Source organism: Oncorhynchus kisutch, linkage group LG8 (genome assembly GCF_002021735.2).
Source record: "Oncorhynchus kisutch isolate 150728-3 linkage group LG8, Okis_V2, whole genome shotgun sequence".
Taxonomy (NCBI): domain Eukaryota; kingdom Metazoa; phylum Chordata; class Actinopteri; order Salmoniformes; family Salmonidae; genus Oncorhynchus; species Oncorhynchus kisutch.
In genome coordinates this window covers 26418260-26489422 of record NC_034181.2, presented here as the reverse complement: position 1 = coordinate 26489422, position 71163 = coordinate 26418260, and the positions used below count along the sequence as shown (strand labels likewise).

Genomic DNA, 71163 nt, shown 5'->3' with positions numbered 1-71163 from the left:
TCATCCTTGGAGACGCAGCGCATTGCAGGGGTGCTGGAAGACTGCATCGCCAGGGTGGAGACTGTAGCCTTGCTGCCGGCTGTGCTGTCCCGCCTTGGAGGGCTGTCTGTGGGGTTGGAGTTGGAGGGGGCCTTACAGGAGCACCAGCACCTTGGAGAGAGGCTGGGAGGCCTGGGACAGAAGCTGGTTGAGGGGGAGGCAGGGGAGAGAATGAGAGCAGAGTTAGAAAGAGCCATCCCCAGCTCACTGAGGAACGTGCTCAGACTGCTGAGAGCTCATCCAGCCGCCACCCGAGCCCTGAGGAGTGAGGCAGAGGTAGGGGGGCAGGGGGTGAGTGAAGGGGTGCGAGGGCTGGTAGGGGGGCTGCAGGAGTTACGGGGGGTGCTGTTAGAGAAACTGCTCACGAGCCCGTCCGAGGAACGTCAAAGAACACGCTACATGCAGGAGGTTTCGCTGCGCCATGGCAACAACATGGAGCTGGTTGCTACACTGGAGATGGAAGTCGCTGCCGCCATCAAAGACAGAGATGCTGAGGTGCCGATACAGTTTTCATTGTCATTATACTACTGTTTGTATTACACCAGAGTTTAAACCTTGAAAGATTTAACCCATGATAATTCTATCTCAGTTCTCCAAAACGTAATCTCTCTACTTTCTCTGCTGCTCTCTCTATCTTTTTCTCTCACTCTCGTCTCCCCCTCTCTTCTACACTCTTTTCTCACCCCACTACCCCCTGCTCTCTAAGACCTCTAAAAAAAATGAGGTGATCAGGAAGTTGAAGAGCTCTCTGCACCAGATGGAGAAGATCTCTGAGGACTTTGTGTTGCGGACACAGCAAGATGCCGACAAGCAGAACCAGTCAGACGCTAAGACCTCAGAGGGGAGGCGGGCCCGCATGCAGCAGGAAGCCAATCAGCTGAGAGTTCAGCTTAACAACCTGATTTCTGAGAACCGCGAGGTAGAGACTTCGCTCCGTAAGGTGGGAGATCCCAGAAATAGAGCCCTAGCCCCTGCTCCTTATCTAAAACATTTTCTATGCATGCAGTAGATCCTGCAGTGCGAAATATAACTTTTTCAATGTTGTTCTCCTCCCCTCCTGGCAGAAAAAATATAAAGTGGAGACAGAAATAGAGAACTGGATCCAGAAGTATGATGCTGATATGGGAGAGAAACAGGTAGACTGACCCTAAAAAATCCTAACAAATCTTCCACTGAGTAACAGCAATTAATAATACGATTTTAGTGATGCTTAGTAAATCCCCACCCCCCTCTCTATCTCTCTCTCTGTGTTGTCTGCTCCCTCCCAGTTTGAGCTGGAGGACATGACAAGGGCCTATGAGGAGGAGAAGGAGGAGCTGAGAGAGCTAGAGGAGGCGTATGCTGTCCTGGAGCAGGAGTTCAGTCAGATCCAGGAGGAGCGGCGTTTGGCCGAGGAGAGGAGGGAGGAGGAGCAGAAAGAGCTGGAAAAGAAGAGCCGTGCATCCACCATTATCCAGGCTTACTGGAGGGGCCACCGTGTCCGCAAGGCCATGAGGGGGAAGGGCAAGAAGGGTAGCAAGGGCAAGAAGGGAAAAGGCAAGAAGGGCAAATAACAGCCCTGTGGAAAACTCGGCTAGACCAGGACAGTCCATTATTCCAGCATGGTTTTTATATTTGTGGGAAAGAAGTGTCAGCTCTCCAAAAACACATCCATTTTCTTTTTCTCCTTTTGTACGTTTTCCTTTTAGGTGTCAGAGTTTATTCCAATAAATACTGTGCAACGCAGCTCTTGATTACTATTGTATGATTACTACCCTGTGTTTGATGTTATCTATTTTTAAGTGTTTCTTAAAAGAAAAGGGAATCTTGTTAAACCATTGTTTAAAAATATTTTTAATTGAAACATGTACAGTATTGTATTAATGAATCAGTTTAAATGGAACTTAACAATTTATAGTTGTTATGCAAAATTGGTCAGAATAGTAGAAAACTGGCACCATGCAATTGTTGGATACATTTGATCAAGGCTTGAGAAACACTAAACAGTTTGGCCCTCTATTGATATGTATAGTTAGTATTCCCTACAGTTGCCACTAGGTGTCAGTACTAGACTGATTGCAGAAGTATTATTGTCATCATGCTACGTTCGCTCCACAGCTCTGGTGTAAAGTCGTTTTTAGGGGTATCTGTACTTTACTATTTATATTTTTGACTCCTTTTACTCCATTACATTCTTAAAGAAAATATGTACTTTTTACTCCTATACATTTTCCCTGGCACCCAAAAGTACTAGTTACATTTTGAATATTCACAAACCTAACAATATAAAGCTTTGTCATCCCTACTGACTCTGATCTGGCGGACTAACTAAAACCAAATACTGTGTTTGTTTGTAAATTATGTCTGACTGTTGGAATGTGCACCTGGCTCTCCGTAAATAAAATAAAATAAATTGTGCCGTCTGGTTTGCTTAATATAAGTACATGTACAACCATATACTTTTAGACTTTTACTCAAGTTGTTTTTTACTGGGTGACATTGGTATGATCACTTTTACTTGAGTTATTTTCTATTAAAGTACCTTTTATGTACTTTTCCCACCACTGCTGCACAGAGTGCTGCCCATAACATTACTATCTGTGTGAAAACAATACAAGACATGGATTGAAATCTCCAATAATAAGACCTGCAGTATCCTCTGTCTAGATCATCCTCCACCTGTTCACTTTAAATTGGCTTTAGTAGTGGCATGAGAAGGGCTCTGTTTGAGGTTGTTCACTATGGCAGACTGGTCTTGGATGAAGAGCTGGATCTGGAGAGGAAAACACATTTTGATTTTAACTGTTAACAAATGAATATGTCCGCTACTCTACATCACTGTGACATCGGTATCCTTCTCTAACTGTGACATCACTAACCTTCTCTAGCTGTGACATAAATGTGACATAACTGACCTTCAACTGTGTCATCCATAGGAATAGAATGAATAGAACGGGAATCCCTTTCAAGTCAATGATGGCATAATGTAGGGGACTGGCGGCCATTGTGAGTGTACCCATAGGAGCAAAGCAGGAAGTAAAAGCAAGAAGTGTATCCTTCAATCTGTGCTGTGAATTTTTGAATCAACTTTAACTGACATTACAAAATACACGCAGTGGCCAGTTTATTAGGTACACCACCCCGTTCTCGAAAACGGTTCGCTCCTACAGACAGTGAATCACGTGGCCATGACTTGCTATATAAAGCAGGCAGACAGGCATTCAGTTACAGTTCGATTGAACGTTAGAAGGGCCAAAATGAGTGACCTAGGCGACTTTTAGCGTGGTATGATCATCGGTGCCAGTCTCGTGAAACGGCTGGCCTCCTGGGCTTTTCATTCGCCACAGTGTGTAGGGTTTACTGATAATGGTACGACAAACAACAAACATCTAGTCAGCGGCAGTCCTGTGGGTGAAAACAGCTTGTTGATGAGAGGTCGAAGGAGAATGGCAAGAATCTTGCAAGCTAAATGGGTGGGTAACAAACACACAAATAACTGCGCAGTACAACAGTGGTGTGCAGAACAGCACCTTGGAACACACAACTCGTCAGTCCTTGTCACGGTTGGGCTATTGCAACAAACAACCACACCGGGTTCCACTCCTATCAGCTAAAAGAAGCTGCTCCAGGGGGCACATTATCACCATCACTGGACAATTGAGGAGTGGAAAAACATTGTCTGGTCCAATGAATCCTGGTTCCTGTTGGATCATGCTGATGGCAGAGTCAGGATTTGGCGATAGCAGCATGAGTCCATGGCCCCATCCTGCCTAGTGTCAACGGTACAGGCTGGTGGCGGTGGTGTAATGGTGTGGGGAATGTTTTCCTGGCACACGTTAGCTCCCTTGATACCAATGGAGAAATGTTTCTGTGTTTCAAAAAATTCAGACTGTTCTGGAGGCGAAGGGGTTCAGACCCGGTACTTGATGGGTCTAACTAATAAATTGGCCACTGAGTGTAAATTTGATTGCATGAGCCACATCAGTAAGTATAATTTTAATGAACATTCTACATTACTATGGAAATTATTGCATCACAATACCAGGCAGCCATTGCGAGGGTACCCATGAGTTTACCAGTCAAATTGATAAGTTTTAAGTTGTCATGTGCACTAGTACAGTGAAATGGCTTTCTTGCTTGCTCTTTCCCAACAATGCAGTAATCAATATCAGTAATACTATAATTGTTTTAAATAAAAAAGTAAAGTAGAACAAAAACACATGAAAAATAGAAATAAGAAGAACACGAGCGTTAGTTCCCTGCATATTGACACTTGATTTTGGAAGTTCCAGGGTCAGTGCCAAAACCACATGGTTTCAATGTGTTTGAGGCCATTCCATTCGCTCCGTTAGAAGCTGTTCATGAGCCTGTTGGTTTCAGACTTGATGTTCCGGTACCAATTGCCATGCGGAAGCAGAGAGGACTATGGCTTGGGTCTATGGCTTGGGTGACTGGAGTCTTTCAACAACTATCTGGGCCTTCCTTTCACACTGCCTTATATAGAGGTCCTGGATGACAGGAAACTTGGCCCCAGTGGTGTACAAGGCTGTCTACACCACCCTCTGTAGTGCCATGCGATCGAAGGCGGTGCAGTTACCATACCAAACAGTGATGCAGCCAGTCAGTATTCTCTCAATGGTGCAGCTGTAGAACTTTTTGAGGATCTGAGGGCCCATGCCAAATCTTTTCAACCTCCTGAGGGGGAAGAATTGCTGTTGCGCTTTCTTCTCGATTGTTTGCGTGTGTGTCAACCAAGTCCTTAGTAATTTGGTAATCAAGGAAGCTCTCGACCAGCTCCACTGCAGTCCCGTTTCCTGTAGTCCACAATCAGTTCCTTGGTCTTACTGCCTAGAAGCCCATCATCCTGGAGTCGCCTCTTCACTGTTGAAGTTGAGACTGGTGTTTGCGAGTCTTATTTAATGAAGCTGCCAATTGAGGACTTGTGAGGCGTCTGTTTCTCAAACTAAACACTCTAATGTACTTGTCCTCTTGCTCAGTTGTGCACCGGCACCCAGTCCTCTTTCTATTCTGGTTAGAGACCGTTTGCGCTGTTCTGTGAAGGGAGTAGTACACAGCGTTGTACAAGATCTTCAGTTTCTTGGCAATTTCTCACATGGAATAGCCTTCATTTCTGAGAACAAGAATAGACTGACAAGTATCATAAAAAAGTTTTGTTTCTGCCCATTTTGAGCCTGTAATCGAACCCACAAATGCTGATGCTCCAGATACTCAACTAGTCTAAAGAAGGCCAGTTGTATTGCTTCTTTAATCAGAACAACAGTTTTCAGCTGTGCTAACATAATTGCAAAAGGGTTTTCTAATGACAATTAGCCTTTTAAAATGATAAACTTGGATTAGCTAACACAACGTGCCATTGGAACACAGGAGTGATGGTTGCTGATAATGGGCTCGTCGTAATGAACGGACCATGGTGGTGGTATGCGTACATTATCCTTTAAAAAATAATCACCGAACAAAAACAACAAACTACCAAAAGAACCGTGACGCTACTGGTGTGCACACAGGCAACTAACTGTAGACAAGATCCCACAAATCACAATGGGGAAATGGCTAGCTAAATATGATCCCCAATCAGAGACAACGATAAACAGCTGCCTCTGATTGGGAACCATATCAGGCCACCATAGAAATACAATTCACCTAGATGACCCACCCAAGTCACTATCACGTCCCAACCAGCATAGAGAATAAACAGCTTACTATGGTCAGGGCGTGACAGCCTATGTTTAAAGATCTGCCGTTTCCAGCTACAATAGTCATTTACAACATTAACAATGTCTACACTGTATTTCTGATCAATTTGATGTCATTTTGACGGACCAAAAATGAACTTTTCTTTCAAAACAAGGACATTTGTAATTGACCCCAAACTTTTGAACGGAAGTGTAGGTATTCCTCTTTTCTAGGGGGTTGAGGTTAGTGTGGAAAGCAATTGAGATTGCACCATCTATAGATCTGTTGGAGTGGTATGCAAATTGGAGTGGGTCTAGGGTGTCTGGGATGATGGAGTTGATGTGGGTTGATGTGTATCAGGGTTAGAGGTTCAAAGTCTGTTCTATTCATTCTTTTCTATCACTAACATTCACTATCTGTGACATCACAAACCTCCATCTGTAACATCACAGTGAAATCACTGACCTTCTCCAGGTGTGACATCACAAACCTTCTCCAGCTGTGACATCACTGACCTTTTCTAGCGGTGACATCACAAACATAGTCCATCTGTGACATCACAAACCTCAATCTATGACATAATAACATCACTAACCTTCTTTAGCTGTGTCTCTGTGTCATCGATGGCCACGCCCTTTTCCTGCCCTGTGGTCCCACCCATCATGTGGTAGAGGTTAAGGGTCACCACTTTAATTTGGCCCAATAAAAGCGTCTCCTTCGCCGCTGTGGTCTGGATGTGATACCACGTGTTCTCCTGAACAAAAAACATTGTTTATATTCTGGATAGAGAGACATGACTATAATCAATTGTAAATCCGTGACCCATCTAAAGGGATTGTCACTAGTTACCACAGCCACAAAGGAATATTGGCTATATCGTAAACATTAATGACACCAGAAAGTTGCTTTTTGGTCTTAATTTAAGGTGAGGGATAGGCATAAGGATAGTGTTGTTAAGGTTAGCGTTAGGTTTAAAATCAGATATTGAGAAGATAAATTGTAGAAACAGGTTTAGCCATAATTATGACTTTGTGGCTGTGGTAACTAGTGACGACCCTCTAGTGACTACCCTCTAGTGTCGACCCTATGAATGCGTGTTCAGGTCTGGTACCCATCTGAGAGCGTTGGAGCGTATCTGGTCCAGCTCTGTCTGTAGCTGAGACAACAGGTTATTCTTCTGCAGAATGCTGCAGCTCTGCTGCTCTGTGTGTCTCTGTAGCGCCCCCCGTTGGCCATCAGCTTGCTCCTGCACCTCACTCTCCCTCTGCCGCAGCTGCTCTTTGGTGGATAGCAGGGTGGCAAACCTCCCCAGTAGCTCCCACACATCCTCATACTACATACACACACACACATGTACACATTATACATTTGAAGCTAGGGTTAGGTTTGTGGTTGAGGCTAAGGGTGACGGGATGTTCAATCGGGATGTGGAGAGGTTTAGGGTAAGGGTTTGGGTTAGGGTTGAAGCTAGGGTTAGGTTTGTGGTTGAGGCTAAGGGTGATGGGATGTTCAATCGGGATGTGGAGAGGTTTAGGGTAAGGGTTTGGGTTAGGGTTGAAGCTAGGGTTAGGTTTGTGGTTGAGGCTAAGGGTGACGGGATGTTCAATCGGGATGTGGAGAGGTTTAGGGTAAGGGTTAGGGTTTGGGTTTGGGTTAGGGTTGAAGCTAGGGTTAGGGTTGAACCTGGATGTGGACATGAAGCTAGGGTTAGGATTGAGGCTAGGGTTAAGGTTTCGGGTTAGGGTTGTGGTTGAGGCTAGGGTTAGGGTTATGGTTAAACAGGGATATGGACATGGTATAGGCAACACACGTGAGCTGGTAGATTATTTGATTATAAAAATGTAATTTCCAAGAGAAAGCAAGTGCCATGATCCCACAGGAAACACGGTATGTTTTTTTTTTGTATTCTCTGGAGTTGAGAACAGATCAGATGAACTGGGGAGGGGGGGGGGGGGTAGATTCATGATAATACCCAGAAGAGAGGAAAGATAGAGGGGGGGGGGGTTCAGTTTATCACAGTAGTGTGAATAGGGTGTTTTTAGTGAATGCCAGGCTTGGGTACCTTGGCCAGTCTGAGGACCTGTTCCAGAAAGGTCCAGTAGAAGGCACTCTTCTCCACCCTGCGCTGCAGCCTCAATCTCCAGGCCTCTAGGACAGCACACTCCTCCTTCAGTTTCTCTATCTCTCCCTCCTTCTGACGCACAGCATCCCTCTCTCTCTCTGCCTTCTTCTCACCCCGACCACGCTTTGAGTCGTTTTCCTGCAAGATGGCACATTTGATTACAATGTTTTTTCCAGAGTCTGTGTGTTTCAGTGCCTGTGTGTGTGCGTGTGTGTGTGTGTGTGCGTGTGTGTGTGTGTGTGTGTGTGTGTGTGTGTGTGTGTGTGTGTGTGCGTGCGTGTGTGTGTGTGTGTGTGTGTGTGTGTGTGTGTGTGTGTGTGTGTGTGTGTGTGTGTGTGTGTGTGTGTGTGTGTGTGTGTGTGTGTGTGTGTGTGTGTGTGTGTGCGTGTGTGTGTTAGCCACCAACTTTGAGGAATTTGTCAAATTTGAGCAGCGACTCCTTCAGTTTCTCCTCCTTCTTCTTCACCTCATCTCTCCGCCTTTGCAAACTCTCCGTCTTTAACTCAAACTCCTGTGAAACACACACACACACACATAATATCCCAGGTACACACACAATATCACACACAATATCCCTAACTACGATAGTCACATTTTTGTCACAGGTTCTCATGATTATGAGTACTATGAATAAGAACGTAGCTCCTACCACTCTGTGTGTCTGGAGCTGTTTATCCACCTCTCTGATCTCTCTCTGTTTCTCAATCATCCGTGTGGCTCCGCTCATCAGACCTCTGTCCCGCACAGGCACTTTCCTACACACATAAGCACGAAAGTACGCATGCAGAAAAGCACGCACACACACATACACACAGAACCTTCTGTGGACATCAATCTGTGTTCCTTCTCTCAACCCCACTAGCAGAGAGCATACTAACACAAACACAAACAAACTCACATTAAGAGGTGTTCCTCAAAGACAGTACGGAAATAATCCTCCAGATCCAATGCCATTATCTCTGCTGTCTCCAGGGAGTTTCTGATCTTCAGTTAGAAACTTAAGCAGCTTTCCCTTTGGATTCCTTTATACCTTGCTGTACAATCCAGTCTCTATGGCAACACATAGACAAAGCCTCTGTCGCCCCCCAGTGGCAAACTACTGACATAGACGCTCCACTACTGTGTGTGTATGTGTTTGTGTGTCTGTGTCTGTGACTGTGTGTGTGTGTGTGTGTGTGTGTGTGTGTGTGTGTGTGCGACCCCTTTTGTGATAGCAAATTCATCAAGTCAAATCATATTTTATTTGTCAAATGCGCCGAATACAACAGGTATTACGGTGAAATGCTTACTCACAAGCCCTTAACCAACAATGCAGTTATAAGAAAATTGAGTTAAGAAAATATTTAATAAAAAATAAAAAAAGTAAAAACAATAAAAACAAATAATGAAATAAAAAAGTAACTCAATTAAATGAAATAAAAATAATGAGGGTGATTATGATAATAAACAGAGAGTAGCAGTAGTGTAAAAACAAAGAGGGGTCAATGAATATAGTCCAGATGGACATTTGATTAATTATTCAGCAGTATTTTGGCTTGGGGGTAGAAGCTGTTAAGGAGCCTTTTGGACCTAGACTTGACGCTCTGATACCGCTTGTCGTTCGGTAACAGAGAGAACAGTCTATGACTTGGGTGAGTAGAGTTTGTGACAATTGTTTTGGGCCTTCCTAGTATATGCAGTTGAAGTCGGAAGTTTACATACACTTAGGTTGGAGTCATTAAAACTCGTTTTTCAACCACTCCACAAATGTCTTGTTAACAAACTATACCTTAGTTTTGGCAAGCCGGTTAGGACATCTACTTTGTGCATGACACAAGTAATTTTTTCCAACAATTGTTTACAGACAGATTATTTCACTTATAATTCACTGTATCACAATTCCAGTGGGTGAGAAGTTTACATACACCAAGTTGACTGTGCCTTTAAACAGCTTGGGAAATGCCATGGCTTTAGAAGCTTCTGATAGGCTAATTGTCATCATTTGAGTCAATTGGAGGTGTACCTGTGAATGTATTTCAAGGCCTACCTTCAAACTCAGTGCCTCTTTTCTTGACATCATGGGAAAATCAAAATAAATCGAAAAAAATTGTAGACCTCCACAAGTCTGGTTCATCCTTGGGAGCAATGTCCAAACGTACCAAGCATAAACACCATGGGACCACTCAGTCGTCATACCGCTCAGGAACGCGCTCTGTCTCCTAGAGATGAATGCACTTTGGTGCGAAAAGTGCAAATCAATCCCAGAACAACAGCAAAAGACCCTGTGAAGATACTGGAGGAAACAGGTACAAAAGTATCTATATCCACAGTAAAACGAGTCCTATATCGACATAACCTGAAAGGCCGCTCAGCAAGGAAGAAGCCACTGCTCCAAAACCGCCATAAAAAGCCAGACTACGGTTTCCAACTGCACATGGGGACAAAGATTGTACTTTTTCGAGAAATGTCCTCTGGTCCGATGAAACAAAAATAGAACTGTTTGGCCATAATGACCATTGTTATGTTAGGAGGAAAATGGGGCCGAAGAACACCATGCCAACAGTGAAGCACGGGGGTGGCAGCATCATGTTGTGGGGGTGCTTTGCTGCGAGAGTGACTGGTGCACTGCACAAAATAGATGGCATCATGAGGAATTGAAAATGATGTGGATATATTGAAGCAACATCTCAAGACATCAGTCAGTCAGGAAGTTAAAGCTTGGTCACAAATGGGTCTTCCAAATGGACAATGACCCCAAGCATACTTCCAAAGTTGTGGCAAAATGGCTTCAGGACAACAAATTCAAGGTATTGGAGTGGCCATCACAAAGCCCTGACCTCAATCCCATATCAAATTTGTGGGCAGAACTGAAAAAGCATGTGCGAGCAAGGAGGCCTACAAACCTGACTCATTTACAGCAGCTCTGTCAAGAGGAATGGGCCAACATTCACCCAATTTATTGTGGGAAGCTTGTGGAAGGCTACCCGAAATGTTTGACCTAAGTTATAGACAATGCTACCTAATACTAATTGAGTGTATGTAAACATCTGACCCACTGGGAATGTGATGAAAGAAATAAAAGCTGAAAAAAATAATTCTCTCTACTATTATTCGGACATTTCAGTCTTAAAATAAAGTGGTGAACCTAACTGACCTAAAACAGGGAATGTTAACTAGGATTAAACGTCAGGAATTGTGAAAAACTGAGTTTAAATGTATTTGGCTCAGGTGTATGTAAACTTCCGACTTCAACTGTAGGTTCTGGATGGCAGGAAGCTTGGCCCTGGTGATGTACTGGGCTTTACACACTACCCTCTGTAACGCCTTTTGGTCGGATGCCGAACAGTTGCCATACCAGGCGGTGATGCAATTTGTCAGGATGCTCTCGATGGTGCAGCTGTATAACTTGTTGACGATCTGGGTACTCATGCCAAATCTTTTCAGTCTCTTGAGGGGGAAAAGTTTTTGTCGTGCCCTCTTCACGACTTTCGTGATGTGTTTGGACCGTGATAGTCTGTTGGTGATGTGGACACCAAGGAACTTGAAACTCTCAACCCGCTCCACTACAGCCACGTCGATATGAATGGGGGTGTGTTCGGCCATCCTTTTCCTGTAATCCACGATCATCTCCTTTGTCTTGCTCACATTGAGGGAGAGGTTGTTGTCCTGGCACCATAATGCCAGGTCTATGACCTCCTCCCTATAGGCTGTCTCATCGTTGTCGGTGATCAGGCCTACCACTAATGTGTCATTAGCAAACTATATTAAGGTGTTGGAGTCATGTTTGGCCACGCAGTCATGGGTGAATAGGGAGTACAGGAGGGGACTAAGCACGCACTCCTGTTTGATGCCATTCCATTCGCTCCGTTAGAAGCTGTTCAGGAGCCTGTTGGTGTCGGACTTGATGCTCCGGTACCACTTGCCGTGCGGAAGCAGAGAGAACTATGGCTTGGGTCTATGGCTTGTTTGACTGGAGTATTTTAACAACTATCTGGGCCTTCCTTTCACACCGCCTTATATAGAGGTCCTGGATGGCAGGACACTTGGCCCCAGTGGTGTATAAGGCTGTCTACACCACCCTCTGTAGTGCCATGCAATCAAAGTCAGTGCAGTTGCCCTACCACGCAGTGATGCAGCTGGTCAAGATGCTCTCAATGGTGCAGCTGTAGAACATTTTGAGGATTTGAGGGCCCATGGATTTGAGGGCCCATGCCAAATCTTTTCAACAGCCTGAGGGGGAAGAGGTGCTGTTGCGCTTTCTTCATGACTGTTTGTGTGTGTGTCGACCATTTTAAGTCCTTATTAATGTGGACACCAAGGAACTTGAAGCTCTCGACCCGCTCCACTGTAGCCCTGTTTCCTGTAGTCCATGATCAGCTCCTTGGTCTTACTGATGTTGAGGGAGAGGTTGTTGTCCTGACACCACACTGACAGGTCACTGACCTCCTCCCTATAGTCTCATCGTCATCGTCACCGGTGATCAGGCCTACCACCGTCGTGCCATCAGAAAACTTGATGGTGGTGTTGTAGTTGTGCTTTGCCACACAGTCGTGGGTGAACAGTGAGTACAGGAGGGGACTAAGCACACACCCTTGTGGGGCCCCTGTGTTGAGAGTCAACGTGGTGGAGGTAATGTTGCCTATCCTCCCCACCTTGGGGCGGCCCATCAGGAATTCCAGGATCCAGTTGCAGGGTGAAGTGTTTATTTCTCAGGGTCATCACCTTAGTGTTGAGCTTTGTTGGCACTATGGTGAGCTGTAGTCAATGAACAGCATTCTCACATAGGTGTTCCTTTTGTCTAGGTGGGAAAGGGCAGTGTGGAGTGTGATTGAGATTGTGTCATCTGTGGATCTGTTGGGGTGGTACGCAAATTGGAGTGGTTCTAGGGTTTCTGGCATGATGGTGTTGATGTGAGCAATGACCAGCCTTTCAAAGCACTTCATGGCTACCAACGTGAGTGCTACGGGGCGGTTGTTATTTAGGTAGGTTATCTTCGCTTTGTTGGGCACAGGGACTATGGTGGTCTGCTTGGAACATGTAGGTATTACAGACTGGGTCAGGGAGAGGTTTAAAATGTCAGTTAAGACACTCGCCAACTGGTCAGCAAATGCTCTGACTACACATCTTGGTAATCTGTCTGGCCCAGAACAGAACACAACTTGAGTGAGATAAAAAAATAGCATACAAGGAGTTCAATTGTAGATTAATAATATTATATTGTATTGTATTACACACTCTAAACTTATTCCACGGACCCCTTGGCCAAAAAGTAATAATGCATGTGGTCTGTTTTACACGCTGTCTCTCTTTCTCTCTCTCTACTTCTATGTATAGCCTACCTGCATATCTATAGCATGATCTATATCTTTAGAATATATTTTTCACTACACAGAATCACTCCAGATAGCCTCAGGTGTGAGTGTGCGTAAGTGGGGGCTTCTAAGGGGAGGACAGCTCATAATGATGGCTGGAATGGAATCAATGGAATGGTATCAAACACATTAAATGAGTGGTTTCCATGTGGTTGATACCATTCCATTGACTGCATTCCAGACATTATTATGAGCCGTCCTCCCCTCAGAAGCCACCACTGGTGTGCTTGCGTGCATGCATGCGTGTATGTGTGTGTGTGTATTTCTCTCATCTGACTCGTGTCTGCTAACAAAGAGAGAAAAGTGTAATATCGTGACTTGAAGCTGTAATATCACACCTGATATCCCACATTTCTCTGGGGACTGTGACACAGCTAATATAGGCAGGCGTGTTAAGTGACTATAACTGATCCTCACTGACTAGTTTCTACCTGTGATCCAGAGGGCAGTGTCATCTTCAGACTGCAGACAGTAAACAGCTCAGTGGTCACCTTGTTAGACTACATTACAACATCACAGGACACAGACGGGACTGTTATTAACAGTCTTCCAATGTACAGTGCCTTTGAAAAGTATTCAGACCCCTTGACTTTTTCCACATTTTGTTGCGTTACAGCCTTATTCTAAAATGGATTAACATGTTTGTTTTTTCATCAATCTACACACAATATCCATTAATGACAAATCAACAACAGGTTTTTATAAATTTTTGCTAATCTATAAAAATAAAATAAAAAACAGAAATATCACATTTACATAAGTATTCAGACCCTTTACTCCGTACTTTATTGAAGCACCTTAGGCAGCGAGTACAGCCTCGAGTCTTCGTGGGTATGATGGTCGATTGGGTTCAAGTCCAGGCTCTGGCTGGGCCACTCAAGGACATTCAGAGACTTGTCCCAAAGTCACTCCTGCATTGTCTTGGCTGTGTGCTCATGGTCATTGTCCTGTTGGAAGGTGAACCTTCGCCCCAGTCTGAGGTCCTGAGCGTCTCGAGCAGGTTTTCATCAAGGATCTCTCTGTACTTTTCTCCGTTCATCTTTGCCTCGATCCTGACTAATCTCTGAGTCCCTGATGCTGAATACTTTCCAAAGGCACTGTAGCTAATGGCAATACAGTGTGATGTTCTGCCTGCCAGCGGAGTGTAACTCTACTGGTCATAGTGTGTTGAGATGGTGAGACAGACGAGAGGAGAGCAGCAGGACCAGGAAAATACATCTACAAATGCAAATATGAAACACACACACGTGCATACACACAATGTTATTAATGCTAATGTAGCTATGCTATTAGAATAAAAGTGTGTTATCGAGGGTGACAGTAAGAGGATGTGGAGATGGGGATCTCACCCCCATTTAAACACCAGCAGACCTTTTACCAGCTGATTGATATTTGAAGGCATCCTCCATGAAACTGACTCTCTGAGGGTGGCAGGGTAGCCTAGTGGTTAGAGAGTTGGATTAGTAACCGCAAGGTTGCAAGTTCAAATCCCCGAGCTGACAAGGTACAAATATGTCGTTCTGCCCCTGAACAGGCAGTTAACCCACTGTTCCTAGGCTGTCATTGAAAATAAGAATTTGTTCTTAACTGACTTGCCTAGTTAAATAAAGGTAAAATATCTGTGATTGTTTGTCGTTTCCTGTTCCATCATCCCTGGGTCACTCTGCTGTCCCCTGGGAGAGGAGAGGAGGGGCAGATACCAGCACACATACATGAATATACACACACTTCAGCTTTCAGGGACACACATCATACATCTCAACCCCAGCTAGTGTGATGGCTGCACAAACACAACATTTAAATCTGCAGAAACTAATGGAAAGTGTTGGAACAAAAAATATGATATGCTGCTCTTTGGCCTCATCGATTAGTGATGAGAGACCATATTTGAGTGATGCCTGAACTGTGTGTTTGGGGAGGTGGGAGTAGTTGGAAAACAATTCACTCCATGGCCAACAAAAAGGGGAGGGTGTGTGTGTGTATGCATGTATTTGTTTATTGATGTTTGTGTTGTATGTTAGTGTCTCTGCAGGGGTCTTGTTGGACTGTTTGCCAACATTGTGCAACACGGGTAACAACAAACCTCCAGGGAACACTGGAGGAACACTGGGGGAGGAGCCTTCTGGCTGCATTTGCTGCCTGGCTGCTGAAGGAGGGCCTGAGGCCTGGATGTTAAAGTCTCATCTGACGTTGCTTTTAAACTTGAACCTTGCTTGACATGAGACTTTATAACATAAAATGATATAAAGTCGACCTCACAGATGTTTTTTGATAATAGCAGTTTTGGTCTAAATGTCTTTGGAATTTCAACAGATTTCAGTAGAACAAAATGCTTTCCACCCCACCACTTTGTATAAATGTAGAAATCCTTAGCTTTGTGAACAAGGAGTTGCTAATTCTTACTACAACCACGTCTTTTAAATATACCAAATGTATGCCACTTTACTACAGCTAGCTCAACTGTAACTCTGCAGGTGGTGAAAGGGGCTTGTGTGTGTGTGTGTGTGTGTGTGTGTGTGTGTGTGTGTGTGTGTGTGTGTGTGTGTGTGTGTGTGTGTGTGTGTGTGTGTGTGTGTGTGTGTGTGTGTGTGTGTGTATTGGTGGAAGGGGGTGGGTGGATTAGCGTGCCTCTCAACTCTCCTGTCTGTAATGAGACTGGACACTGGCTCCATGTCGACCCCCAAACCTTTAACGACTCACTGGGGGGTACGTCTCCACTACCGTTTCATGTGTGTGTGCGCCTCATTTGTGTGTGTGTGCGTGTGTGTGTATGTGTCTGTCTCTGTGTTTGTCTGTGCATTTGGTCCTGTGTGTATGAGAGGGGAGGGTGGGTTTCTTGGGTCTAGTAATAGTTTGTTTGAGTTTCTGGGCTGGTGAACAGGGCATGACTCCATTAGGTGGTTTGTCTTTTTGTGCAGCAGGGGGCCTCCTCACAGAGCTCCACACTGGAGACATTCAGGCTGGTCACCAAGCCTCCTCACGGAGCTACATTCTGGAGACAGTCAGTCTGGTTACTGGGCCCCCTCACGGAGGTCCATGCTGCAGACAGACAGGGAGGTCAGGGAGGATCTCTGTCCCCCACTTGAACAGCCTCTGACCCTCTCTGAACCTGCAGGATTAGGGTCGTTTAACGCATACAGGGATCTATACTGCAGACTGTATGGACTATATACAGCACTAGACCAGTGTTGAGGTAGGACGACAGCCTTTCCAGATCCTCCAATCAGGTTAGTCTGACCTCTATGACCTGTCTGCTGGTAGAGTGACCTACATCTCCTCCCATTGTCTTTGTGCTGCAGTCCACTGACCTGCTCACCAGTGTGTGTGTGTGTGTGTGTGTGTGTGTGTGTGTGTGTGTGTGTGTGTGTGTGTGTGTGTGTGTGTGTGTGTGTGTGTGTGTGTGTGTGTGTGTGTTTTCATGTGAGTGATGAGGAAGATTAATGATGAATTCAGGGAAATTATGATCTGTATTTATCAATCCCTTGCCCAATTGCCCAGATCTTACCCCCACTGTTTTTTGTGTGTGCGGGTTCCTGCTCACAAAACTCACACAGATAAGTATCAGCATCCTGTAATGTGTATCAGCATCCTGTAATGTGTATCAGCATCCTATAATGTGTATCAGCATCCTGTAATGTGCATCAGCATCCTGTAATGCTATCAGCATCCTATAATGTGTATCAGCATCCTGTAATGTGTATCAGCATCCTGTAATGTGTATCAGCATCCTGTAATGTGTATCAGCATCCTGTAATGTGTATCAGCATCCTATAATGTGTATCAGCATCCTGTAATGTGCATCAGCATCCTGTAATGCTATCAGCATCCTATAATGTGTATCAGCATCCTGTAATGTGTATCAGCATCCTGTAATGTGTATCAGCATCCTGTAATGCTGTCAGCATCCTATAATGTGTATCAGCATCCTGTAATGTGTATCAGCATCCTGTAATGTATATCAGCATCCTGTAATGTGTATCAGCATCCTGTAATGTGTATCAGCATCCAATAATGTGTATCAGCATCCTGTAATGTGTATCAGCATCCTGTAATGTGTATCAGCATCCTATAATGTGTATCAGCATCCTGTAATGTGTATCAGCATCCTGTAATGTGTATCAGCATCCTGTAATGTGTATCAGCATCCTGTAATGTGTATCAGCATCCTGTAATGTGCATCAGCATCCTGTAATGCAATCAGCATCCTATAATGTGTATCAGCATCCTGTAATGTGTATCAGCATCCTGTAATGTGTATCAGCATCCTGTAATGCTATCAGCATCCTATAATGTGTATCAGCATCCTGTAATGCTATCAGCATCCTATAATGTGTATCAGCATCCTGTAATGTGTATCAGCATCCTGTAATGTGTATCAGCATCCTGTAATGTGTATCAGCATCCTGTAATGTGTATCAGCATCCTATAATGTGTATCAGCATCCTGTAATGTGCATCAGCATCCTGTAATGCTATCAGCATCCTATAATGTGTATCAGCATCCTGTAATGTGTATCAGCATCCTGTAATGTGTATCAGCATCCTGTAATGCTGTCAGCATCCTATAATGTGTATCAGCATCCTGTAATGTGTATCAGCATCCTGTAATGTATATCAGCATCCTGTAATGTGTATCAGCATCCTGTAATGCTATCAGCATCCTATAATGTGTATCAGCATCCTGTAATGTGTATCAGGAACCTGTAATGTGTATCAGCATCCTGTAATGCTATCAGCATCCTATAATGTGTATCAGCATCCTGTAATGTATATCAGCATCCTGTAATGTGTATCAGCATCCTGTAATGTGTATCAGCATCCTATAATGTGTATCAGCATCCTGTAATGTGTATCAGCATCCTGTAATGTGTATCAGCATCCTGTAATGTATATCAGCATCCTGTAATGTGTATCAGCATCCTGTAATGGAGCTAAAGCGTTGTTCCCTCTGCACGTGACTGCAGCCCTTAATGCTCAAATCAGACTTGTTTTCTCATTTGTTCTGGGAAGGCTGAGTGTGCAAACAGTGACAAGATCAGATTCATAGAAATGGGTTCTATTTCTATGATTGAACGTGTGCGTGTTCTGAAAACAGGAATTTATAGGATTTGAGTCATTTCAAACTATCAGCCTGAACAGCTTTTTTTTGCCTTAAAATTAAATCTTGTTTCCCCGTTTCAGTCCACCTGCCTCAGTACAGGCTAACAGTACATCTACAGTACAACTACAACACACATACGCCTGCTCGTACAATGCCAACTGCTCGTAGGTAAACCCACCCCTGTGCTCTTTGCCCTCTCTTTTCCCTGACAGCCTTGTGTCCATGTTAAGATCTATTCCAGAACAACCAAGACTTTTTCAGCCATAAGGTCTCATTTGGGGTTATTAGCCTGAGTCTGGGGCTCGTAACTATGAACAGCTTAATGACATTACCACTCTTAGGGCTTTTAAACCGTATAATTTGAATTTATAGAACATACATTATTATAGAGGGAGGGAGAGGGAAGACAGAGAGGGATGGAAGAGGGAGAGAAGGGAGGAAGAGGGAAGACAGAGAGGGATGGAGGAGGGAGAGAAGGGAGGAAGAGGGAAGACAGAGAGGGATGGAGGAGGGAGAGAAGGGAGGAAGAGGGAAGACAGAGAGGGATGGAGGAGGGAGAGAAGGGAAGACAGAGAGGGATGGAGGAGGGAGAGGAGGGAGGGAGAGGGAAGACAGTGAGGGATGGAGGAGGGAGAGAAGGGAGGGAGAGGGAAGACAGAGAGGGATGGAGGAGGGAGAGAGGGGGGAGAGGGAAGACAGAGATGGATGGAGGAGGGAGAGAAGGGAAGACAGAGAGGGATGGAGGAGGGAGAGAGGGAGGGAGAGGGAAGACAGAGATGGATGGAGGAGGGACGGGGGGGTAGACAGAGAGGGATGGAGTAGGGGTAGACAGAGAGGGATGGAGGAGGGAGAGAGGGTAGACAGAGAGGGATGGAGGAGGGAGAGAGGGAGGGAGAGGGAAGACAGAGAGGGATGGAGGAGGGAGGGTAGACAGAGAGGGATGGAGGAGGGAGAGAAGGGAAGACAGAGAGGGATTGAGGATGGAGGAGGGAGGGAAGGGAAAGGAAAACAGAGAGGGATGGAGGAGGGAGAGAGGGAGGGAAGGGAAGACAGAGAGGGATGGAGGAGGGAGAGAGGGAGGGAAGGGAAGACAGAGAGGGATGGAGGAGGGAGAGAGGGAGGGAGAGGGAAGACAGAGATGGATGAAGGAGGGAGAGAGGGAGGGAAGGGAAGACAGAGAGGGATGGAGGAGGGAGAGAGGGAGGGAGAGGGAAGACAGAGAGGGATGGAGGAGGGAGAGAAGGGAGGGAGAGGGAAGACAGAGAGGGATGGAGGAGGGAGAGAGGGGGGAGAGGGAAGACAGAGATGGATGGAGGAGGGAGAGAAGGGAAGACAGAGAGGGATGGAGGGGGGAGAGAGGGAGGGAGAGGGAAGACAGAGATGGATGGAGGAGGGACGGGGGGTAGACAGAGAGGGATGGAGGAGGGGTAGACAGAGAGGGATGGAGGAGGGAGAGAGGGTAGATAGAGAGGGATGGAGGAGGGAGAGAGGGAGGGAGAGGGAAGACAGAGAGGGATGGAGGAGGGAGGGTAGACAGAGAGGGATGGAGGAGGGAGAGAGGGAGGGAGAGGGAAGACAGAGAGGGATGGAGGAGGGAGGGTAGACAGAGAGGGATTGAGGATGGAGGAGGGAGGGAAGGGAAAGGAAGACAGAGAGGGATGGAGGAGGGAGAGAGGGAGGGAAGGGAAGACAGAGAGGGATGGAGGAGGGAGAGAGGGAGGGAGAGGGAAGACAGAGATGGATGAAGGAGGGAGAGAGGGAGGGAAGGGAAGACAGAGAGGGATGGAGGAGGGAGAGAGGGAGGGAGAGGGAAGACAGAGATGGATGAAGGAGGGAGAGAAGGGAAGACAGAGAGGGATGGAGGAGGGAGGGAGGGTAGACAGAGAGGGATGGAGGAGGGAGGGTAGACAGAGAGGGATGGAGGAGGGAGGGAGGGAGGGAGGGAGGGAGGGAGGGAGGGAGGGAGGGAGGGAGGGAGGGAGGGAGGGAGGGAGGGAGGGAGGGAGGGAGGGAGGGAGGAGGGAGGGAGGGAGGGAGGGAGGGAGGAGGGTAGACAGAGAGGGATGGAGGAAGTAGGGAGGGTAGACAGAGAGGGATGGAGGAGGGAGGGAGGGTAGACAGAGAGGGATGGAAGAGGGAGAGAGGGGAGGGAGAGGGAAGACAGAGAGGGATGGAGGAGGGGGAGAAGGGAAGACAGAGATGGAATGAGGAGGGAGAGAAGGGAAGACAGAGAGGGATTGAGGAAGGAGAGAAGGGAGGGAGAGGGAAGACAGAGAGGGATGGAGGAGGGAGAGAAGGGAAGACAGAGAGGGATTGAGGAGGGAGAGAGGGAGGGAGAGGGAAGACAGAGATGGATGGAGGGGGGAGGGAAGGGAAGACAGAGAGGGATGTAGGAGGGAGAGAGGGAAGGAAGGGAAGACAGAGAGGGATGGAGGAGGGAGAGAGGGAGGGAGAGGGAAGACAGAGATGGATGGAGGAGGGAGGGAAGGGAAGACAGAGAGGGATGGAGGAGGGAGAGAAGGGAAGACAGAGAGGGATGGAGGAGGGAGGGAGGGTAGACAGAGAGGGATGGAGGAGGGAGAGAGGGTAGCCAGAGAGGGATGGAGGAGGGAGAGAGGGAGGGAGAGGGATGGAGGAGGGAGAGAGGGAGGGAGAGGGATGGAGGAGGGAGAGAGGGAGGGAGAGGGAAGACAGAGAGGGATGGAGGAGGGAGAGAAGGGAAGACAGAGAGGGATTGAGGAGAGAGAGAGAGAGAGGGAAGGGAAGACAGAGAGGGATGGAGGAGGGAGAGAAGGGAAGACAGAGAGGGATGGAGGAGGGAGAGAGGGAGGGAGAGGGAAGACAGAGATGGATGGATGGAGGAGGGAGGGAAGGGAAGACAGAGAGGGATGGAGGAGGGAGAGAGGGAGGGAGAGGGAAGACAGAGAGGGATGGAGGAGGGAGAGAGGGAGGGAAGGGAAGACAGAGAGGGATGGAGGAGGGAGGGAGGGTAGACAGAGAGGGATGGAGGAGGGAGAGAGGGAGGGAGAGGGAAGACAGAGAGGGATGGAGGAGGGAGAGAGGGAGGGAAGGGAAGACAGAGAGGGATGGAGGAGGGAGAGAGGGTAGACAGAGGGGGGTGGAGGAGGGAGGGAAGGGAAGACAGAGAGGGATGGAGGAGAGAGAGAGGGAGGGAGAGGGAAGACAGAGAGGGATGGAGGAGGGAGGGAAGGAAGGAAAGACACAGAGGGATGGATGGAGGAGGGAGAGAGGGAGGGAGAGGGAAGACAGAGAGGGATGGAGGAGGGAGGGAAGGGAAGACAGAGATGGATGGATGGAGGAGGGAGGGAAGGGAAGACAGAGAGGGATGGAGGAGGGAGGGAACGGAAGACAGAGAGGGATGGAGGAGGGAGGGAAGGGAAGACAGAGAGGGATGGAGGAGAGAGAGAGGGAGGGAGAGGGAAGACAGAGATGGATGGAGGAGGGAGAGAAGGGAAGACAGAGAGGGATGAAGGAGGGAGGGAGGGTAGACAGAGAGGGATGGAGGAGGGAGGGAGGGTAGACAGAGAGGGATGGAGGAGGGAGGGAGCGTAGACAGAGAGGGATGGAGGAGGGAGAGAGGGAGGGAGAGAGGGATGGAGGAGGGAGAGAGGGGAGGGAGAGGGAAGACAGAGAGGGATGGAGGAGGGAGAGAGGGAGGGAGAGTGAAGACAGAGAGGGTTGGAGGAGGGAGGGAGGGTAGACAGAGAGGGATGGAGGAGGGAGAGAAGGGAAGACAGAGGGATGGAGGAGGGAGAGAGGGGAAGACAGAGAGGGTTGGAGGAGGGAGGGTAGACAGAGAGGGATGGAGGAGGGAGAGAAGGGAAGACAGAGAGGGTTGGAGGAGGGAGGGAGGGTAGACAGAGAGGGATGGAGGAGGGAGGGAGGGTAGACAGAGGGAAGACAGAGATGGATGGATGGAGGAGGGAGGGAAGGGAAGACAGAGAGGGATGGAGGAGGGAGAGAGGGAGGGAGAGGGAAGACAGAGAGGGATGGAGGAGGGAGAGAGGGAGGGAAGGGAAGACAGAGAGGGATGGAGGAGGGAGGGAGGGTAGACAGAGAGGGATGGAGGAGGGAGAGAGGGAGGGAGAGGGAAGACAGAGAGGGATGGAGGAGGGAGAGAGGGAGGGAAGGGAAGACAGAGAGGGATGGAGGAGGGAGAGAGGGTAGACAGAGGGGGGTGGAGGAGGGAGGGAAGGGAAGACAGAGAGGGATGGAGGAGAGAGAGAGGGAGGGAGAGGGAAGACAGAGAGGGATGGAGGAGGGAGGGAAGGAAGGAAAGACAGAGAGGGATGGATGGAGGAGGGAGAGAGGGAGGGAGAGGGAAGACAGAGAGGGATGGAGGAGGGAGGGAAGGGAAGACAGAGATGGATGGATGGAGGAGGGAGGGAAGGGAAGACAGAGAGGGATGGAGGAGGGAGGGAAGGGAAGACAGAGAGGGATGGAGGAGGGAGGGAAGGGAAGACAGAGAGGGATGGAGGAGAGAGAGAGGGAGGGAGAGGGAAGACAGAGATGGATGGAGGAGGGAGAGAAGGGAAGACAGAGAGGGATGGAGGAGGGAGGGAGGGTAGACAGAGAGGGATGGAGGAGGGAGGGAGGGTAGACAGAGAGGGATGGAGGAGGGAGGGAGCGTAGACAGAGAGGGATGGAGGAGGGAGAGAGGGAGGGAGAGAGGGATGGAGGAGGGAGAGAGGGAGGGAGAGGGAAGACAGAGAGGGATGGAGGAGGGAGAGAGGGAGGGAGAGTGAAGACAGAGAGGGTTGGAGGAGGGAGGGAGGGTAGACAGAGAGGGATGGAGGAGGGAGAGAAGGGAAGACAGAGGGATGGAGGAGGGAGAGAGGGGAAGACAGAGAGGGTTGGAGGAGGGAGGGTAGACAGAGAGGGATGGAGGAGGGAGAGAAGGGAAGACAGAGAGGGTTGGAGGAGGGAGGGAGGGTAGACAGAGAGGGATGGAGGAGGGAGGGAGGGTAGACAGAGAGGGATGGAGGAGGGAGGGAGGGTAGACAGAGAGGGATGGAGGAGGGAGAGAGGGGGGAGAGGGAAGACAGAGAGGGATGGAGGAGGGAGAGAGGGAGGGAGAGTAGACAGAGAGGGATGGAGGAAGGAGTGAGGGTAGACAGAGAGGGATGGAGGAGGGAGGGAGGGTAGACAGAGAGGGATGGAGGGAGGGAGGGAGGGAGGGAGGGAGGGAGGGAGGGAGGGAGGGAGGGAGGGAGGGAGGGAGGGTAGACAGAGATGGATGGAGGAGGGAGAGAGGATAGACAGAGAGGGATGGAGGAGGGAGAGAGGATAGACAGAGAGGGATGGAGGAGGGAGAGAGGTTAGACAGAGAGGGATGGAGGAGGGAGAGAGGATAGACAGAGAGGGATGGAGGAGGGAGAGAGGATAGACAGAGAGGGATGGAGGAGGGAGAGAGGATAGACAGAGAGGGATGGAGGAGGGAGAGAGGGTAGACAGAGAGGGATGGAGGAGGGAGAGAAGGGAAGACAGAGAGGGATGGAGGAGGGAGAGGGGAAGACAGAGCGGGAGTGAAGGAAGGAGAGGGTAGGGAGGCAGAGATAACGATAAACACCACTTAGGCTCTTTGATCATATGGTTCATCCATCTCCCAGCTAGACCAGTGTGTTTAAGACAGTTTCCAGACTGAACACTCAGCTTTTGCAATGTACACACACACGCGCACACACACGTGCACACACGCACGCACGCACACACACACACACACACACACACACACACACACACACACACACACACACACACACACACACACACACACACACACACACACAAACACACACACACACACACACACACTATCCGCTGTTAGACAGTCTCAACAGTTACAGAGAGACATTTCTTATTCATAACCTGATTGTGTAATTTCTCTGTCTGGAGAACCCTGTTATATTATTACAGAAGTGTAACTGAACATTCCTCTAGGAGTGTGTGATTTATCTTCACTTTGTTTGTGTGACAGACGGATCAGGGGCCTCTCCCTCTCTCCTCTCCTCTTTGCTTCCCCTCTCTAACACAGGAGAGAAGGGGTTAAGGAAAAACAGACCCTCAAAGGCGCTGTCTGCTTAACCCCCGACCCCAGACACAGAGAGAGAGAGAGAGAGAGAGATACAGAGAGAAAAAAAGAGAGCGAGGGAGAAAGAGGGACAGAGATGTAGAGAGTAAGAGTGTGTTTACATTTTGTCTGTGGCAAAGTCTTGGAGAGAAAGCTGGGGAAAGTCAAGCTGACACACACACACACACACACACACACACACACTTGCACGCACACACACATTTCTCTACAAAGCACTGTGTCTGTCTGAGTGTCTGTGTGTGTGTTGTAACGGGCTCTTCTCTTCCCTGAGCTGTGAGCAGGTGTGAGGAGTCCTTAACCCCACTGAGGAGCAGAAACATGACACCTTAACGAGAAACACTACAGAGGAAAGAGAGAGGGAGAGTGAGATAGGTGACCACCAACAGTCATCATGGAGATGCCCGCTACACTCCAGCACAGCCAACCCCACTCTTCTCTGGGCAGTAGGTCATCTGTGTGAGTGGGTCCAGCTGGAGGAGACGCGAGAGGCCAAACAACCTGTCACACACACACACACACACACACACACACACACACACACACACACACACACACACACACACACACACACACACACACACACACACACACAGCTGCACTCGAACCCCAGAACTAGACTACTCTGTTTAATTTAACCTCCTTTATCAACACTGACAGCTCAGGTCACCTCATAGGTGTTCTTTAACCTGCGCTGTAGGAGTAACCCACTACTCAGCCTGCGCTGTAGGAGTAACCCACTACTCAGCCTGCGCTGTAGGAGTAACCCACTACTCAGCCTGCGCTGTAGGAGTAACCCACTACTCAGCCTGCGCTGTAGGAGTAACCCACTACTCAGCCTGCGCTGTAGGAGTAACCCACTACTCAGCCTGCGCTGTAGGAGTAACCCACTACTCAGCCTGCGCTGTAGGAGTAACCCACTACTCAGCCTGCGCTGTAGGAGTAACCCACTACTCAGCCTGCGCTGTAGGAGTAACCCACTACTCAGCCTGCGCTGTAGGAGTAACCCACTACTCAGCCTGCGCTGTAGGAGTAACCCACTACTCAGCCTGCGCTGTAGGAGTAACCCACTACTCAGCCTGCGCTGTAGGAGTAACCCACTACTCAGCCTGCGCTGTAGGAGTAACCCACTACCCAGCCTGCGCTGTAGGAGTAACCCACTACTCAGCCTTAGTGTGCATGTTCACGTGTATTTGTGTGTGTTCTCATCCGCTGTGGTCCATGGCCAGCAGCACACTTTTAGAAAAAAGGCTTCCAAAAGGTTTATTTGGCTGTCCCCAGCCAAATGGAACACAAAAGGGTTCTACCTGGAACCAAAAATGGTTCTTCAAAGGGTTATCCTATGGGGACAGCCAAAGAACCCTTTTAGGTTCTATATAGCACCTTTTTTTCTAAGTGTACTCCATGTAGAGTTGAGTAAGGACAGTCTTCTACAGTATGTATATGCTGCATATCTCTTCAGAAGGAACATAAACATGACAACAAAGTTATTCCAAATTCTCTTCAAATGTATTTATAAAGCCATTTATTCCAACCATGTTAAACATTGTCTCCATAAGGAAATGACAGGAGATAGAAAAAGCACAAAAACAAACCTTCAATGAGAAACAAACAACTTGAACAATTCAACCAACTATGTGTCATTTCACTAACTTACAACAAAACCAGACAAAATCTCTATACCAATAAATACTATCAAAAATTACAATACAATAAAGCAAAAACACTTCCCATTTGATCACTTATTTCTCAACTCTTACACACACACACACACACACACACACACACACAGGAATGACTCTCCCCCCAGCACGTACTGTACAGAGGCTACCCACTGATCCTCTGTGAACCAATAGTAACTATCCCTATGTTAGTGCAAATCACTCCCGGCCATCACCCAGTTCCAAATAATGCACCCACTGATATGCATATGCAGCATGTTTTTGTTTATCTCATTGGCAAAACATTGTAGTGGCCCACCTCTTGAAGGCAGAGAGAACCTTTTTATGTTTTAAAGTTATTTTCCTGCAATTATACATTTTATTGCCATGGGATGGAGAGAAATGTTGCAATATTATAAGAAACGTAATGCCATTCTATTCGTTTTGTCATGGAGCTGAGAGAGAATTGTGCGGTTTACCTCAAATTTCCTGCTATTTTACACATTTTGCCATGGGGGTAGAGAGAAATTTTGCATGCCGTTTTAAAGCACATTTCCTGAAATTCTACATATTTTGCCATGAATTATGCCATGATAATATGAAATCTTAGTGAGAGTGACTCACAAAGAGGACACCCTGGGGGTCAGGGCCCCTGTGCACGTGCCCTTCATGTTCGGTCGGTAATTCGGCCATGATTACTACAAGTTTAGATATCTAGATAGACTAACTTACCAATCTAAAAAAATGTAGCTGGCATGGGCTAATTGAGCGACTTACACAATAAGAGGAATGATGCACAACCAAGGTTTGATTGGTCAGTTCGGGGTAACGGAGTGTTGTTTAGCCAGTTCGGGGTAAAGGAGTGTTGTTTAGCCAGTTCGGGGTAACGGAGTGTTGTTTAGCCAGTTCGGGGTAACGGAGTGTTGTTTAGCCAGTTCGGGGTAGCGGAGTGTTGTTTAGCCAGTTCGGGGTAACGGAGTGTTGTTTAGCCAGTTCGGGGTAACGGAGTGTTGTTTAGCCAGTTCGGGGTAACGGAGTGTTGTTTAGCCAGTTCGGGGTAACGGAGTGTTGTTTAGCCAGTTCGGGGTAACGGAGTGTTGTTTAGCCAGTTCGGGGTAACGGAGTGTTGCTTAGCCAGTTCGGGGTAACGGAGTGTTGTTTTGCCAGTTCGAGGTAACGGAGTGTTGTTTTGCCAGTTCGGGGTAACGGAGTGTTGTTTTGCCAGTTCGGGGTAACGGAGTGTTGTTTAGCCAGTTCGGGGTAACGGAGTGTTGTTTAGCCAGTTCGGGGTAACGGAGTGTTGTTTAGCCAGTTCGGGGTAACGGAGTGTTGTTTAGCCAGTTCGGGGTAACGGAGTGTTGTTTAGCCAGTTCGGGGTAACGGAGTGTTGTTTAGCCAGTTCGGGGTAACGGAGTGTGGTTTAGCCAGTTCGGGGTAACGGAGTGTTGTTTAGCCAGTTCGGGTAACGGAGTGTTGTTTAGCCAGTTCGGGGTAACGGAGTGTTGTTTAGCCAGTTCGGGGTAACGGAGTGTTGTTTAGCCAGTTCGGGGTAACGGAGTGTTGTTTAGCCAGTTCGGGGTAACGGAGTGTTGTTTAGCCAGTTCGGGGTAACGGAGTGTTGTTTAGCCAGTTCGGGGTAACGGAGTGTTGTTTAGCCAGTTCGGGGTAACGGAGTGTTGTTTAGCCAGTTCGGGGTAACGGAGTGTTGTTTAGCCAGTTCGGGGTAACGGAGTGTTGTTTAGCCAGTTCGGGGTAACGGAGTGTTGTTTTGCCAGTTCGGGGTAACGGAGTGTTGTTTAGCCAGTTCGGGGTAACGGAGTGTTGTTTAGCCATTTCGGGGTAACGGAGTGTTGTTTAGCCAGTTCGGGGTAACGGAGTGTTGTTTAGCCAGTTCGGGGTAACGGAGTGTGGTTTAGCCAGTTCGGGGTAACGGAGTGTTGTTTAGCCAGTTCGGGGTAACGGAGTGTTGTTTAGCCAGTTCGGGGTAACGGAGTGTTGTTTAGCCAGTTCGAGGTAACGGAGTGTTGTTTAGCCAGTTCGGGGTAACGGAGTGTTGTTTAGCCAGTTCGGGGTAACGCAGTGTTGTTTAGCCAGTTCGGGGTAACGGAGTGTTATTTAGCCAGTTCGGGGTAACGGAGTGTTGTTTAGCCAGTTCGGGGTAACGGAGTGTTGTTTAGCCAGTTCTGGGTAACGGAGTGTTGTTTAGCCAGTTCGGGGTAAAGGAGTGTTGTTTAGCCAGTTCGGGAGTAAAGGACATGGCAGCTGTGACCGCAACATGATGATGAAATGTGTGAATATCAAAAATGCAATTGGATTGTGTACAGGTCTTCTGCCCTGCGGCTGCCTCCAAACGAAACTGAAGGTGTGTGTGTGTAGCAGGCACGTGCACAGCACAGGAGGCTGTTGAGGGGAGGACGGCTCATAATAATGGCTGGAACGGAGAAGATGGAATGGCATCAAACACATGGAAATCATTTCTTTGATGTAATTGTTACTATTCCACTTATTCCACTCCAGCCATTACCACGAGCCAGTCCTCCCCAATTAAGGTGCCACCAACCTCCTGTGGTGCACAGACAGAGCCCTAGGGGTGTTGGAGCACCTGCCCTTTGCCCTCCTTTGAAAAAAGTGCCCTTTTGATTAGTGTCGTCTCTTCTAACTTCCAATGCAACACATTGTCCGTCAAATTAGATCATTTCTCATGAACTCTCCAATCATGAGATAAGTCCCCTCCTCTGCCCTTTTGCCACTGCGATCCTCCTACATGTATTATCTACCTACCGGTACCGGGCGGGGAATTTTAAATGAATATTGCCAGTAGTGGGTTACTTTGGAGTTGCTAGCATGTGTTGTTTCACGGTCAGGGACATGGAAGGGGACATCTGCAGTTTGACAGTTTCAATTAGTTATTTTTTATTTTTATTTTACCCCTTTTTCTCCCCAATTTCGTGGTATCCAATTGTTAGTAGCTACTATCTTGTCTCATCACTACAATTCCCGTACGGGCTCGGGAGAGACGAAGGTTGAAAGTCATGCGTCCTCCGATACACAACCCAACCAAGCCTCACTGCTTAACACAGCGCGCATCCAACCCGGAAGCCAGCCGCACCAATGTGTTGGAGGAAACACCGTGCACCTGGCAACCTTGGTTAGCGTGCACTGCGCCCGGCCCGCCACAGGAGTCGCTGGTGCGCGATGAGACAAGGATATCCCTACCGGCCAAGCCCTCCCTAACCCGGACGCTAGGCCAATTGTGCGTAGCCCCACAGACCTCCCGGTCGCGGTCGGTTACGACAGAGCCTGGGCGCGAACCCAGAGTCTCTGGTGGCCCTTAACCACTGCGCCACCCGGGAGGCCCCCACAGTTTGACTGTTTGTCAATAGCAGAACAAATTTAAATCAGATAAACACTAGTTAGCTTGTTTTGACAGCATAACCATGCTAACTAGCTGATTCATTACCTACATTCTAGATGATCAGCTGATATAGCTGTCATTTGTGGTTCTAGCTTTAATGCCCTACAATGTGTGATGAATGAGTGTTATTGCAGAGAATTAAGGCCTATGTAAAAAAACATTAATACATTAGAATTTGGCTACAAGAGCAGTAGAAAACAATGAATGGATTTAAGTTATATATATTATTATTTTGGGGGGTTTATTTCACTTTGAGAACCTGCCCCACCAAAGATCTGTGTATGGCCCTGTGTGTGTGTGTGTGTGTCACGTCTTACTCCCTGCAGCCTGATCTAAACTAACTGTTTATCTCTCTTCTGCTCTGCCTGTGGCCACTCAGCCGGCCTCTCAGCCGACATTAACTCACAGCAGCCCTGAGCTGAGCTGAGCTGACACAAACACACACACACACACACACACACACACACACACACACACACACACACACACACACACACACAAACCAACTGGAAACCACAGCCACAGAGATACTGTCACACTTCTTCAGGGGACAGACAGGTAACATTATTTTAAAAAGTCTCAGGGATGAAGTTCGGAATGTTGTAGTTGATGGTGTCATCTTCCTTCCTGTCCCTCCAGTTAGAGTGCTTATCCACCTGGTTCCGCTAACATCAGTTCCTTCCAGAGTGGTCCCAGACAGAGGGGGGGTGGTATTAAATGTAACACAAAGACGATCCAAGGCTCAATCCACAGCACAGGGAAAGACACAATTGGCAAATTAAATCTCTTCACACATCAAACGACACACCTCACATAAACACCTCACATAAATAGAACCCCCAGCCACCAGTCTGTCTTTCCCCTACACCTGTGGTTCAATCAGGTGGGCTCGCTCCACTCTGGGACCCCTCCCCTGGTCTGTGTATGTAGGGTGTGGTATTGGGTAGGAGACAGGGAGGTGGGGTAGCAGTGGTACTCTCTGAGGGGTGGGCTGGTGTGTTGGGGTGTCTGGGGTAGTCTGGAGTTCTGGGTCTGGTAGGGGCACTGGGAGAGAGAGTCCTCCAGAGGAGGAGAGCATTGGTGGGCTACTGAGCTCAGCTGAGAGCCCCGGGGACTGCAGGAGTAGGGCTGGTGGGGGAAGGTCATGTAGGGGTCAGTAGGGGTCATGGGGGTCATAGCAGGAGTCAAAGGGCAGCTGTAGGACCAGGATGTACAGCTGAGGTCATCCAGTCTGGGCTCAGATCCAGCAAACATACACGCCTGCCGCTGCCCCGCCTCTGACCTGTAGAGGGAGTCAGAGAGACCAGGGGGATGGGGATGGACAGCGGGAGGAAGAGGAGGAGGAGGAGGGTAAGCAGATAGGTGATAGTAAGACTCAACATCGCTGGGAGAACTGTTGATGTAGGACTTCCTGTACTGGTGATGCTCTGTTGTAGGACAGGTATCATCTGCTGTAGAGAGAGAGAGAAAGAGAAAGAGAAAGAGAGAGAGAGAGAGAGAGAGAGAGAGAGAGAGAGAGAGAGAGAGAGAGAGAGAGATAGAGGGAGAATGAGGTGTAAGATTGTGGAATACACTATGAAAGGAACTGCCCAGCAAGCACATTTGGTTCCTTGGAAGTTGTGGGAACGTACATTCTTGGTTCCCCGTTGGTTCTGGTAACGAAGCCATAAAGTTTCCTGACCGACAAAATGTAAAGCTTTTTTAAACATTCTGAGAACAGAAGTGAAATTTTCTACTGCTCTGGGAAAGTACATTTTTAGGTTGCAGGAAGGTTTTGAGAGTGTTTTACTGTGGTTCCCTGAAAATTTTCCTGAGAGGTTTTATTAACATTCTGAGAACAGAAATGATAGGTTATTTTGAGGTTTTTGAATAACTTCCTGGAAACATTCACTGAATGTTTCAATAGCAATGATAGCTTGCATTAATGGTTTTGAACTCAAAGCACAGACAGTACACATGGAGATTCATTTGCATTGGCAAACACATTTCTTTTTTATTGTGGCACGGCATCAGTGAGGTTCAAACCTATGATCTCCTGTTCTCTAACCATGGAATTAGTCCACTGTGCCACCAGGATGTAGCTAGCATGCCATGGTTTTTTAACTCATACAAAGCTGTTCAATTTAGCCCATTCAAACAGATCCTATTTCAAAGGAAACAAGCACTCATTAAGATCAGGTGTGGCCAATAAGTGGGCGTGACCACACACATGAACACACTTAACAAGACGGAATGTAAATGTTTTTCAATAACATTCTTAGACCGTTCTTTGAACATTACTAATGTATTTATGGAACGTTTTCTTAATGTTCTGAGAACATGACTTTAACTAGAACCATGACGAAACCTGTAGTAAAAATTATGCTGAAGTATTGAAATTCCCAAAGGAGAACGTTGATTCTTAACGTTCTCTGAACTATTTGAGACCAATCCCAATGTAAAAGCAGTTGGAGAATGTTCCTAGAACATTACCAAAAATGTAACCATGCTTGAACCTTTAGGAAATGTTCTGTTAAAGTAATGAAACACCAAGAAAAGAAAGTTATTTTGTCAAGATCCTTCAATGTGCTGAGAATATTCCAAAGTTAAGCAACTGTCCTGCACCACTCCTAGAACGTTGTGGGAAGGTTATATGCTAAATAACCACAGGACAACCAAGCTCCCATTAAGCTCTAAGAAACATTAGGTTTTCAGCATGCTATGTGCTAGCTGGGTGACTAGCAACGTCAATCATAGAAACAAAACATGCCCGACTCAAAGAGGCATAAAAAACGTATCCAGTGTCTAGAGCAGGGGTGTCAAACTCATTTTACCATGTGGGCCGCATTCCATCTTCAACAAGGTCTGGAGGTCCGCAATGAAAATTGGTTATATTTCCTTGTCGTCAAAATGTGCTAAACATTTTCCTCTATCCATCGTTATTGGAATGTTTGATGCTCCCTGATCTGTCTTGCTTTCATTTAGGTTGTGTTTCAACAAGTTCTCAGTCTCACATCAGAATGATACATTCATCGATGTTTGTCATTACATTTTTTTGTGTTTGTTACAAAGTCAAATTTCAAAGTGTTTAAAGTTAAGTTTAGGCATTAACTCTGAAGTTTTAGGGTTAAGGTGGAGTTTAGGCATTAACTCTGAAGTTTTAGGGTTAAGGTGGAGTTTAGGCATTAACTCTGAATTCTTAGGGTTAAGGTGGAGTTTAGGCATTAACTCTGAAGTTTTAGGGTTAGGGTGGAGTTTAGGCATTAACTCTGAAGTTTTAGGGTTAGGGTGGAGTTTAGGCATTAACTCTGAAGTTTTAGGGTTAAGGTGGAGTTTAGGCATTAACTCTGAAGTTTTAGGGTTAAGGTGGAGTTTAGGCATTAACTCTGAATTCTTAGGGTTAGGGTGGAGTTCAGGCATTAACTCTGAATTCTTAGGGTTAGGGTGGAGTTTAGGCATTAACTCTGAAGTTTTAGGGTTAGGGTGGAGTTCAGGCATTAACTCTGAAGTTTTAGGGTTAGGGTGGAGTTCAGGCATTAACTCTGAAGTTTTAGGGTTAGGGTGGAGTTCAGGCATTAACTCTGAAGCTTTAGGGTTAAGGTGGAGTTTAGGCATTAACTCTGAATTTTTAGGGTTAAGGTGGAGTTTAGGCATTAAAACTTGTTATGGCTGCAATCTCACTACCGGGCTCGATATGACAACTACCAGTGAAAATAGAGGGCGCCAAATTCAAACCACAGAAATCTCATAATTACAATTCCTAAAACATACATGTGTCTCATACCATTTTAAAGCTTTCAAATATGCTTTTCAGCAAAAGCCCTATAAACGATTATGTTAGGTCTCCACCAAACCACAATAAGCACAGCCATTTTCCAGCAAAATATAGCATTCACAAAAAGCGGAAATAGAGATAAAATGTATCCCTAACCTTGAATTATCTTCATCAGATGACACTCATAGGACTTCATGTTACACAATACATGCATGTTTTGTTTGATAAAGTTCATATTTATATAAAAAAATCTGAGTTTACATTGGCGAATTAGATTCACTAGTTCCAAAAACATCAAGTGATGTTGCACAGCCTCATCGTTTCAACAGAAATGTAGATGATAATACAAGTTGTACACATGGAATTATAGATATACCTCTCCTTAATGCACCGCTGTGTCAGATTTCAAAAAAAGTTAGCAACACATGCAATAATCTGAGACGGAGCTCAGAACATTAGCCAAATTAGCAACCATGTTGGAGTCAACAGAAACCAGATAAGACAAGATAAATGTTTCCTTACCTTTGATGAACTTCATCAGAATGCAGTCCTAGGAATCCCAGGTCCACAATAAATGCTTGATTTGTTCGAAAATGTCCGTTATTTATGTCCAATTAGCTACTTTGGTTAGCGTGTTTGGTAAACAATTCCAAAGTCACAACGTGCGTCCACTATAATGTGACGAAATGACCAAAAGTTCCGTAACAGTCAGTGGAAACATGTCAAACGATGTACTGAATCAATCTTTAGAAAGTTGTTTACATATATCTTGAATAACATTCCAACCGGAGAATTAGAATTACTTCAGATGACCGGTGGAACGCAGGTCCTTCCACTGTGAATGTGCATAGTGAAAGCATGGTCAACTCGTGGCAGTGGTGACTATTTCCTGTCTCATTTGACCCCCCTTCACATTAGAGTCATCAGACAAAATTCTATTGACTGTTGATACAGTGCCTTGCGAAAGTATTCGGCCCCATTGAACTTTGCGACCTTTTGCCACATTTCAGGCTTCAAACATAAAGATATAAAACTGTATTTTTTTGTGAAGAATCAAAAACAAGTGGGACACAATCATGAAGTGGAACAACATTTATTGGATATTTCAAACTTTTTTAACAAATCAAAAACTGAAAAATTGGGAGTGCAAAATTATTCAGCCCCCTTAAGTTAATACTTTGTAGCCACTTTTTGCTGTGATTACAGCTGTAAGTCGCTTGGGGTATGTCTCTATCAGTTTTGCACATCGAGAGACTGACATTTTTTCCCATTCCTCCTTGCAAAACAGCTCGAGCTCAGTGAGGTTGGATGGAGAGCATTTGTGAACAGCAGTTTTCAGTTCTTTCCACAGATTCTCGATTGGATTCAGGTCTTGACTTTGACTTGGCCATTCTAACACCTGGATATGTTTATTTTTGAACCATTCCATTGTAGATTTTGCTTTATGTTTTGGATCATTGTCTTGTTGGAAGACAAATCTCCGTCCCAGTCTCAGGTCTTTTGCAGACTCCATCAGGTTTTCTTCCAGAATGGTCCTGTATTTGGCTCCATCCATCTTCCCATCAATTTTAACCATCTTCCCTGTCCCTGCTGAAGAAAAGCAGGCCCAAACCATGATGCTGCCACCACCATGTTTGACAGTGGGGATGGTGTGTTCAGGGTGATGCGCTGTGTTGCTTTTACGCCAAACATAACGTTTTGCATTGTTGCCAAAAAGTTCAATTTTGGTTTCATCTGACCAGAGCACCTTCTTCCACATGTTTGGTGTGTCTCCCAGGTGGTTTGTGGCAAACTTTAAACAACACTTTTTATGGATATCTTTAAGAAATAAAGGCCAGATTTGTGCAATATACGACTGATTGTTGTCCTATGGACAGAGTCTCCCACCTCAGCTGTAGATCTCTGCAGTTCATCCAGAGTGATCATGGGCCTCTTGGCTGCATCTCTGATCAGTCTTCTCCTTGTATGAGCTGAAAGTTTAGAGGGACGGCCAGGTCTTGGTAGATTTGCAGTGGTCTGATACTCCTTCCATTTCAATATTATCGCTTGCACAGTGCTCCTTGGGATGTTTAAAGCTTGAGAAATATTTTTGTATCCAAATCTGGCTTTAAACTTCTTCACAACAGTATCTCGGACCTGCCTGGTGTGTTCCTTGTTCTTCATGATGCTCTCTGCGCTTTTAACGGACGTCTGAGACTATCACAATGCAGGTGCATTTATACGGAGACTTGATTACACACAGGTGGATTGTATTTATCATCATTAGTCATTTAGGTCAACATTGGATCATTCAGAGATCCTCACTGAACTTCTGGAGAGAGTTTGCTGCACTGAAAGTAAAGGGGCTGAATAATTTTGCACGCCCAATTTTTCTGTTTTTGATTTGTTAAAAAAGTTTGAAATATCCAATAAATGTCGTTCCACTTCATGATTGTGTCCCACTTGTTGTTGATTCTTCACAAAAAAATACAGTTTTATATCTTTATGTTTGAAGCCTGAAATGTGGCAAAAGGTCGCAAAGTTCAAGGGGGCCGAATACTTTCGCAAAGCACTGTATCTAGTGGAAGGAGTAGGAAGTGAAAACTCATCCATATCTCGCTGTAATTTCAATGAGAGCTTGGTTGAAAATCTGCCACCATCAGAAAAAAACAGGAAGTGGAATTTCTCAGGTTTTTGCCTGCTATGTGAGTTCTGTTATATTCACAGACATAATTCAAACAGTTTTAGAAACTTCAGTGTTTTCTATCCAATACTAATAATAATATGCAAATATGAGCAACTATGACTGAGGAGCAGGCCGTTGAATATGGGCACCTCTGTGCACCTTTCATCCAAGCTACTCAATACTACCCCTGCAGCCATAAGAAGTTAACTCTAAATGGTTGAGGTAAGGGTTAAGGTTTGGGATACATTTAAAACTAAAATATTCAAAACAACTTTGCATTACTGGATTTGAATTTACAGATGCTTACGCCCATTCGCTATCCCCATCCACAACAACCTAGAAAACCAAACCTACTTGAAGGTAACAGCGCTCACTGTTGCCTCTAGTGGCCGGCTTCCACATAATTTCCCGACGTCCTCAGACATGGATGGACGTTGAATACTGACTTGTATAAAGGGTGATCTGGCTGGATTATTAGCGATCTGGACACAGTCAGGAAACATTATCATTTCTACACAGTTTTGATTTGGTTTTAGACATTTGAAAGTATATTGGAAAAAATTTAATAAATACTCAAACCACCCGTGGGACGGATGTTTGACACCCCTGTTCTAGGGTGACAGTAAGCAGACAAATGCAGCGTTGCGTACCTTTCCTCTTGTTGCAGTGGTACACCTGCATGTGTTTGTGTGGGTCTGGTTGGGGGAGGGTGTAGGGGGCTGGAGGGAAGGTGAGGAGATCCTGGGTGGTGCTGCTCACCCCATTCTCACAGGAATAGGGGTGTGAACCCAACCCCCTCGCTTCCCCCCCAAACGGACACACACTAGGACACACCCTCTGACGCACTGAGCTACGAGGAACCACCGGATACTCCTTACTGAGAGAGTGAGAGAGAGAGAGAGAGAGAGAGAGACCAAGCACAGTAATTAGACAGGTCTCCAGTCACTGCAGATATATGAGTATATTTTAGGCCAAACCGTCTAATTAAGGTGAAAATATTGTCTAAGCTGCTTGCCAAGACATTACACAAGAATTTAGTTCTTAAATGTACTGTATATTTCCATACTTGTGTCTACCCCTTCAGAATTAAACCACAGTATTTCTTTATTTTTTTCACTCTCCCTCCCAGTTTCATTCTTTTTCTATTATGTTCCACATACATATTCTGCGGTTGGTGTTTTTTGGAATGATTTAAGTGACCATTGTGCTGTTGTTGCTGTTAGAAATACTAAGGTTCCAAAGACAAACCCACGTTTTATTCGTAAGAGAAATTTTAAGTGTTTTAATGAGCAGGCTTTCTTTCATGATTTGTTTTATTTTGACTGGAGCAGATCACTCCAAGTTTACTTGACGTCTTTTGACGTCATTTCCGGTCACAACTTGCAGACTTGTTTTCGAGTTGCTGTGCGTTTTGTTGCCAACCTATTTTGCTACCTGACAACTTTACGGTTTTTACTTTTTAATTACCGTTTATATTTTTGTTTTTTCCCCCTCAACTTTTTCACTCCGGACGCTTTATCTGGACACGATTCGTCAGGACCTCCAACAGCCGAAGCTAAGTAGTAACATTAACATGATGCCTTCTAATTGCAGTCGCTGTGCTGCAAGCCCAGCTTCAGACGCAATCGTTAGGCAAGGGTAATTTCAGTGTAGGAAAGGATGAAACAGCGTCTGTGCCACCAGTAAGTACAGATAGTAGTATAAATCCCCTGGCACAGTCCCCGCAGCCGGACAACTTTCTCACGGTTTCTGGAAGGAAATGCTGTAGGAACGCTCAACCGGTGTCGCTCATTCAGCCGACAGAAACTTTCAACCGGTTTTCCCCATTAAGCAGCGAGTCGGAGTCGGAGTCAGAGGCCGAGTCTTCTCTGGTCTCTACTCCTCTCGTTACAGGGTCTGAGACGCCGAAGCTTCCCACCATTAGCTCTGACAAATTGAAAACTCTAGTCATTGGCGACTCCATTACCCGCAGTATTAGACTTAAAACGAATCATCCAGCGATCATACACTGTTTACCGGGGGGCAGGGCTACCGACGTTAAGGCTAATCTGAAGATGGTGCTGGCTAAAGCTAAAACTGGCGAGTGTAGAGAGTATAGAGATATTGTTATCCACGTCGGCACCAACGATGTTAGGATGAAACAGTCAGAGATCACCAAACGCAACATAGCTTCTGCGTGTAAAACCGCTAGAAAGATGTGTCGGCATCGAGTAATTGTCTCTGACCCCCTCCCATTTAGGGGGAGTGATGAGCTCTACAGCAGAGTCTCACAACTCAATCGCTGGTTGAAAACTGTTTTCTGCCTCTCCCAAAAGATAGAATTTGTAGATAATTGGCCCTCTTTCTGGGACTCACCCACAAACAGGACCAAGCCTGACCTGCTGAGGAGTGACGGACTCCATCCTAGCTGGAGGGGTGCTCTCATCTTATCTACCAACATAGACAGGACTCTAACTCCTCTAGCTCCACAATGAAATAGGGTGCAGGCCAGGCAGCAGGCTGTTAGCCAGCCTGCCAGCATAGCGGAGTCTGCCACTAGCACAGTCAGTGTAGTCAGCTCAGCTATCACCATTGAGACCGTGTCTGTGCCTCGACCTGGGTTGGGCAAAACTAAACATGGCGGTGTTCGCCTTAGCAATCTCACTAGGATAAAGACCACCTCCATTCCTGTCAGTATTGAAAGAGATCATGATACACATCTCAAAATAGGGCTACTTAATGTAAGATCCCTTACTTCATAGGCAATTATAGTCAATGAACTAATCACTGATCATAATCTTGATGTGATTGGCCTGACTGAAACATGGGTTAAGCCTGATGAATTTACTGTGTTAAATGAGGCCTCACCTCCTGGCTACACTAGTGACCATATCCCCCGTGCATCCCGCAAAGGCGGAGGTGTTGCTAACATTTACGATAGCAAATTTCAATTTACAAAAAAAAAATGACGTTTTCGTCTTTTGAGCTTCTAGTCATGAAATCTATGCAGCCTACTCTATCACTTTTTATAGCTACTGTTTACAGGCCTCCTGGGCCATATACAGCGTTCCTCACTGAGTTCCCTGAATTCCTATCGGACTTGTAGTCATAGCAGATAATATTCTAATCTTTGGTGACTTTAATATTCACATGGAAAAGTCCACAGACCCACTCCAAAGGCTTTCGGAGCCATCATCGACTCAGTGGGTTTTGTCCAACATGTCTCTGGACCCACTCACTGTCACAGTCATACGCTGGACCTAGTTTTGTCCCATGGAATAAATGTTGTGGATCTTAATGTTTTTCCTCATAATCCTGGACTATCGGACCACCATTTTATTACGTTTGCAATTGCAACAAATAATCTGCTCAGACCCCAACCAAGGAACATCAAAAGTCGTGCTATAAATTCACAGACTACACAAAGATTCCTTGATGTCCTTCCAGATTCCCTCTGTCTACCCAAGGACGCCAGAGGACAAAAATCAGTTAAGCACCTAACTGAGGAACTCAATTTAACCTTGCGCAATACCCTAGATGCAGTTGCACCCCTAAAAACTAAAAACATTTATCATAAGAAACTAGCTCCCTGGTACACAGAAAATACCCGAGCTCTGAAGCAAGCTTCCAGAAAATTGGAACGGAAATGGCGCCACACCAAACTGGAAGTCTTCCGACTAGCTTGGAAAGACAGTACCGTGCAGTACCGAAGAGCCCTTACTGCTGCTCGATCATCCTATTTTTCAAACTTAATTGAGGAAAATAAGAACAATGCGAAATTCCTTTTTGATACTGTCGCAAAGCTAACTTTGCGACAGAATATGTGGACGTCTATAAGTACCTAGGTGTCTGGCTAGACTGCAAACTCTCCTTCCAGACTCATATCAAACATCTCCAATCGAAAATCAAATCAAGAGTCGGCTTTCTATTCCGCAACAAAGCCTCCTTCACTCAAGCCGCCAAGCTTACCCTAGTAAAACTGACTATCCTACCGATCCTCGACTTCGGCGATGTCATCTACAAAATGGCTTCCAACACTCTACTCAGCAAACTGGATGCAGTCTATCACAGTGCCATCCGTTTTGTCACTAAAGCACCTTATACTACCCACCACTGCGACTTGTATGCTCTAGTCGGCTGGCCCTCGCTACATATTCGTCGCCAGACCCACTGGCTCCAGGTCATCTACAAGTCTATGCTAGGTAAAGCTCCGCCTTATCTCAGCTCACTGGTCACGATGGCAACACCCATCCGTAGCACGCGCTCCAGCAGGTGTATCTCACTGATCATCCCTAAAGCCAACACCTCATTTGGCCGCCTTTCGTTCCAGTACTCTGCTGCCTGTGACTGGAACGAATTGCAAAAATCGCTGAAGTTGGAGACTTTTATCTCCCTCACCAACTTCAAACATCAGCTATCTGAGCAGCTAACCGATCGCTGCAGCTGTACATAGTCTATTGGTAAATAGCCCACCCTTTTCACCTACCTCATCCCCGTACTGTTTTTATTTATTTACTTTTCTGCTCTTCTGCACACCAATATCTCTACCTGTACATGACCATCTGATCTTTTATCACTCCAGTGTTAATCTGCAAAATTGTAATTATTTGCCTACCTCCTCATGCCTTTTGCACACATTGTATATAGACCCCCCCTTCGTTTTCTACTGTGTTATTGACTTGTTAATTGTTTACTCCATGTGTAACTCTTTGTTGTATGCTCACACTGCTATGCTTTATCTTGGCCAGGTCGCAGTTGCAAATGAGAACTTGTTCTCAACTAGCCTACCTGGTTAAATAAAGGTGAAATAAAAAAAAAAAATAAAAAAAATAACTAAAAAGCAGCATTCCCCAAGAGAGGATGACTTTCACTTTAGCAGTGATAAATTCATGAACTTCTTTGAGGAAAAGATTATGATTATTAGAAAGCAAATTACGGACTCCTCTTTAAATCTGCGTATTCCTTCAAAGCTCAGTTGTCCTGAGTCTGCACAACTCTCCCAGGACCTAGGATCAAGAGAGACGCTCAAGTGTTTTAGTAATATATCTCTTGACACAATGATGAAAATAATAATTGTCTCTAAACCTTCAAGCTGCATACTGGACCCTATTCCAACTAAACTACTGAAAGAGCTGCTTCCTGTGCTTGGCCCTCCTATGTTGAACATAATAAACGGCTCTCTATCCACCGGATGTGTACCAAACTCACTAAAAGTGGCAGTAATAAAGCCTCTCTTGAAAAAGCCAAACCTTGATCCAGAAAATATAAAAAACTATCGGCCTATATCGAATCTTCCATTCCTCTCAACATTTTTAGAAAAGGCTGTTGCGCAGCAACTTACTGCCTTCCCGAAGACAAACAATGTATACGAAATGCTTCAGTCTGCTTTTAGACCCCATCATAGCACTGAGACGGTACTTGTGAAGGTGGTAAATGACATTTTAATGGCATCGGACCGAGGCTCTGCATCTGTCCTCGTGCTCCTAGACCTTAGTGCTGCTTTTGATATCATCGATCACCACATTCTTTTGGAGAGATTGGAAACCCAAATTGGTCTACACGGACAAGTTCTGGCCTGGTTTAGATCTTATCTGTCGGAAAGATATCAGTTTGTCTCTGTGAATGGTTTGTCCTCTGACAAATCAACTGTAAATTTCGGTGTTCCTCAAGGTTCCATTTTAGGACCACTATTGTTTTCACTATATATTTTACCTCTTGGGGATGTTATTCGAAAACATAATGTTAACTTTCACTGCTATGCGGATGAGACACAGCTGTACATTTCAATGAAACATGGTGAAGCCCCAAAATTGCCCTTGCTAGAAGCATGTGTTTCAGACAAGGAAGTGGATGGCTGCAAACGTTCTACTTTTAAACTCGGACAAAACAGAGATGCTTGTTCTAGGTCCCAAGAAACAAAGAGATCTTCTGTTGAATCTGACAATTAATCTTAATGGTTGTACAGTCGTCTCAAATAAAACTGTGAAGGACCTCGGCGTTACTCTGGACCCTGATCTCTCTTTTGAAGAACATATCAAGACCATTTCAAGGACAGCTTTTTTTCCCATCTACGTAACATTGCAAAAATCAGAAACTTTCTGTCCAAAAATGATGCAGAAAAATTTATCCATGCTTTTGTCACTTCACTAGGTTAGACTACTGCAATGCTCTACTTTCCGGCTACCCGGATAAAGCACTAAATAAACTTCAGTTGGTGCTAAATACGGCTGCTAGAATCCTGACTAGAACCAAACAATTTTATCATATTACTCCAGTGCTAGCCTCTCTACACTGGCTTCCTGTCAAAGCAAGGGCTGATTTCAAGGTTTTACTGCTAACCTACAAGGCATTACATGGGCTTGTTCCTACCTCTCTCTCTGATTTGGTCCTGCCGTACATACCTACATGTACGCTACGGTCACAAGACGCAGGCCTCCTAATTGTCCCTAGAATTTCTAAGCAAACAGCTGGAGGCAGGGCTTTCTCCTATAGAGCTCCATTTTTATGGAACGGTCTGCCTACCCATGTCAGAGACGCAAACTTGGTCTCAACCTTCAAGTCTTTACTGAAGACTCATCTCTTCAGTGGGTCATATGATTGAGTGTAGTCTGACCCAGGAGTGGGAAGGTGAATGGAAAGGCTCTGGAGCAACGAACCGCCCTTGCTGTCTCTGCCTGGCCGGTTCCCCTCTTTCCACTGGGATTCTCTGCCTCTAACCCTATTACAGGGGCTGAGTCACTGGCTTACTGGGGCTCTCTCATGCCGTCCCTGGAAGGGGTGCGTCACCTGAGTGGGTTGATTCACTGATGTGGTCATCCTGTCTGGGTTGGCGCCCCCCCTTGGGTTGTGCCATGGTGGAGATCTTTGTGGGCTATACTCGGCCCTGTCTCAGGATGGTAAGTTGGTGGTTGAAGATATTCCTCTAGTGGTGTGGGGGCTGTGCTTTGGCAAAGTGGGTGGGGTTATATCCTTCCTGTTTGGCCCTGTCCGGGGGTGTCCTCGGATGGGTCCACAGTGTCTCCTGACCCCTCCTGTCTCAGCCTCCAGTATTTATGCTGCAGTAGTTTGTGTCGGGGGCTAGGGTCAGTTTGTTATATCTGGAGTACTTCTCCTGTCCTATTTGGTGTCCTGTATGAATCTTAAGTGTGCGTTCTCTAATTCTCTCTTTCTTTCTCTCTCTCGGAGGACCTGAGCCCTAGGACCATGCCCCAGGATTACCTGACATGATGACTCCTTGCTGTCCCCAGTCCACCTGGCCGTGCTGCTGCTCCAGTTTCAACTGTTCTGCCTTCTTATTATTCGAACATGCTGGTCATTTATGAACATTTGAACTTCTTGGCCATGTTCTGTTATAATCTCCACCCGGCACAGCCAGAAGAGGGATGGCCACCCCACATAGCCTGGTTTCTTCCTAGGTTTTGGCCTTTCTAGTGAGTTTTTCCTATCCCCCGTGCTTCTACACCTGCATTGCTTGCTGTTTGGGGTTTTAGGCTGGGTTTCTGTACAGCACTTTGAGATATTAGCTGATGTACGAAGGGCTATATAATTAAAATTAGATTTGATTTGATTGAACTTATCCATGATGTGGAAACTGCCTTGAAATTCTTTCATGATTTGTTTTAATTTGACTGGAGCAGATTGAGCTTATCCCTGATGTGGAAACTGCCTTGAAATTCTTTCATGATGGTTTTTCCCTAATAGTAAACAAACATGCCCCATTCCGCAGGTTCAGGGTTAAAGGGCGGATAATCCATGGTTTTATTCTGAGCTGTTTTGTACTATTCACGACCGTAATCTAGCCTGGACTAAAGCAAGGAAATCATGTTCTGATGCTGATTGGCTTATTTTTAGGCAGTTACTAAACAAGTGTTCTTTTCTTGTCAGGAAGGCCAAGTCTGAATATTTTATATCTGTTACCACTGATAACCTGAATGACCCTAGAAAGTTTTGGAAGGCTATTAAGTCTATGTCTGGTAACAGTAATGTTAATGAATTACCGTCATGTGTTTTGAAGGACTCTGTTGCTATATATGACAAAACTGAAATGCTAAATTGTTTCAATGAGCACTTTGTATCATCTGGTAGGCTGTTTGATTCAGTGTCCTCTGTACAACCCTGTGTGGATGAACCAGTGAGAGCTGGTCAAACTTTTAGCTTTTTGCCATTCTCAGTGCAGGTGGTACATAAAGCCCTGAAATCCTTAGATCAGAGAAAGCCTGCAGGTCCTGATATTTTGGATCCCTGCTTTTTAAATCTGGCAGCTGATTTCATAGCTGAACCACTGACATCTCTGTTCAATCTAACCCTGGAATGTAATGAAATTCCAAAGATCTGGAAATCAGCATTTGTCCTACCACCTTTAAAAGGGGGAGATCCAACTCTTTTAAATAATTATAGGCCAATCTCAAAGCTGTCACCCCTGGTGAAAATACTTGAAACCCTTGTAAGTGAACAACTAAAAGACAACAACTAACTCTATTTTATCAATGTACCAATCGGGCTTCAGGAAGAAGCATAGCACAATTACAGCAGCCATGAGGGTTTTAAATGATATCACTGAAGCCATTGACAAAAAACAGCACTGTGTCTCACTTTTTATTGATCTCTCTAAGGCTTTTGAGACAGTTGACCATGCTATACTAAGGCAGAGATTGTCGAGTGTAGGTCTTTCGGAGCATGCAGTTGCATGGTTTGCTAATTATCTGTCTGATAGAACTCAGTGCACTCAATTTGATGGGCTTGCATCTGTTAAATTGTTTGTCTTGAATGGTGTGCCCCAAGGCTCTGTACTTGGTCCTCTCTTATTCACTATTTATATAAATGATTTCAAATCAAATCAAATTTTATTTGTCACATACACATGGTTAGCAGATGTTCGTGCGAGTGTAGCGAAATGCTTGTGCTTCTAGTTCCGACAATGCAGTAATAACCAACAAGTAATCTAGCTAACAATTCCAAAACTACTACCTTATAGACACAAGTGTAAGGGGATAAAGAATATGTACATAAAGATATGAATGAGTGATGGTACAGAGCAGCATAGGCAAGATACAGTAGATGGTATTGAGTGCAGTATATACATATGAGATGAGTATGTAAACAAAGTGGCATAGTTAAAGTGGCTAGTGATACATGTATTACATAAGGATGCAGTAGGTGATATAGAGTACAGTATATACGTATACATATGAGATGAATAATGTAGGGTATGTAAACATATTAGGTAGCATTGTTTAAAGTGGCTAGTGATATATTTTACATCAATTCCCATTATTAAAGTGGCTGGAGTTGAGTCAGTGTGTTGGCAGCAGCCACTCAATGTTAGTGGTGGCTGTTTAACAGTCTGATGGCCTTGAGATAGAAGCTGTTTTTCAGTCTCTCGGTCCCAGCTTTGATGCACCTGTACTGACCTCCCTTCTGGATGATAGCGGGGTGAACAGGCAGTGGCTCGGGTGGTTGCTGTCCTTGATGATCTTTATGGCCTTCCTGTGACATTGGGTGGTGTAGGTGTCCTGGAGGGCAGGTAGTTTGCCCCCGGTGATGCGTTGTGCAGACCTCACTACCCTCTGAGGAGCCTTACGGTTGTGGGCGGAGCAGTTGCCGTACCAGGCGGTGATACAGCCCGACAGTATGCTCTCGATTGTGCATCTGTAGAAGTTTGTGAGTGCTTTGGTGACAAGCCGAATTTCTTCAGCCTCCTGAGGTTGAAGAGGCGCTGCTGCGCCTTCTTCACGATGCTGTCTGTGTGGGTGGACCAATTCAGTTTGTCTGTGATGTGTACGCCGAGGAACTTAAAACTTACTACCCTTTCCACTACTGTTCCATCGATGTGGATAGGGGGGGTGTTCCCTCTGCTGTTTCCTGAAGTCCACAATCATCTCCTTAGTTTTGTTGACATTGAGTGTGAGGTTATTTTCCTGACACCACACTCCGAGGGCCCTCACCTCCTCCCTGTAGGCCGTCTCGTCGTTGTTGGTAATCAAGCCTACCACTGTTGTGTCGTCCGCAAACTTGATGATTGAGTTGGAGGCCTGCGTGGCCACGCAGTCATGGGTGAACAGGGAGTACAGGAGAGGGCTCAGAACGCACCCTTGTGGGGCCCCAGTGTTGAGGATCAGCGGGGTGGAGATGTTGTTGCCTACCCTCACCACCTGGGGGCGGCCCGTCAGGAAGTCCAGTACCCAGTTGCACAGGGCGAGGTCGAGACCCAGGGTCTCGTGCTTGATGACGAGCTTGGAGGGCACTATGGTGTTAAATGCCGAGCTGTAGTCGATGAACAGCATTCTCACATAGGTATTCCTCTTGTCCAGATGGGTTAGGGCAGTGTGCAGTGTGGTTGAGATTGCATCGTCTGTGGACCTATTTGGGCGGTAAAGCAAATTGGAGTGGGTCTAGGGTGTCAGGTAGGGTGGAGGTGATATGGTCCTTGACTAATCTCTCAAAGCACTTCATGATGACGGAAGTGAGTGCTACGGGGCGGTAGTCGTTTAGCTCAGTTACCTTAGCTTTCTTGGGAACAGGAACAATGGTGGCCCTCTTGAAGCATGTGGGAACAACAGACTGGGATAGGGATTGATTGAATATGTCCGTAAACACACCAGCCAGCTGGTCTGCGCATGCTCTGAGGGCGCGGCTGGGGATGCCGTCTGGGCCTGCAGCCTTGCGAGGGTTGACACGTTTAAATGTTTTCCTCACGTCGGCTGCAGTGAAGGAGAGTCTGCATGTTTTAGTTGCGGGCAGTGTCAGTGGCACTGTATTGTCCTCAAAGCGGGCAAATAAGTTATTTAGTCTGCCTGGGAGCAAGACATCCTGGTCCGTGACAGTGCTGGTTTTCTTTTTGTAATCTGTGATTGACTGTAGACCCTGCCACATACCTCGTGTCTGAGCCGTTGAATTGAGATTCTACTTTGTCTCTATACTGACGCTTAGCTTGTTTGATTGCCTTGCGGAGGGAATAGTTACACTGTTTGTATTCAGTCATGCTTCCAGTCACCTTGCCCTGATTAAAAGCAGTGGTTCGCACTTTCAGTTTCACGCGAATGCTGCCATCAATCCACGGTTTCTGGTTTGGGAATGTTTTAATCGTTGCTATGGGAACGACATCTTCAACGCACGTTCTAATGAACTCGCACACCGAATCAGCGTATTCGTCAATGTTGTCGTCTGACGCAATACGGAACATATCCCAGTCCACGTGATGGAAGCAGTCTTGGAGTGTGGAATCAGATTGGTCGGACCAGCGTTGAACAGACCTCAGCGCGGGAGCTTCTTGTTTTAGTTTCTGTCTGTAGGCAGGGATCAACAAAATGGAGTTGTGGTCAGCTTTTCCGAAAGGAGGGCGGGGCAGGGCCTTATATGCGTCGCGGAAGTTGGAATAGCAATGATCCAAGGTTTTTCCCGCCCTGGTTGCGCAATCGATATGCTGATAAAATTTAGGGAGTCTTGTTTTCAGATTAGCCTTGTTAAAATCCCCAGCTACAATGAATGCAGCCTCCGGATATATGGATTCCAGTTTGCAAAGAGTCAAATAAAGTTTGTTCAGAGCCATCGATGTGTCTGCTTGGGGGGGAATATATACGGCTGTGATTATAATCACAGGTCTAAGGTCTTCGAAAGCCAAGTCAACAAACAGATTACCGACCATTTCGAATCTCACCATACCTTCTCTGCTATGCAATCTGGTTTCAGAGCTGGTCATGGGTGCACCTCAGCCACGCTCAAGGTCCTAAACGATATCTTAACCGCCATCGATAAGAAACATTACTGTGCAGCCGTATTCATTGATCTGGCCAAGGCTTTCGACTCTGTCAATCACCATATCCTCATCGGCAGACTCGACAGCCTTGGTTTCTCAAATGATTGCCTCGCCTGGTTCACCAACTACTTCTCTGATAGAGTTCAGTGTGTCAAATCGGAGGGTCTGCTGTCCGGACCTCTGGCAGTCTCTATGGGGGTGCCACAGGGTTCAATTCTTGGACCGACTCTCTTCTCTGTATACATCAATGAGGTCGCTCTTGCTGCTGGTGAGTCCCTGATCCACCTCTACGCAGACGACACCATTCTGTATACTTCCGGCCCTTCTTTGGACACTGTGTTAACAACCCTCCAGGCAAGCTTCAATGCCATACAACTCTCCTTCCGTGGCCTCCAATTGCTCTTAAATACAAGTAAAACTAAATGCATGCTCTTCAACCGATCGCTACCTGCACCTACCCGCCTGTCCAACATCACTACTCTGGACGGCTCTGACTTAGAATACGTGGACAACTACAAATACTTAGGTGTCTGGTTAGATTGTAAACTCTCCTTCCAGACCCATATCAAACATCTCCAATCCAAAGTTAAATCTAGAATTGGCTTCCTATTTCGCAACAAAGCATCCTTCACTCATGCTGCCAAACATACCCTTGTAAAACTGACCATCCTACCAATCCTCGACTTTGGCGATGTCATTTACAAAATAGCCTCCAATACCCTACTCAACAAATTGGATGCAGTCTATCACAGTGCAATCCGTTTTATCACCAAAGCCCCATATACTACCCACCATTGCGACCTGTACGCTCTCGTTGGCTGGCCCTCGCTTCATACTCGTCGCCAAACCCACTGGCTGCATGTCATCTACAAGACCCTGCTAGGTAAAGTCCCCCCTTATCTCAGCTCGCTGGTCACCATAGCATCTCCCACCTGTAGCACACGCTCCAGCAGGTATATCTCTCTAGTCACCCCCAAAACCAATTCTTTCTTTGGCCGCCTCTCCTTCCAGTTCTCTGCTGCCAATGACTGGAACGAACTACAAAAATCTCTGAAACTGGAAACACTTATCTCCCTCACTAGCTTTAAGCACCAACTGTCAGAGCAGCTCACAGATTACTGCACCTGTACATAGCCCACCTATAATTTAGCCCAAACAACTACCTCTTTCCCAACTGTATTTCATTTTTATTTATTTATTTATTTTGCTCCTTTGCACCCCATTATTTTTTATTTCTACTTTGCACATTCTTCCATTGCAAAACTACCATTCCAGTATTTTACTTGCTATATTGTATTTACTTTGCCATCATGGCCTTTTTTGCCTTTACCTCCCTTCTCACCTCATTTGCTCACATTGTATATAGACTTGTTTATACTGCATTATTGACTGTATGTTTGTTTTTACTCCATGTGTAACTCTGTGTCGTTTTATCTGTCGAACTGCTTTGCTTTATCTTGGCCAGGTCGCAATTGTAAATGAGAACTTGTTCTCAACTTGCCTACCTGGTTAAATAAAGGTAAAATAAAATAAATAAATAAAATAATCGAAGAGAATTCCCTTGGTAGATAATGCGGTCTACATTTGATTGTGAGGAATTCTAAATCAGGTGAACAGAAGGACTTGAGTTCCTGTATGTTGTTTTGGCCACACCACGTCCCGTTAACCATAAAGCATACGCCCCCGCCCCTCTTCTTACCAGAAAGATTGTTGTTTCTGTCGGCACGATGCGTGGAGAAACCAGCTGGCTGCACCGTCTCCGATAGCGTCTCTCCTGTGAGCCATGTTTCCGTGTTTCCTCTGGAATGCTACCCGTGCTCGGATTTCATCAACCTTGTTGTCAAGAGACTGGACAGTGGCGAGGAGAATGCTAGGGAGTGGTGCACGATGTGCCCGTCTCCGGAGTCTAACCAGAAGACCGCTTCGTTTTCCCCTTTTTCGATTTAGACAAAAATGTCCAATGCACAACTACATTTTTATGCTGATGATACTGTTATTTACTGTTGTGCCTCGTCTCTTACAAAAGCTTTCCAGAACATGCAAACTGCTTTTTATACTGTTCAACATACCTTGTGTCAATTTTAGGCTTATCCTCGATACTGACAAAACTAAACTAATGGTGTTTTCTAATGCAAGAAATAGACCTCTGAACTTTTCACCTATTACTACCTGTCAGGGCAAGGAGATTGAGGTTGTAACCTCATATCTTGGAATTTTAAATGATGACGGCCTGGCCTCTCTTTTAAATTGCATATTCAACAACTTACAAAAAAATTGAAGCTGAAATTGGGATTTTATTTTAGGAATAAGGCCTGTTTTTCTTTTGAAGCCAGAAGGAGGCTAGTATTAGCTACATTTATACATTTACTAGACTATGGGGATATTTTATATATGAATGCTTCCGCTCAGTGTTTGAGATCAATTGACACTCTTTACCATGGCACTTTGAGATTTATTTTAAACTGCAAAACGCTTGCGCACCACTGCACTTTGTATACCAGGGTTGGCTGGCCTTCTCTAGTCACTCGTAGGCTCAGTCACTGGTATACTTTTATTTACAAAGCCATTTTGGGTTTACTACCTTTTTATTTGTGCATCTTTATTGTTCAGAAATGTGGTGGGTACTCTCTTCATTCGCTGGACTTTACCCTGCTAACTGTTCCAAATGTGCGAACTGAATATGGTAAAAGGGCTTTTATGTACTCTGCGCCATCGTCTTGGAACACCTTACAAAATACTTTTAAACTGGAAGAACTTGTCCCGATTGGTGTTTTTAAATCACTGATGAAGGATTTTGAGGCTGATTCCCTGACCTGTCAATGTTTTTAATTTGCTGTTTTATACTCTTGTGAATTCAATGGTTTTTACTAGATTACTTGTAGTTTTTCATGTTGTCTGTCAAATTTTTTTGTAATGACTTGGTGCTGCCTATCTTGGCCAGAGCGCTCTTGAAAAAGAGATTTTAATCTCAATGAGACCTTCCTGGTTAAATAAATCAAATTAAAAAATTAAAATTATAGATTTGCATTTTATTAAGTATTTACCTGCTGTACAGCAAATATCCACTCTGCAAAAAATACATATTTTATTCTCTCTATTTGCTTTTCCTCCACTCTCTCTCCCTTTTTCTCTTCTACACTGGCCTCTCAGGTACCTCAGTGTTATGTAGGGGACAGTGGGCTATCTCTCTACCTCTCATCCTACCGTGACACACACTGCTGAGAGATAATATGCTTCTCTAAAAATAAACTCTCAGTAACATGCCACTTCAGATACTCTCCTGTTTCCCTCTTCTAACACCACAGTCATCCCCTTTCTTATTTCCTCCTTCCTCTCATAGAGCAGTACAGTGACTAATAAAATACCTTTCCAGTCCTCCCTTCTCATCCTCTCTCCTCCTTCTCCTAATCTACAGTCTCTCTCTGAGAGGACATAGAACACTTAACCCCTTAAACTGCTGACACAAAACAGACTGTCCCTTTCAAACGTCTGAGGCTCTGTACTCCAGTACCTTGGATTTGAAATTATACAATGACTGAGGTTAAAGTGTAGACTGTCAGCCTGAATTTGAGGGTATTTTCATTCATATCGGGTGAACCGTTTAGAAATTATTAGCACTTTTGTACATAGTTCCCCCATTTTAGAGGACCAAAAGTATTGGGACAAATTCACTTATGTGCATTAAAGTAGTCAAAAGTTGAGTATTTGGTCCCATATTCCTAGAACCCAACGATTACATCAAGCTCATGACTCTACTAAGTTGTTGGATGCATTTGCTGATTGTTTTGGTTGTGTTTCAGATTATTTTGTTAGCAATAGAAATTAATGGTGAACAATGTAGTGTCATTTTGGAGTCACTTTATTGTAAATAAGAATATAATATGTTACTGTAGATGATACCATGATTACAGATAGTGATTAATTAATTGTAAATAATGATAAGTAGGAAAGTTACAGATGCACATGCAGTACCAGTCAAAAGTTTGGACACACCTACTCATTCAAGGGTTTTAATTTATTTTTACTATTTTCTACATTTTAAAGTAATAGAAGACATCATAACTATGAAATAACATATATGCAATCCTGTAGTAACCAAAAAAGTGTTAAACAAATCAAAATATCTGATGAGTCCAAATGTGAATTTCTTGGTTCCAAACGCTGTGTCTTTGTGAGATGCAGGGTAGGTGAACGGATGATCTCTGCATGTGTGGTTCCCACCATGAAGCATGGAGGAGGAGGTGTGATGGTGTGGGGGTGCTTTGCTGGTGACATTGTCAGTGATTTATTTACAGACAGTGATTTATTTAGAATTAACCAGCACAGTGATTTACTTAGAATTAACCAGCATGGCTACCACAGCTTTCGGTAGCGATACGCCACCCCATCTGGTTTGCGCTTAGTGGTATTATCATTTGTTTTTTAACGGGACAATGACCCAACATACCGCCAGGCTGTGTCAGGGCTATTTGAGCAAGAAGGAGAGTGATTAAGTGCTGCATCAAATGACCTGGTCCACAATCACCCGAACTCAACCCAATTGAGATGGTTTGGGATGAGTTGGACTGCAGAGTGAAGGAAAAGCAGCCAACAAGTGCTCATTGTGGGAACTCCTTCAAGACTCTTGGAAAACCATTCCAGGTGAAGCTGGTTGAGAGAATGCCAGCATGTGCTAAGCTGCCATCAAGGCAAAGGGTGGCTACTTTGAAGAATCTAAAATATTAAATATATTTTGTTTTGTTTAACACTTTTTTGGTTACTACATGATTCCATATGTGTTATTTTATAGTTTTGATGTCTTCACTATTATTCTACAATGTCTAAAATAGTAAAAATAAAGAAAAACCCTTGAATGAGTGTGTGTATCCAAACTTTTGACCGGTACTGTATATCATACTCCCCCTCAAATGCTAACCTTCCCTGTTATTGTAATGGTGAGAGGTTAGCATGTCTTGGGAGTATGTTACTTGTGCATCTGTAACTTTCTCACGCATCATTATTTAATTTTCAGTTAGGACTATCCGTAATCATGGTCGCATCCACAATATGGGACCACCCAAACAAATACTAAACTTTTGACTACTTTATTAATACACATACAAGTTAGCTTGTCCCCTAAACTGGGGGAATATGTATAGAAAGTGCTGTAATTTCTAAAGGGTTCACCCAATATCTATGAAAAAACCCTCAAATTAAAACTGTCAGTCTGCACTTTAACATCATAGTCATTGTATTATTTTGTCAAATGTGTCACTGTCCTAATACTTTTGGAGCTAACTGTATATGCTCCAATGTGAGCTCGCCCAAACCAACCCTAGCAGCACAGCCCTGGGGTCCTTCCACCCCGCATCTCATGTTTCCTGGTCTTCCACACTGCCATTTTTGCCTGCCCCAACAAGTAGTTAACTAGTCAGTCCCTTCACCTGTTGGCTACGCTACAGTGCCTTCGGAGGGTATTCAGACCCCTTGACTTTTTCCACATTTTGTTACGTTACAGCCTTATTCTAAAATGTATTAAATAGTTTTTTCCCTTCAACAATCTGCACACAATGACAAAGCAAAAACTAGTTTTTAGAAGTGTATATCATATTTACATAAGTATTCAGACCCTTTACTGAGTAATTTGTTCAAGCACCTATGGCACCAATTACAGCCTCAAGTCTTCTTGGGTATGACGCTACAAGCTTGGCACCTGTATTTGGGGAGTTTCTCCCATTCTTCTCTGCAGATCCTCTCAAGCTCTGTCAGGTTGGGTGGGGAGTGTTGCTGCAGATCTATCCAGAGGTCTCTCCAGAGATGTTTGATCAGGTTCAAGTCCGGGCTCTGGCTGGGCCACTCAAGGACATTCAGAGACTTGTCCCGAAGCCACTCCTGCTTTGTTTAGGCTGTGTGCTTAGGGTCGTTGTCCTGTTGAACCTTCGCCCCAGTCTGAGGTCCTAAGCACTCTGGAGCAGGTTTTCATCAAGGATCTCTCTGTGCTTTGCACCATTCATCTTTGCCTCAATCCTGACTAGTCTCTGAGTCCCTGCCGCTGACAAACAGCCCCACAGCATGATGCTGCCACCACCATGCTTCACTGTAGGGATGGTGCCAGGTTTCCTCCAGAAATGACGCTTGGCATTCAGGCCAAAGAGTACAATCTTAATTTCATCTGACCAGAGAATCTTGTTTATCGTGGTCTGAGAGTCTTTAGGTGCCTTTTGGCAAACTCCAAGCGAGCTGTCATGTGACTTTTACTGAGGAGTGGCTTCCGTCTGGCCACTCTATCATAAAGGTCTGATTGGTGGAGTGCTGCAGAGATGGTTGTCCTTCTGGAAGGTTCTCCCAACTCCACAGAGGAACTCTAGAGCTCTGTCAGAGTGACCATCAGGTTCTTGGTCACCTCCCTGACCAAGGCCCTTCTCCCCCGATTGCTCAGTTTGGCCGGGCCGGCCAGCTCTAGGAAGAGTCTTGGTGGTTACAAACATCTTCCATTTAAGGATGATGGAGGCCACTGTGTTCTTGGGGACCTTCAATACTGAACACATTTTTTGGTGCCCTTCCCAAGATCTGTGCCTCGACACAATCCTGTCCCGGAGCACTATGGACAATTCCTTTGACCTCATGGCTTGGTTTTTTCTCTGACATGCACTGTCAACTGTGGGACCTTTATATAGACAGGTGTGTATAGACAGGGTGGCTTTCCAAATCATGTCCAATCAATTGAATTGACCACAAGTGGACTACAATCAAGTTGTAGAAACATCTCAAGGATAATCAATGGAAACAGGATGCATCTGAGCTCATTTTCGAGTCTCATAGCAGAGGGTCTGGATACTTATGTAAATAAGGTATTTCATTTAGATAATTTTTTAAAATGTGCAAATATTTCTAAAAACCTGTTTTCGCTTTTTCATTATGGGGTATTGTGTGTAGATTGCTGAGGATTTAAAAACATTATTTTTTTAGAATAAGGCTGTAACATAACAAAATGTGGAAAAAAGGGGCCTAAATACTTTCTGAAGGCAATATATACACAGGCCTGGCCAACGTACAGTATAGGTCCAGAATCAGCCCAAACCCTAGGCCTGTACACCACCCACCCAGGACAGAAAACACCCCTACCAGTCTGGAACAAGAAAAAAACAGATGCTTAACTGTCTCCTCTTCCCCAGAGAATCCTCTACTGTAGATCACTAGAGAGATAGATAGAGAGAGAGAGAGAGAGAGGCTGTACTCACCCCTGTATCTTAGCCATGCGGTGCAGCTCCATGTCATCACTGCCTCTGAAGCCCTTAGCGAACGGGTTGTTCTCTATCTTCAGCTGGGTGATCTGACAGGGACACAACATACTTCCTTAGATCACTTAACACCCAGCTCTGTCCTGTGTTGTACTGTATCCTACTGATCCATAAGGAATGTTGGATCTGGACCTGAACAGGGGTGGATTTGGGGACTCTGGATAGCAACATGAACATTTCACAGACCCACATTCTTAGAAAGGAAAGGTGCTACATAGAACCTAAAAGGGTTATTTGACTATCCCCATAGGACAACCCTTTGAATACCCTTTTTTGGTTCCTGGAAGGAACACAGAGGGTTCTACATGAACCCAAAAGGGTTCTATCTGGAACCCAAACATATTATCTACTTCACTTGGTTTGGCAATGTTAACATACAGTTGAAGTCGGAAGTTTACATACACCGTAGCCAAATATATTTAAAGTCAGTTTTCCACAATTCCTGACATCTAATCCTAGTAAAAATTCCCTGTTTTAGATCAGTTAGGATCCCCACTTCATTTTAAGAATGTGAAAAGTCTGAATAATAGTAGAGAGAATGATTTATTTCAATTTTTATTTCTTAAATCACATTCCCAGTGGGTCAGAAGTTTACATACACTCAATTCGTATTTGGTAGCATTGCTTTGAACTTGTTTAACTTGGGTCAAACATTTCGGGTAGCCTTCCACAAGCTTCCCACTATAATAAGTTGGGTGAATTTTGTCCCATTCCTCCTGACAGAGCTGCTGTAACTGAGTCAGGTTTGTAGAACTCTTTGCTCACACAAGCTTTTTCAGTTCTGCCCACAAATGTTCTATAGGATTAAGGTCAGAGCTTTGTGATGGCCACTCCAATATCTTGACTTTGTTGTCCTTAAGCCATAACTTTGGAAGTATGCTTGATTGTTATCGTCCATTTGGAAGACCCATTTGCGACCAAGCTTTAACTTCCTGACTGATGTCTTGAGATGATGCTTCAATATATCCACATAATTTTCCTCACTCATGATACCATCTATTTTGTGAAGTGCACCAGTCCCTCCTGCAGCAAAGCATCCCCACAACATGATGATGCCACCCAGGTGCTTCACGGTTGGGATGGTGTTCTTCGGCTTGCAAGCGACACCCTTTTTCCTCCAAACATGACGATGGTCATTATGGCCAGACAGTTCTATTTTTGTTTCATCAGACCAGAGGACATTTCTCCAAAAAGTACGATCTTTGTCCCCATGTTTAGTTGCAAACCGTAGTCTGGCTTTTTTTTATGGCGGTTTTGGAGCAGTGGCCTCTTTCTTGCTGAGTGGCCTTTCAGGTTATGTCGATATAGTACTCGTTTTACTGTGGAAATACACTGCTCAAAAAAATAAAGGGAACACTAAAATAACACATCCTAGATCTGAATGAATGAAATATTCTTATTAAATACTTTTTTCATTACATAGTTGAATGTGCTGACAACAAAATCACACAAAAATGATCAATGGAAATAAAATTTATCAACCCATGGAGGTCTGGATTTGGAGTCACACTCAAAATTAAAGTGGAAAACCACACTACAGGCTGATCCAACTTTGATGTAATGTCCTTAAAACAAGTCACAATGAGGCTCAGTAGTGTGTGTGGCCTCCACGTGCCTGTATGACCTCCCTATAACGCCTGGGCATGCTCCTGATGAGGTGGCGGATGGTCTCCTGAGGGATCTCCTCCCAGACCTGGACTAAAGCAACTCCTGGACAGTCTGTTGGTGGATGAAGTGAGACATGATGTCCCAGATGTGCTCAATTGGATTCAGGTCTGGGGAACGGGCGGGCCAGTCCATAGCATCAATGCCTTCCTCTTGCAGGAACTGCTGACACACTCAAGCCACATAAGGTCTAGCATTGTCTTGCATTAGGAGGAACCCAGGGCCAACCGCACCAGCATATGGTCTCACAAGGGGTCTGAGGATCTCATCTCGGTACCTAATGGCAGTCAGGCTACCTCTGGCGAGCACATGGAGGGCTGTGCGGCCCCCCAAAGAAATGCCACCCCACCCCACACCATGACTGACCCACCGCCAAACCGGTCATGCTGGAGGATGTTGCAGGCAGCAGAACGTTCTCCACGGCGTCTCCATACTGTCACATGTGCTCAGTGTGAACTTGCTTTCATCTGTGAAGAGCACAGGGCGCCAGTGGCGAATTTGCCAATCTTGGTGTTCTCTGGCAAATGCCAAACGTCCTGCACGGTGTTGGGCTGTAAGCACAACCCCCACCTGTGGACGTCGGGCCCTCATACCACCCTCATGGAGTCTGTTTCTGACCGTTTGGAGTCTGTTTCTGGAGTCTGTTTCTGACCGTCTGACCTACGCTGACAGACACAGCAAACCTTCTTGCCACAGCTCGCATTGATGTGCCATTCTGGATGAGCTGCACTACCTGAGCCACTTGTGTGGGTTGTAGACTCCGTCTCATGCTACCACTAGAGTGAAAGTTTCCTCCAGCATCTTCACAAGGTTCTTTGCTGTTGTTCTGGGATTGATTTGCACTTTTTGCACCAAAGTACGTTCATCTCTAGGAGACAGAATGCATCTCCTTCCTGAGCGGTATGATGCTGTGTGGTCTCATGGTGTTTATATTTGCATACTATTGTTTGTACAGATGAACGTGGTACCTTCAGGCGTTTGGAAAATGCTCCCAAGGATGAACCAGATTTGTGGAGGTCTACAATTTTTTTCTGAAGTCTTGGCTGATTTATTTAGATTTTTCCATGATGTCAAGAAAAGAGGCACTGAGTTTGAAGGTAGGCCTTGAAATACATCCACAGGTACACCTCCAATTGACTCAAATTATGTCAATTAGCCTATCAGAAGCTTCTAAAGCCATGACATCATTTTCTGGAATTTTCTAAGCTGTTTAAAGGCACAGTCAACTTAGTGTATGTAAACTTCTGACCCACTGGAATTGTGATACAGTGAATTACAAAACTATAGTTAACAAGAAATGTGTGGAGTGGCTGAAAAACGAGTTAATGACTCCAACCTAAGTATATGTAAACTTCCGACTTCAACTGTATGTTTCCCATGCCAATAAATCCCGAGAGAGAGCGAGAGAGAGAGAGAGAGAGAGAGAGAGAGAGAGAGAGAGCGAGAGAGAGCGAGAGCGAGAGCGAGAGCGAGAGCGAGAGAGAGAGCGAGAGCGAGAGAGAGAGAGAGAGAGAGAGAGAGAGAGAGAGAGAGAGAGAGAGAGAGAGAGAGAGAGAGAGAGAGAGAGAGAAAAAAAAAAAACTATGTGTGTATGGTTCCAGCGCTCTGGTGCCGGAACCATAACAGACATGATCAAAGGAAAGGAACAGGTTGGAACTGCCCTGTGAAGTGTACACACTGGGATGTTATCAGACTTGACATGTTGAATTGAGAACAGTGACCCCGGGGAATAATGCACTGATTCACATGGCAAAAAGATACACCCATAAGACAACTCTGTCCTGCTTTAGCTACAACTCAGTTAAATAATCTGCACAACAGGACCTGGATAATTCAACTGTATCTATGACAAAATAATCCAGAAATATCTGATCAAATCATTTGAACAAAAATGTGACTTTGTTAATTAACTAAATAATAATGACTTTGTGTTTTCAGTGATTCAGTACCTTGTGGTTCTGGTATGATGTCACGGCGATGAATGAGGTCTCTGAGAACATGTGCGTGCAGAAGGCTGTGTTCTTGGAACCAAACCCATTGTGTTCATCTGCTTTGACGATGTGGAGGCGGGGTTGGTATTTATGCATTGAGTTTAATATAATCTGCAATACAGCAAAAACAGAGACATACAGTAAACAGTAAAACACTGAATGCTGTAGCGCCATCCCACTTGTAGAATGATATTCAATAGGGCCACAAAATTGCCCTTCTGTCTCCTCTGGACCCATGCTAAATTGTTAATTTCCAGATGTGTCTCTTTTTGTACCAATTTACTGGGCGTATCTTTGTTGTGGTCCCTCTCTAGTGTGTGTGTGTGTGTGTGTTCGTTGAGAGACCTAATCCTAATTGATGTGATAGTCCTACCAGGCATGGGTATGAGGCATGAGCTAATGGCCCTGAACGTCATTAACATCATTATTGTGGTTACCGCTGTTTTATCAGCAGTGCTATCCATCTTCACACACACACACACACACACATCCATCCTCACACACACACATACACAGGTAGAGAGAAGTAAAGGACTGACGTGTCCAAAGGGGTCCAGGTGGTTGTTAGTGAGTTTGAGTTTCTGGAAGGAGACAAGCTGGCGTGCCCAGTGGCTCCCAGTGGCTGGAGAGTCAGGGTGGACGTACAACCTCCCTGGCATGGCCGGCTCCGCCTTCCCCGAAACAGACCTGACACACACACACGCACACTGAATTCACACATTGACAACTAAACCAAATATCAATCACAATAGGACGCTGATGTGAGTGTCAGATGGCCCTGCTTTGACCCAGCCCTGCCCTATTCTGCCGCCACTCGTACTGTATATGTCTCTCTCTCTCACTCACTCTCTCACACACACACACAGTCTGACCCGGCCATGCTCTATACTGTTCCTCTACTGTCACAGGAGACACACAGATCTGACATGCCACGGTGGTGCCTCTGGCTGTATCTATTCTTATTATTAGACCAACATCCTCCTCACATTTAAACTGCTTTCAACATGAAGAGAGACACAGCTGGCCCCCATCAGTGACATCAGAATATGTTAATACCAATCCAGGTGTAAATCAGAGCGATGGATGATGTACAAGCAAATCACAACCATGTGAGCATGAAAGATGTTTCCAAACTGATCATACTTGTAGGACAATAAACTAATCTGATCTATTTCAAACAGGCAAAATGTTCTGGTTCACATGAAATACACTGCTCAAAAAAATAAAGGGAACACTTAAACAACACAATGTATCTCCAAGTCAATCACACTTCTGTGAAATCAAACTGTCCACTTAGGAAGCAACACTGATTGACAATAAATTTCACATGCTGTTGTGCAAATGGAATAGACAACAGGTGGAAATTATAGGCAATTAGCAAGACACCCCCAATAAAGGAGTGGTTCTGCAGGTGTTCCTATGCTTCCTGGCTGATGTTTTGGTCACTTTTGAATGCTGGCGGTGCTTTCACTCTAGTGGTAGCATGAGACGGAGTCTACAACCCACACAAGTGGCTCATGTAATGCAGCTCATCCAGGATGGAACATCAATGCGAGCTGTGGCAAGAAGGTTTGCTGTGTCTGTCAACGTAGTGTCCAGAGCATGGAGGCGCTACCAGGAGACAGGCCAGTACATCAGGAGACGTGGAGGAGGCCGTAGGAGGGCAACAATCCAGCAGCAGGACCGCTACCTCCGCCTTTGTGCAAGGAGGAGCAGGAGGAGCACTGCCAGAGCACTGCAAAATTACCTCCAGCAGGCCACAAATGTGCATGTGTCTGCTCAAACGGTCAGAAACAGACTCCATGATGGTGGTATGAAGGCCCGACGTACACAGGTGGGGGTTGTGCTTACAGCCCAACACCGTGCAGGACGTTTGGCATTTGCCAGAGAACACCAAGATTGGCAAATTCGCCACTGGCGCCCTGTGCTCTTCACAGATGAAAGCAGGTTCACACTGAGCACGTGACAGACGTGACAGTCTGGAGACGCCGTGGAAAACGTTCTGCTGCCTGCAACATCCTCCAGCATGACCGGTTTGGCGGTGGGTCAGTCATGGTGTGGGGTGGCATTTCTTTGGGGGGCCGCACAGCCCTCCATGTGCTCGCCAGAGGTAGCCTGACTGCCATTAGGTACCGAGATGAGATCCTCAGACTCCTTGTGAGACCATATGCTGGTGCGGTTGGCCCTGGGTTCCTCCTAATGCAAGACAATGCTAGACCTCATGTGGCTGGAGTGTGTCAGCAGTTCCTGCAAGAGGAAGGCATTGATGCTATGGACTGGCCCGCCCGTTCCCCTGACCTGAATCCAATTGAGCACATCTGGGACATCATGTCTCACTTCATCCACCAACGCCACGTTGCACCACAGACTGTCCAGGAGTTGGCGGATGCTTTAGTCCAGGTCTGGGAGGAGATCCCTCAGGAGGCCATCCGCCACCTCATCAGGAGCATGCCCAGGCATTGTAGGGAGGTCATACAGGCACGTGGAGGCCACACACACTACTGAGCCTCATTTTGACTTGTTTTAAGGACATTACATCAAAGTTGGATCAGCCTGTAGTGTGGTTTTCCACTTTAATTTTGAGTGTGACTCCAAATCCAGACCTCCATGGGTTGATAAATTTGATTTCCATTGATCATTTTTGTGTGATTTTGTTGTCAGCACATTCAACTATGTAAAGAAAAAAGTATTTAATAAGAATATTTCATTCATTCAGATCTAGGATGTGTTATTTTAGTGTTCCCTTTATTTTTTTGAGCAGTGTACAATAGAACATGACGTGTGTGCTTGTTGTTGTCTGTGTGTATGACTTCTTAAGTTGGACTAGTAACCGAAAGGTTGCAAGTTCGAATCCCCGAGCTGACAAGGTACAAATCTGTCGTTCTGCCCCTGAACAGGCAGTTAACCCACTGTTCCTAGGCCGTCATTGAAAATAAGAATTTGTTCTTAACTGACTTGCCTAGTAAAGTAAAGGTAAAATAAAAAATAATAATTTAAAGTTGGAATCTATCTGAGAAGAAGGCCTCCAACTGGCCGCAACTGGACCGAGTTGGAAAACATGTTCACTGAAGTTATTTCACGTCTGTCAAATGGGACAGGGAAATGACAGAGCACCACGGATATTTACAAACAAAGAACCTCCCTTAGAGGGTAATCTACCCACGCACAACAGCGTTCACATTAGACATTAACATAGGGCCTTGTCCTAAACATGACTGAAAATGGGCCATCTGCCTCCTATTGGGCCAGGGGGATCAGCTGAATGAAGTGTCTTTTAGGGTGCAACAGGGCATCATCACGTGACCAGGGAGAGGATGACAGACTCACGCAGCACAAGTGGGTTTAGATCTCCCCTGCAGCCTCATGCTGGTGTGGACCTCAGAGAGACCTGGTCTTTAATCTGCCCGCCACATGAACCCATGGTACTGAGACTGAACCGGTGGTCAGGGACAGGGGGAGTGGAGCGCGGCCAGCAGGCAAACACAGGGAAATAGGGCACAGGGCACGGGGTAGGACTGGGACATCACTGCAGCGTTTTAGTAGGGCTATACATCCACGGCTCTGCTCTGTGTTATATTTCTCTCTCTGTGATGTTGTTAAAATACAGCATTTGATCATTTATGTAAATGTAATTATTATCAGCATAGTTTTATTGGGATTAAATCTCTAATAGGAGAGATGGATATATCTGCCTAGCTCTTGGTTTTCTGATACTTTGAAGCTTGAAACTTGACTATTGGGTGTGTTGAGTCAGTTATAGGCTACTAAGCCCATTTCAAGTATTTATTTAATAAGCTCATGAGATAAACATTAGTTTACATTTAACGCAAATAATGCACATCAAGTAGGCTATTTAAATATGCAAAGATGTGATATGGAGCTTGCCATTTATTATCAGCGAACTTGTAGCGGTGGTCATCTGCTGGCACGATATCCATGAGGAGAATGTACTTGCTTTTAGAGTTGAGGCCCGTCACCTTCACCTTGTAGCAGGGGAACATCCGCCTGGCGAGACAGGAAAACCACCGACAGTAAGGAACATAGCAAAAAAAAAGCAATATCAGTAGGCCTTATCACTAAGGCATAAAAACCATCGCTGCAGTTGTGAGCAAAAACCGAAACAAAACATACTTGTGGTAATTATAGGCTAAATAAAAATGTTAGGCTACAAACATTAATCACAAAAATGTGACTAAATATTTGAAGGTTTAACAGGTCTATAGGCCTAGTAGATTAGTTTTTATATTTTCCTACATGCTCCTTGGTAATTACCATATAGCCTAAGCCAACGTAAAAAGAGAGAAACAATGTGTTTGCAAGTTTATGGGGACACGATTTTAATTCTCAATCTCACCTAATACAAAAATACATCCAGCAAAGAATAGGCTACTTTTCCTTTTTCAAAACATTCCGCACTGATGTCTGAAGATAAAAAATGAATAGATTAAGATAGGCTATTTTACCTTCCCGCCTTAGTGATGATCATCTCCGTTCCAACCTCGTGGAATTTATCCCACAGTTCCCGCTCTTGCGTGTATACTTTTATTCCATCCATTCCCTGAGAACAGAGAGAATAGGTGAGATTATAAATATATTAAACATTTAAACCAAAGACCCACTCCCTCCGCCATGAATATCCTACCAATATGTCTACACAAACTTGTTATTTGAACATTGTAAAAATAATAAATAAATTAAATTAAATTAAAATATGTTGGTCTGTAAAGCCTGCCAATTTACATTGTATTTTATCTTAATGAGACTAGGTCATATTGGAACAGGTTTATTTTACATTAATAACAATAACAGTGTAAGCCTATATATTACATGCTGCTGAAGGTTTCACATTTATCCGTCAACAACGATATTTTAACGGAGTTTGACACAGATTTGACCAGAGAGAAGCAGTCAGTCATTCAGTGTTGCTCTGGGCATGTTCTAGGTAACCAACCGACAGTTTAGAAGACACATCTAGGTCATAGTCAGCTCCTGCATTCCTAAAACGGACTGTTTGTTTCTGCCTTGACATGACATGGACTCCTACCTAGCTGACTTTAGTTATTATATTGGGGGAATAAATTAATCGTTTAAATTAGTGGCCTAGGCCTATATTATTTTGTGAAAAAATAGGTATCTCTAATAGGCTATAACACCATAGATTATTAGCCTAATAATGACATTATTTTCAATAAGGTTTTTTCCATATCACTTAAGGAGAAAAAAATCATGCAATTACGGTGCATGCAAAAATCGTCATCACCCTCAATAAATAAAAAAATGGAAGTGCATCGTTTTTATGTTTAGAACAATTAAACACACACGCACACAGAGGTTAGTTACCTGCTGTGTGCACGTTGCCTGCGGTGAAGGTGGCGAGCTCAGGGAGCGAGTGTGATTCTCCGGTTTGTTCTCTTTCGGTGAGTCCTTGTCGGTGTCCGCGCGCTCTTGGATGGCGCTAGCCATGACACCACCTGACACCGAGGGACACACGGTCGGGATAGACGCAACACACACACACAATTATCTGATATTATATTATCAGTCAATACTTTACTACTAGCCAATTAGACCTACTACTATAGGCAATCATTCAATATTCCATTAAGCTAATAGCCAAAGGAGATAGGCCTATATGGATGCTGTATTTTCAGAATCATCGGCCTAGGCCTCAATTCGTTGGAGCATGGGCTCGACAAGGTGTAGTGTCGAAAGCGTTCCACAGGGATGCGGGCCCATGTTGACTCCAATGCTTCCCACAGTTGTGCCAAGTTGGCTGGATGTCCTTTGGGTGGTGGACCGTTCTTGATACACACGCGGAACTGTTGAGCGTGAAAAACCCAGCAGTGTTGCAGTTCTTGATACAAACGGGTAGCACCTACCATACCCCATTCAAAGGCACTTAAATATTTTGTCTTGCCCATTCACCCTCTGAATGACACACATACACAATCCATTTCTTAATTGGCTTAAATATCCTTATTTAACCTGTCTCCTCCCCTTCCTCTACACTGAAGTGGATTTATCAATAAGGGAAACAGCTTTCACCTATTCACCTGGTCAGTGTCTGTCACGGAAAGAGGCGGTGTTCTTAATGTTTTGTACACCCAGTGTATATCCGGATTCAATGATATGCTTAGTTTACCATCCAAATGAAAAGCGTTCACTAAAGCGTGTATTATAGGCTACATTGAAACGTTGCAAAATAAAGCAAATATGATCTCCACTAATATATTAATATGTTGACTGTAGAGCTGAAAATATTGACTTGAATTCAATGTGCAGCTCAGTCTCATTTCACAGAAAATATGCCAAAATAATAATGCAATTCAAACTAAAACTATACTACCAAATATGCTCATACACAAATGGTCTAGATAATCAAATGAAACAAATTAAGAAATCAATATCAGTAGGCTAAGGCTTTGTGACAAACTATTATTAGGCCATATTGAAAATAATTTCATGATTATGTCACATGGTGGGCATATTAATTAACAAGGTAATAATAACAACAATAATATTATCAACAATAACAACAATATTAATCATCACCATCATCATCATAATCATAATCTAATAACAGTCTAATAATGAATGTAGTTTATGCATATATTAATTTAGGCTTATAAATAATGTATCAATAATAACCTAAGAATAACACTATTTTAGGCTACTAGAAATCAAATATGTTATTAGTAAGCTATACAATGATAGGATGCTATAAACTGTGAAAGATCAAGGCACACTGGTAAAAAAAACATTGTTTTCAATATATTATTGACTATAACATTTCTAGTGACGCGAAAGGCTCTTTCAATCTATAAAACTGAAGCGTTACATATACGCGATAGAAATGTTAAGGTCATTTCTGATGGAGCCGAAATATGCAGCGTTTACCGTGAATGCAGTCTCCGCTAAATCAGGAACATTGACTTTAAATCTCAATCACGCTGTAAAACTGAATTTACGCGATGAGACTAAATACAATCTAAACAGTGTTTCTGGATGACCGATGAGAGTTCCAGTTTGACTTATTGTAGGTAAAATCCCAGACTGCACATTAATATCTCTCACTGAACAGCACACACATATATATATAAATACACCGAAAAATAAGTAGTATATATATATACTTATACTTAGTATATATATACTACTTATTTTTCGGTGTATTTTTGTTCTGTCAAATAATGTGGCCAAATCAGCTACTTCTATTTGAAGTAGCCTATTTGATAGTATTTTCAAATAACATCCTATAAATAGCCGAAACTATTTACAAATACTTGTTTCCAAAAACACATTATTTCAAATACCCATTAGGACCAAACTGGGTTCAAATGCATATAGTATTTAAATATTTGTGTTTAAAATTTCCCTTTGTGTATTTGAGTATTTCCTCATGCCATTATTTTTCAAGTGTATTTCCAAATAGGCCTACATTCCAACATTAAACTACTTTTATTTTCAAATAAAAATGATCCAAATACTTATCCTACTTCGAAATGACTTTGAAGTAATGGAAATCCCTACGTTAAATAGTATTTGAACCCAGGTCTGCACTATACATCAACTCTGGACAGGAACGTCATGGAGTCCGCCGTCTAAAGCCAAGCTGCTGAGACTAAACAACACATTCATACTCAAACACTCCTTACTCTTTGGGTGTAGGCCGTCTACCTTATGCGCTGTTCTGTTTCGTCCCTGGAGAACACAGTTCAACGGTCATCCTGGTGTGTGTGTTAAATCAGTGTCCCGAGTCGCTGTGTTACCTATATCCAAAATTCCCACAGGCCCACACTCATGCACTTAAGTAACCGAATGAATTAGAACACTCTGTGAGCAGACCTCCGTCAGTAACGCATTATACCGTGAATATCATACTGGACGAAGGTTATATACTTCGTAGCATTTTAAAAATGGATTGTAGCCTATGTCTGGACAACCTTTCCTACTACTGTCTGACTCTGACCGTTGTCGCAGCCTGGTCGACCCTCAAGAGACCCCGGTGTTCCCGCCTTCCCTCCTCCTCTCTCTCTCTCTCTCTCCGTGTAGGGGAGCTCTCAGTTTGTCCCTCAAATCAGCAATGATTTAGCCTACACTCCTCCAATATTCTCTGACAACCGCAAGTGTTCCCATATTTAGGATGCCCTAAATATCAGGAGTCAAATCGATCAAAGTAGGCCTATCACAATTATCAATTTATGTCACTGAAAGATAGGATCAGAAGATGTCTCTCTCACACACACACACACACAATGAGAGAGAGCTAGAAAGTGGGGGGATCGTCGTTTTATGAGGATTTGGTTTAATAGCATGAAAGTAGACTACATAATCTCTATTGAAATGAGGAGTAACAATAAATAAATACACGAATGCATTATCTCAGAATATAAATCGCTAAACTAGCCTAGACATGTATATTATCGCATAGGCTACCATCCTCCAAAGCTATTTGGTGCAGTGAGCGCGAATATGTCTGGATTACTGACAATCGAGATAATCAACCGGTTGCGCGCATTACCGTGCAGCTCTAGCACAGAGTCAACCGGAGTTGAAAGTTGAAGGGGTCAACGCGAGGTAAACTGGCGCTCGTTTGGACTCGGCTCTCTCCGGTTGGCGAAATGAATTTGACTCTGATTTCCATGAAATAATCCATCCGCAATCACACACACTGAAATAGTCTGTCAGGGCTGTTATATGTGCAGTGTCCCGCGCGCTCTAACGCACAAGTTTCCCTTCAACCCAAACATTATTTTCTCAAGTGATAGGCTTGCAGATCATTTAATAATAGTCCTATATTAATAGTCTTATATTATATGCTTTCATAAATATATGCTAAGTAGGATAGATCTCTATTTTTATCACAAATAAAAAGACAAACGACTATAGCCTGTAGGCCATGCACCTCTCCAAAACAGACCAGGTTATTTCAACAATTGTTGTGTCTTACCGTGTCCAGATGTCAGTTCAGCGCTGGGACATTTGTAGTCTATTGACTCTATTCGATCTGTAGGCTACTAGTCTGTCAACAGTCCTCGACGGTCTCATATGAAGCAGTCCATACGTCTGTGCGTTGGGGCATTCATATAAATAATGTGCTGTCATGGAGTGGCATTAGGATTGTGGCTGTTGTGGAGTGGAGATGGTTTGTGTTGAGTTGGGGGGGATGCTCTGATAACGGTTTCCGTCGCCACGTACACCACACACGTCACCGCGCTCACACGACTAACCCCCTGCGGACCCGCACGGTTTGGTTACACTGTTAATGATCACAGAGATTTGCCTATATAGTCAACATTCGGCCTAGTCTACTGCTACCAATCGGTGGTATTATAAGCATTTCAACTGCCAGAGAAATGGATGGAAATGACCGATGGACAAATATCAACATGCTATTGATAACTAGGCGATGTGGGGGTGTTTTGCGAATATCAGACTACGACTGTTTCTAAACTTCATGTGCAGCGGAACGCTCTCCTCTCTCCTCTCTCTCCTTGCGCCCTCTGACCTGTAGGTGTTCTCTTTCCTCATATGGGAGAGAGAGACAGCGAGTGAGCGAGAGAGTTAGACCCCTCATTGTCTCAAATCCTAATCCTGCGATAAGAAACAGCAGCCTTAGTTGGTAAGTGTGAGATATAAAACACGTTTTTCTCGAAATATTTTATAAAAATGTGTAGAAGATGTATAATTATGTTAAACAATCGTTTCGAGATAATTGGCCTACACTCGCAGTATATTTATTGAATAGACCTATTTCATTTTTAACTGTCAAGTGATTGTCGTCTTCTTTGGCTGCATATGCCTAATGTCAAGGAAAATAGTTATGTCAATTCAAACTCAAGACCGACTGTTTTAGTTGATTGCTATAATTGTATGTGTCATCTCCTTTTGAATGAACAGGAACGAAAACACTACGCTACATTCATCACGAACAGCAACTGTTCACGAGAAAATGTGTTTGGTTAGATGGTTTGACAAGCGCGTCTGCAGAGGTGCGTGTAGGCCAATTCACCTTTTTAATAATTAATATTTAATCAAACAACTGTTAGGCATAATACGAAAACCGTTATTCTTTATAACTTCAATATTACAAATATGTCAGATTGTTATAAACGAATGTAGGGGCCTATCACTAATTTCAAATAGTTAGCCTATTAAACTAGGAATTTGAATCAAGTCCGGGGGTCAAGTGCGGTATATATTAACGATATACTATATTGTAAGTTTGTATATAATAATGCAATTGGTTAATTTAAACAATCTTAAATTGACTGTCAGGGAGTAAAACATCCCATAACCAAGTCAAGCCTTGAGAAAAAAAGTTACTGTATATTAAATATTCTCAGTTGGAATTGAAGGGGCAATCAGCAGTTTCTGCATCCATTTTTGGACTTATAAATTAATGAAATGTGCCCATTGATTCTTGGAGAATATAATTTATAAATGAGTTTAGTTCATTTGTCCTACCCCATCAGACCCCAGATATACGCTTGTTGTCTTCAATGTTTGTAAACAAAGTAAGTGTAAACAAACACTATGGAGAGCTTGAAGTTCCTAAATGTCCACATCACTAAGGAATTATCATGTTCCACACACACCAACACAGTCATGAAGAAGTCACAACAACGCCACTTCCTTCTCAGGAGGCTGAAAATATTTGGCATGGTCCCTCAGATCGTCAGAAAGCTCTACAGCTGCATCATTGAGAGCATCTTGACTGGTATGGCAACTGAATGGCTTCCAACCGCAAGGCGCTACAGAGGGTAGTGCGTATGACCCAGTACATCACTGGGCCGACCTCTCTGCCATCCAGGACCTCAATACCAGACAGTGTCAGAGGAATGCCCAAAATATTTTCAAAGACTCCAACCACCCAAGTCATAGACTCTTCTCTCTGTTACCGCACAGCAAGTGGTACCAATGCACCAAGTCTGGAACCAAAAGGCTTCTGAACAGCTACTACCCACAAGCTATAATTGGAATGTGATTTAAGAAATTAAAGCTGAAATAAATCATTCTCTATTATTCTGACATTTCACATTCTTAAAATGAAGTGGTGATCCTAACTGACCTAAGACAGGGAAATATTTACTAGGATTAAATGTCAGGAATTGTGAAAAACTGAGTTTAACTGTATTTGGCCCCACCTGGGGCGGCAGGTAGCCTAGTGGTTAGAGCATTGGGCCAGTAACCGAAAGGTTGCCAGGTCAAATCCCCGAGCTGACAAGGTAAAAATATGTTGTTCTGCCTGTGAACAAGGCAGTTAACCCACTGTAAATAAGAATTTGTTCTTAACTGACTTGCCTCGTGAAAAATAAAAGGTTAAAAAAATAATGTAAACTTTCAACTTCAGCTGTATGTATCTATTAGGTAGGTATAATGTGACTAGGCAACAGGATAAATCATGAACAGTAGCAGCAACACCCAGTATGTGATGAGTCAAAAGGTTTAGTCATAGACTCTTCTCTCTGTTACTGCACAGCAAGTGGTACCAATGCACCAAGTCTGGAACCAAAAGGCTTCTGAACAGCTTCTACCCAAGCCTTTTGGTTCCAGACTTGGTGCATTCCCAGTGGGTCAGAAGTTTACATACACTCAATTAGTATTTGGTAGCATTGCCTTTACATTGTTTAATTTGGGTCAAACGTTTCGGGTAGCCTTGACCTCAATCCCATTGGGTGAATTTTGGCCCATTCCTCCTGACAGAGCTGGTGTAACTGAGTCAGGTTTGTAGGCCTCCTTGCTCGCACACGCTTTTTCAGTTCTGCTCACACATTTTCTATGGGATTGAGGTCAAGGCGTTGTGATGGCCACTCCAATACCTTGACTTTGTTGTCCTTAAGCCATTTTGCCACAACTTTGGAAGTATGCTTGGGGTCATTGTACATTTGGAAGACCCATTTGCAACCAAGCTTTAACTTCTTGTCTTGAGATGTTGCTTCAATATATTCAAATAATTTTCCTATCTCATGATGCCATCTATTTTGTAAAGTGCACCAGTCCCTCCTGCAGCAAAGCACCCCCACAATATGATGCTGCCACCCCAGTGCATCACGGGTGGGATGGTGTTCTTTTGCTTACAAGCCTTTTTCCTCCAAACATAACGATGGTCATTATGGCCAAACAGTTCTATTTTTGTTTCATCAGACCAGAGGACATTTCTCCAAAAAGTACAATCGTTGTCCCAATGTGCAGTTGCAAACCGTAGTCTGGCTTTTTTATGGCAGTTTTGGGGCAGTGTTTTCTTCCTTGCAGAGCGGCCTTCCAGGTTATGTCGATATAGGACTCGTTTTACTTGTATCTTCACAAGGTCCTTTGCTGTTGTTCTGGGATTGACTTGCACTTTTTGCACCAAAGTATGTTCATCTCTAGGAGACAGAATGCGTCTCCTTCCTGAGCGGTATGACGGCTGTTTGATCCAATGGTGTTTATACTTGCGTGCTATTATTTGTACAGATGAACGTGGTACCTTCAGGCGTTTGGAAATTGTTCCCAAGGATGAACCAGACTTGTGGAGGTCTACAATTTATTTCTGAAGTCTTGGCTGATTTATTTTGATTTTCCCATGATGTCAAGCAAAGAGGCACTGAGTTTGAAGGTATTC

General features: G+C 44.8%; 3 protein-coding genes across 5 annotated transcripts in view; 1 reads left to right on the top strand and 2 right to left on the bottom strand.

Moving 5' to 3' along the window:
* The window catches only part of drc10 (dynein regulatory complex subunit 10), a 2341-nt gene extending 577 nt beyond the window's left edge, over positions 1-1764 (top strand). The window contains exons 2-5 of one of the 2 annotated variants that reach the window (XM_020490141.2): positions 1-534; positions 746-958; positions 1104-1175; positions 1308-1764. The exon at positions 1-534 is cut by the window's left edge and continues 145 nt beyond it. In XM_020490141.2, coding sequence (XP_020345730.1) covers positions 1-534; positions 746-958; positions 1104-1175; positions 1308-1592 — 1104 coding nt within the window. In that variant the 3' untranslated portion in view covers positions 1593-1764. Of the gene's footprint in view, positions 535-745; positions 980-1103; positions 1176-1307 lie in introns of both variants that reach the window. The other variant, XM_020490138.2, reaches the window with a different exon arrangement.
* An 87-nt stretch (positions 1765-1851) lies between these two features.
* cfap73 (cilia and flagella associated protein 73) lies at positions 1852-8896 on the bottom strand. The gene is made up of 7 exons (XM_020490143.2): positions 8733-8896; positions 8484-8589; positions 8241-8345; positions 7775-7972; positions 6824-7045; positions 6308-6466; positions 1852-2791 (listed from the first exon to the last, which is right to left on the bottom strand). Exons 1-7 carry the CDS (start codon positions 8786-8788, stop codon positions 2702-2704), a joined length of 936 nt encoding a protein of 311 aa, XP_020345732.2. The 5' UTR covers positions 8789-8896; the 3' UTR covers positions 1852-2701.
* Positions 8897-29320: 20424 nt separating this feature from the next.
* Positions 29321-67839, bottom strand: LOC109895128 (T-box transcription factor TBX5-like). Of its 2 annotated transcripts, none has more exons than XM_020488781.2 (9): positions 67510-67839; positions 63900-64030; positions 63023-63117; positions 62445-62564; positions 59099-59246; positions 58518-58670; positions 54844-54935; positions 36540-36766; positions 29321-30921 (listed from the first exon to the last, which is right to left on the bottom strand). In XM_020488781.2, the coding sequence occupies exons 2-9, from the start codon at positions 64020-64022 to the stop codon at positions 30350-30352; spliced, it is 1530 nt and encodes a 509-aa protein (XP_020344370.1). In that variant the 5' UTR covers positions 64023-64030; positions 67510-67839; the 3' UTR covers positions 29321-30349. The 2 variants fall into 2 exon arrangements, with proteins under 2 accessions (XP_020344370.1, XP_031685825.1); XM_031829965.1 differs by having other exon boundaries at positions 30533-30752; positions 67510-67837.
* Positions 67840-71163: the final 3324 nt, after the last annotated feature.

What these genes read in the sequence shown, in the direction of transcription:
- cfap73 (XM_020490143.2), bottom strand. Translation starts at nt 8,788, where the DNA reads ATGGCATTGGATCTGGAGGATTATTTCCGTACTGTCTTTGAGGAACAC. An exon ending in AATTTGACAAATTCCTCAAA is followed by an intron (nt 7,973 to 8,240) that starts GTTGGTGGCTAA and finishes GCCATCTTGCAG; the next exon opens with GAAAACGACTCAAAGCGTGG. An exon ending in GCTCCAACGCTCTCAGATGG is followed by an intron (nt 6,467 to 6,823) that starts GTACCAGACCTG and finishes TTTTTTGTTCAG; the next exon opens with GAGAACACGTGGTATCACAT.
- LOC109895128 (XM_020488781.2), bottom strand. Translation starts at nt 64,022, where the DNA reads ATGGCTAGCGCCATCCAAGAGCGCGCGGACACCGACAAGGACTCACCG. An exon ending in AGGCAACGTGCACACAGCAG is followed by an intron (nt 63,118 to 63,899) that starts GTAACTAACCTC and finishes CTCTGTTCTCAG; the next exon opens with GGAATGGATGGAATAAAAGT. An exon ending in CGCATGGCTAAGATACAGGG is followed by an intron (nt 36,767 to 54,843) that starts GTGAGTACAGCC and finishes TCACTCTCTCAG; the next exon opens with TAAGGAGTATCCGGTGGTTC.